Genomic DNA, 72,089 nt, shown 5'->3' on the forward strand with positions numbered 1-72,089 from the left:
TTAGTTCCCTGACCACGGATTGAACCCATGGCCCCTGCCTTGGAAGCATAGAGTTAACCCACTGGACCACTGGGGAAGTCCCAAGTTCAATTTACTCTGAGTTAGTAGTAAGTGGCTCAAGTTCTAGTTCAAGAAGTGATTTAGGTTCCTGGAGAAAACGGAAACTTTATTTATTTTATTTTATTTTTTTTTTGGTAATTAATTTATTTTTTATTGGAGGCAAATTATTCTACAATATCATATTGGTTGGTTTTGCCATACATTGACATGAATTCGCCCCGGGTTTACATAAGTTCCCCCTCCTGAACCCCCCTCCCTCCCTCCTCACTTTATCCTCCCTCTGGGTCATCCCCGCATGCCAGCCCCGAGCATCCTATAACATGCATTGACCCTGAACTAGTGATTCGTTTCACATATGACAACATACGTGTTTCAATGCCATTCTCCCAAATCATCCCAAATTCTTCATTTGTGAGACAAACCACAAATGAGGACCCTTCAGAACACACTGTGGGAGAAAAGATTCTAATGCAAATTGGAGGCGTGATCAAAGACATGTGGTATTGTGTTATAAACACTTCTGGCCAGATTGGCTAAACCAAGGGACGGCCTCGCGGACTTGAAATATTGGGATTTTGTTCTGGGCAGCGTCTGATCTTCCTTTGAGAGTGGACACGGGCTAATTGGAATCCTGAAACTCTGCCGTTGGTAAAATGACAAAAACAAAAAAGCAACTAGATTTAAATTTTTTAAATTATAAATAAATAACTAAAACAAAACCACATCTGGGGCCCATGGAGGGGACCTAGCACTCCATTTCAGCTTCTCCCAAGCAAAGCCCTAATTCTGAGTCTTCTCTTTCTGACTGTCACAGTTATACTCCTTACTGGTAGCAAATATGTTGCTTGCAGGCTTTGAATCAGTTTTTCAAACGTGTATTAAAAATACCCTCTCTAATTTTTCTTAGAGTCTTGGGCAAAGCTTCTGAAGAAGGCTTTAGACAGAGAGGTTGTTTTTCAGTCTCTAAGTCGTGTCTGACTCCCTGCAACCTCATGGACTGCAGCACACCAGGCTTCCCTGTCCTTCATTATCTCCCAGAGCTTGCTCAAACTCATGTCCATTGAGTCGGTGATGCCATCCAACCCTCTCATCCTCTGTCATCCCCTTCTCCTCCTGCCCTCAATCTTTCCCAGCATCAGGGTCTTTTCCAATGAGTCAGCTCTTTGCATCAGGTTGCCAAAGTATTGGAGCTGGGTCATTGTTAAAAACAACAGTAAAACCTCTGATTTTCTTTCTGCTCAAAAGACATGTCTGGACAAAGTGGACACGTGGTTCTGGGAGAGAAGCAGGCCACCGTTGAACATCACAAGGGTTTGGATCAGAGTGAAGCCTGTCTGAACCGTGGAGTGCTTCTCTGCTGACCCAGGAGCAACTTCTCCAGGGCACAGCAGGAAAGCCATCTGTCGGGAGGGGGCATTGGGTCCCTGACACCTCCCTGTGGCTAAAACAGAGCCAGAGTCAGTCCTGCCGGGGTTGGGGGTGGGGCACAGAAGGCACGTGAACACTTGGAGTGCCTGGGAGGTGTGACTCAGGCCTCAGGACACAGGCAGCTCCTGGAAAGGGCGTGGCAGGCAAGGGTCCCCAGGCTTCCTCCCCAGAAGAAGTCCTGTTCCTTCAGCATGCATCTACTGAGCACTTGCTGTATGCATGCCTCTGTCATCTGGCCCCTTAGAGAACCGGAAGGCTATTATAGATGTGCTGGAACCAGTGCCCACACGAGGACTCACAGTAGAAACAAAGCCTTTGTGAGGTCATTTCGGTCATCCTGTTGGACATGCAGCAGCAGCACAGCCAACCTCAAAGGAAGTGGAGGGATAGGAGGGTCTCATCAGCTCCCCAGCCTGCCCCAAAGTTTCCTACAGTGTCTAGAACCCCACGTTTAGAGATTTCTCCCTGCAGGTCTTGAAAGCTAACCACTGCTGGCTGAACGCTAAACACTGATGAGACAGAGGAAGCAATGCAGGTGGGGTGGCCTGCCTGGTCGGCAGACCCAGTGGGGACAGGCGGGCGGGGACAATGCCTACAGAGGGCGGGTGACTGCAGGACAGGAAGCAAGCTCCCCGGACACAGCCTGGCCCTAAAGCAGCAACGTTATGTCACAGAAGGCCACCCAACCCTGGAATGAGCCGAATGTGACTCCCACGCCTCCTCCACCATCTGCTGATTTTATGGCCTCGTCCCAGCTCCAGGCCTCCTGGTCCCCACATCTGCATGGCCCAGGGGACCCTCCGAGCTCCAGCTGGAGAAACCGCTGAGCCATCCGACACGGCGGTCCCTGCATCGGTTGCTAAGGGAAACGCGTCCTACTGTCCACCCCACTATGTCCCATCCCTGCAGGTGAAGGTTCAAAATCTGATATTTCAAGATGTCGGTGGACTTCCCTGGGGGTGCGTTAGTCTAACGCAGTGGTTTACATTTGCCTGTAACTGAAATCTCCCAAACATCTGAAGCTTAAACAAGATAAAAGTTCTTGCTCACACTGAAGAAGTTGAAGGCTGTCTGTCTGGGGCTAGTTGATGGCTTGGGGGATGGTTCTGATGCCCCCATCTCATTGCTCTGCTGGACAGGGCTTCCCAGGACCCGTGTGACTGCTGGGGCACACCCACTGTACCCACACCCACTGCTGGGGATGGGGCCAGGCCCCACTGCAGGGGACAGGGCACAGCGGGGAGGACACTTCCTGAAAGAATGAGGACTTCAGCTAAAAGCTAAGTCCGAGAAAGACAAGATTGCATTTCTCACACATTTGAATTTCGTGGCCTGAGAACTTGTGAAGCGATGCCATATACATCGGTCTGCAAGCTAACATCCTTCCACTACAGCCACGTGGGTCTGAGTCTTTGTAACGACTGTACAGTGATGCACTGAGCAAGAGAATTCACTCAACCATAGAATTTGGTCCCCGTCACTGGAAGTCAAATGATAGTGTTTTTGTTGTTGTTGTTGGCTCTCCTGCCCCATCCTGCTTTGCCACATTCTCTCTGCGTGGCCTGACTGTCCTTGGAGTGGCCAGGCTTTCCCTCCTGGACAGTCCACGATCTAGTCCTGCCCTTTCAAGCATTTTGTGATCTAAACCCATTTTTCTTGCTGATCCAAATTCTGTTTGTCTCATCTTACCAATTCATTTTGTTCTCTCTCTCTTTCTCACACATTTCCCGTGGCATAATATGTTACATATGAAAATCACCCCAAACATACAAGACTACGTGTAAAATTTCTTAGCAGGTACATTTTCCAAAATTCTTGAAGCAAGGATTCAACAGTACGTGAACTGAGAACTTCCAGATGTTCAAGCTGGATTTAGAAATGGCAGAGGAACCAGAGATCAAATTGCCAACATTCGTTGGATCATAGAAAAAACAAGAGAATTCCAGAAAAACATCTACTTCTGCTTTATTGACTATGCCAAAGCCTTTGACTGTGCAGATCATAACAAACTGGAAAATTCTTAAAGAGATGGGAATACCAAACCACCTTACCTGCCTCCTGAAAAATTTGTATGCAGGTCAAGAAGCAACAGTTAGAACCAGACATGGAACAACAGACTGGTTCCAAACTGGGAAAGGAGTACATCAAGGCTATATATTGTCACTTTGCTTATTTAATTTATATGCAGAATACAACATGCAACATGCTGGACTGGATGAAGCACAATCTGGAACCAAGATTCCAGGGAGAAATATCAATAGCCTCAGATATGCAGAATATACCATCCTTATGGGAGAAAGCAAAGAGAAGAGCCTCTTGATGAAGATGAAAGAGGAGAATGAAAAAACAGGCTTAAAACTCAACATTCAGAAAACTAAGATTGTGGCATTTGGTCCCATCACTTCATGGCAAATAGAAGGGGAAACAATGGAAACAGTGACAGACTTTATTTTCTTGGGCTCTAAAATCACTGCAGATGGTGACTGCAGCCATGAAATTAAAAGATGCTTGCTCCTTGGAAGAAAAGCTATGACAAATCTAGACAGCATATTAAAAAAAAGAGACATTACTTTTCCAACAAAGGTCCAGACAGTCAAAGCTGTGGTTTTTCCAGTAGTCATGAATGGGTGTGAGAGGTGGACCATAAAGAAAGCTGAGCTCTGAATTGATGGTTTTCAACTGTGGGTTTGGAGAAGACTCTTGAGAGCCCCTTGGACTGTAAGATCAAACCAGTCCATCCTAAAGGAGATCAGTCCTGAATATTCATTGGAAGGACTGATGCTGAAGTTGAAACTCTAATACTTTGGCCACCTGATGGGAAGAACTGACTCACTGGCAAAGCCCCTGATGCTGGGAAAGATTGAAGGCAGGAGGAGACGGGGACCACAGAGGATGAGATGGTTGGATGGCATCACCAACTTGATGGAAATGAGTTTAAGTTTAAATCCAGGTGTGGGTGATGGACAGGGAGGCCAGGTGTGCTGCAGTCCATGGGGTTGCAAAGAGACTGAGCAACTGAACTGAACTGACATTTTCCAAACATCTCAGTTAAAACTTCTGCTCTGTCTTAAATAACTCCCCTCCCACTAGTTACTTTACTGTTGTTCTTGTTTAGTCCCTAAGTCTTGTCTGATTCTTTTGTGACCCCAAGGACTGTAGCCCACCAGGCTTCTCTGTCCATGAGATTCTCCAGGCAAGAATACTGAAGTGGGTTGCCATTTCCTCCTCCAGGGGATCATCCTGACCCAGGGGTTGAACCTGTGACTCCTGCATTGGCAGGCAGATTCTTTAGCGCTGAGCCACCAGGGAAGCCCACGAGGTACTATACTTATCTCTCAAATGCAAGCAAACGTGTTCTGACCTTCTGCCCTTTGAGGGATGTGGAGGGAGGCTGCTGTCCCCTTGGGAAGTGACCTTGTAAATCCCAGGAGCCACGTGGCCTTTTCTTTAGCAGATATGCCTCATTCCTTTTGGGAATGAAAGGTGAGTTGGGAAGGTGATATGAAAACAAAGAGCTGGCTAACCTGTAACATGTAAAACTGGAAGCTCAAAGCTGCCTTCTAAGTTAAAAATGGAGGGACAAAGGGCATCTTTAGAAGAAAGGAATAAAGTTAGAACAAAGATGTGGAGTATAGGGCACATCTGAGCATGTGAGCCCCGCAGAGGTCAGGCAGTTCCCATGTCCCACCTACCACCTCCTTAACTTGCCAAGAGAGAAGCAAGCACCCAAACGACAGCCATGTATCCTTCAGCTCATTCTCAGTTATGATAATGACAGGGTGAGGTTTGTCATATGCCTCCTCTCATCCCAACCACAACACCCTCCACCGTTTCCCCCCCAACAGCCTGAGAACAGAAAGGATCACAGTTGCCAAGTGGCCCAGAAGGTACACACTACCTACTTTTCACCACCCTGGCTGCTGCTGTCAGGTGGAGTCTCTCCTGGCTCCAGGGGGTATCATGGGGGTATTTCAAGAGCTAACGAGCAGCTGAGATGAGAACTTGGTGATACATGGGCCTTTCTTTAAGTCTGATTCTAGTTTTGTTTCCATGTAGTCCTGGAAGAAGGGTTTGGACTTTTAGAGGATCACACCTGGTCATTCAGTTAGTCTTGTTTAAAGAAACCTCAGTGTCCACCTGTTAAGGGAACCACTAACTGAAACTGCCCACCCTGGCCAGGCACCATAGGAAACCACTTACATGAGTTATCTTAAACAGGAGGTCCTGGTGAGGAAAGTGGAACCAACAAGCGACCACCAACGGGAAGAATTTGGGAAGGGTCAGAAGGAGACACCAGTCCAAACGTCCTACCAACCTCCCAGAATGCACCTCTCTGGAATCCATCTTGGTGCCACCAGGAAGGACCCTGAGTCAGAATGATTGGCCAGAGACAACCCGGAAGCTAATCCCACCACCATAAAACCCGAGGCTGTGAGCCACAGAGTAGAGCAGTCCCCCTGGGTTCCCTCACCCACCCTGCTCTCTGCTCAGGCGCCCTTTCCAATAAAGTCTTTTGTTTTGTCGGCGAGTGTGTCTCCTCAGACAATTCATTTCTGAATGTTAGACAAGCGCTCACTCTAAAGCCCTGGAAGGAGTCCTCCTTCTGGAAGCACATCTATGCTTCGGAGACCCTCTCACTGTATTAAAATGTTCCTCCCCTTCCTGGGAGGATTTCAGGACTTCATCCTCCAGCTCTGTGACTTCTCCTCCAGGGGCTGATGTCCCCTCTGACTCCAGACACTGGTGCCTGTGATCCACCCTTTGCAACTTACTGTCCAGCCCCAAACTCCTGACCTCTCTCTGTCTGTTCAGAGAACGTTTGGTTTTTATCTGCTCTGTTATCATAGTCCCAGGCATTAATATTAGTGATAAAATCTAGAATTGCTAGTCATTAAAAACCAAAGCAATATTGTAAAGCAATTATCCTTCAATTAAAAATAAATTAAAAAAGAAAAAAACCCAAAGAATCACAAGGAAAAATTAGGATAATTCATTGCATCAAAAATGAAATCTCTAAAAAATAACTAATATAACATTAGAAAGGCAAAAAAAAAAAAAAGTGTTCTTTGAACATTTGCTAAATAATCTGTGAACAGCAAGCTTTTGTGGCCTAATCTTGGTCTCAATCCAAATCTGAACTTTTGATTAGTTGTCTTCAAAGCATCTGTAATTTCCTCAGAGCTGAGGTTCCCTCTGAGGCCACTCTGCCTGCTGTCGAAACCCGTCAGCCCATCTCATGTACACTCGAGGCACCCAGATTTTAGTCTCCCACATAGTTTATCTAAAAGAAATGAAGATCCCAGCAAGAGCTGCTGTGGCTAGACCTACAGTCAAGGAAAATCCAACGTTCAAAGGTGGGAGGAAACGTTTTTGCCAAACAACAAAGACTGTCAGAGATGATTAAGGTCATGTTCAAATGACAAGGATGCCAACAGTATGGAGGGCTCCTCATGGCCCAGCAGGGACAATTTCAACCTCATAAAATTATAGTAATTATAATCTATCGGAACAAGCTGAGACTATAAAAAGAGTTCCAAGGCCATGATAATACTTAAAAGGAACACACAGGAATTGTGCCAATGAAAAAGCATGCATCCTTTCCTAATAAAGTTTATAAGGCATTCTGTTAATTGTTCAACACAAATAATATGAGTGCGCTACTCAAAGTTAGATTAACACCAGGGTTAACAACCATAAATAAGAACCAGATATAGAAGGAAAGAAAGCATGCTTCAAATATACAATGTCTGTCATTTGATTATTTTATTTCATTTTTAATATTAGTTCTTCTGAACCATGATCATAGTGAAAGTTTGCAGCTGCGAGCCGTGAACGACGGCAGGATTCATGGTCTCCAGAGGAGAGGAACTCTGCCCAGAGCCAGAGATGAGGCTTGATCACTTGGAGCTTTTGTGTAGCAGAGTTTTATTAAAGTATAAAAAAATATGGAGAAAGCTTCTGATATAGACATCAGAAGGGGACAGAAAGAGTGCCCCCTTGCTAGTTTTTAGCAAGGTGTTTCATACCTGTTAGCAAGCTGCTTATCAGATAAAAGAAACACCTCAAGACTGAAAGGGTTGTACCAGACCCCTCTCCCACGACAGGTATTTTGAGATAGAATGGCACAAGGGGAGTCATCTTCAGCCATAAAACAATTGATATGAATCTTGAAGAAAGGCAGATTTCCAAGCAAATACAGTTTCATTAATATTGTTTAAGAAAACATCTCCATGAGTAAGACGTACTGGTTTGCTGAGACGTGATCAGCTCAAGGTTCAGGGAAAAGATTACTTTTGAGCAGAACTGATTTGAAGAAAGGCAGATTCTAAAGCAAATCAGTTCAGTTCAGTTCAGTCGCTCAGTTGTGCCGACTCTTTGCGACCCCATGGCCTGCAGCACGCCAGGCCTCCCTGTCCATCACCAACTCCTGGAGTTCACTCAAACTCATGTCCATCGAGTTGGTGATGCCATCCAACCATCTCATCCTCTGTCGTCTCCTTCTCCTCCTGCCTTCAATCTTTCCCAGCATCAGGGTCTTTTCCAGTGAGTCAGTTCTTCGCATCAGGTGGCCAAAGTATTGGAGCTTCAGCTTCATCATCAGTCCTTCCAGTGAATATTCAGAACTGATTTCCTTTAGGATGGACTGGTTTGATCTCCTTGCGGTCCAAGGGACTCTCAAGAGTCTTCTCCAACACCACAGTTCAAAAGCGTCAATTCTTCAGAGCTCAGCTTTCTTATGGTCCAGCTCTCACATCCATACATGACTATTGGAAAAACCATAGCTTTGACTGTCTGGACCTTTGTTGGCAAAGTAATGTCTCTGCTTTTTAATATGCTGTCTAGATTTGTCATAACTTTTCTTCCAAGGAGCAAGCATCTTTTAATTTCATGGAGCCCAAGAAAATGAAGTCTGTCACTGTTTCCAATGTTTCCCCATTTATTTGCCATGAAATTATGGGACCAGATGCCGTGATCTTAGTTTTCTGAATGTTGAGTTTTAAGCCTGCTTTTCACTCTCTTCTTTCACTTTCATCAAGAGACTCTTCAGTTCTTTGCTTTATGCTATAAGGGTGGTGTTACCTGTGTATCTGAGGCTATTGATATTTCTCCATGCAATCTTGATTCCAGCTTGTGCTTCATCCAGCCTGGCATTTTGCATGATGTACACTGCATATAAGTTAAATTAGCAGGGTGACAACATACAGCCTTGATATACTCCTTTCCCAATTTGGAACCAGTCCATTGTTCTATGTCCTTTTCTAACTGTTGCTTCTTGACCTGCATACAGGTTTCTCGGAAAGTAGGTAAGGTGATCTGGTATTCCCAACTCTTGAAGAATTTTCCACAGTTTGTTGTGATCCACACAGTCAAAGGTTTTAGCATAGTCAATAAAGCAGATTTTTTTTTCCTGGAATTTTCTTGTTTTTCCTATGATCCAACAGTTGTTGACAATTTGATCTCTGGTTCCTCTGCCATTTCTAAATCCAGCTTGAACATCTGGAAGTTCTCAGTTCATGTACTGTTGAAGCCTGGCTTGGAGAATTTTGAGCATTACTTTACTAGTATGTGAGATGTATGCAACTGTGCGGTAGTTTGAACTTTCTTTGGATTGGAATGAAAACTGACCTTTTCCAGTTCTGTGGCCACTGCTGAGTTTTCCAAATTTGTGGCATATTAAGTGCAGTGCTTTCAGAGCAACATCTTTTAGGATTTGAAATAGCTCAACTGGAATTCCATCACCTCCATTAGCTTTGTTCATAGTGATGCTTCCCAAGGCCCACTTGACTTCAAACTCCAGGATGTCTGGCTCTAAGTGAGTGATTACACCATCATGGTTATCTGGGTCATGAAGATCTTTTTTGTACAGTTCTTTTGTGTATTCTTGCCACCTCTTCTTAATATCTTTTGCTTCTGTTAGATCCAAACCATTTCTGTCCTTTACTGTGCTCATCTTTGCATGAAATATTCCCTTGGTATCTCTAATTTTCTTGAAGAGATCGCTAGTCTTTCCTATTCTTTTGTTTTCCTTTATTTCTTTGCACTAATCACTTCCAAAGCAAATACATAGTTTCATTAACATGGCTTAAGAAAAATATTTCCATAAGAAAACTGCATTGGTTAGCTCAAGGCTTGAGGAAAATTAAGTTCAGGTGGAACCCGGTGTGGTCATGACAATGCAGGAATAAGAGAAAAGAAGAAAGAAATGCCTGCCACTTGTGGTTCCTTTCCTTCTGCTGCTTGGGGACCCCTAGTCTTCCTGACTGTTAACCCTCTCAATAGTGTATCTTTTCTCTATTTTTCATTTTTTAAAATTTATTTTATTTATTTTTGGCTCTGCTGGGTCTTCGTTGCTGCTCTTGGGCTTTCTCTAGCGGCAGCGAGAAACGGGCTTCTCGTTTCGGTGGTTTCTCTCGTTGCGGAGCTTGGGCTTTAGGTGCGAGGGCTTCAGTAGTTGTGACAATCAGGCTTAGTTGCTGCCCAGCAAGTGGAATCTTCCCAGATCAGGGATCAAACTCATGTCCCCTCCGTTGACAGGTGGACTCTAAGCCACTGGATCACCAGAAAAGTCTGGTTTGATCATTTTAAATAGAAACCTGTTGGTCATCCAGAATCAAACTCATCTGAAAGTGAAAGTGTTAGTCGCTCAGTTGTGTCCGACACTTTGTGACCCCATGGACTGTGGCCGGCCAGGCTCCTCTATCCATGGACACCAGGCAAGAGTATTGGAGTGGGTTGCCATTCCCTTCTCCAGGGGATCTTCCCAACTCAGGGATCAAACCCAGGGTTCCCGCAGTGCAGGCAGAATCTTTACCGTCTGAGCGACCAGGAAGCCCCGAAAATCAGGGAAGGCAGCCCCCAAACCCTTCCTTTCCCAGTGAATATCCCACCCCTTCATTTGTGGCCCCTCAGAACCGGCTTGCTAAAGAAACCCAGGGCAGCAGTTCCTCGCCTGCTCCCCGCGTTCCCTCTCCGAGCACATTCTTGCTTAAATACACTCTCACTGAACGTTCTTAACCTCCCTGCTTCCTTTCTGAGTTCTTTCACTATGAAGAAAGAGCCTTACCATTCACCAGAAGCGGCTTTGGGCTTGCTCTGAGTCCCACAGACAGCAGAGTGCTTGGCTCAGGATGGAATGGGGCATGGGGTGGGGGGCCTGGGGGTGTGGAAAGGGACAGTGGGGCTGGGAGCCCTCCCCTCACAGCGAAGGTGCGGCGACGCCCAGAGTTATGGGGTCAAGACAGAGACCTTCCATCTCAATCACACCAAAGGTTCCTCTCGAGTAGGGAGGTACCCCCCCCACCCAAATTCTATATGTGAAAAATTTCCCCCACCCACCCCAAACCCCTTAAAGGCCAGAGGCCAACTCCAAGACACAAACTGAGGATTCCATGCCTAAGTGTTACTATTCCTAATATACAAAAGGCTCTTACCTGTTAATAAGGAAAAACAGACGATTTGGAAGAGAAAATGGGCACAGGGCAGAAATGGTCACGTCACAGCAAAAAGAAGATTGCCAAGAAATTTGAAAACGTTCAACCTCACGGCTCAAAGAAGTGCAGGTGAAACAGCCTTGAGGTGTGATCTCTGGCGGATCCCTCGGCGAGACTGCATGCCAGCGGTGCGTGCGTGTGCAGGTGTGGGAGAGGCGTGCGCGTGCGGGTGTGGGAGAGGCGTGCGCGTGCGGGTGTGGGAGAGGCGTGCGCGTGCGGGTGTGGGAGAGGCGTGCGCGTGCGGGTGTGGGAGCGGCGTGCGTGTGCGGTGTGGGACAGTGAGTGAGTGAGAGAGAGGCTGTGGGTGGGGACGAAGACCTGAGAAGCAGGCTCTCCTATGGTGCGTCGGTGCGATTAATTTCTGACACCTTCTGATGGACAGTTTGATACTTGCAGCAGAAGTCTTTAAATGTGCGTCACACAGCTAGTAAACGGAGCAACCCGTCTCAACACTGGTCAGCCCTTACCTGCTCTGCCTGTTGCCTCAGCAGCTGCAGACGCACAGCAGCAGCAGTAAAGACAAGTCAAGCCCCTCTCTCTGACCTTCCCCTCTTCTCTCTGACGCTGTCTTCCCGCTTCGTCTTCTGCTGTCTGTTCACCTTTGCCTAGTGTGATCTATTGGAGAACCTCTTTAATCGGGTTCATGGGACTTCCTTTCATTCGTGACATTTGCTCTTAACGGATCCCCCCTCCTCTGGATGCTTTAGAAAGAATGGCTCACTAGTTGAACTTGGCCGAGTTCTCTGGAGTCATATTTGAAAGAAGGGAGAGGGAATCTCTTCTTTAGACTTCCCCTTTGTCCTCTCATTAAGTTAATTACCATGCCCATCGCACTTAGCAGTTTCCTGCCTTCAGAAGAGAGAAAACTGTGATTTTAAGATGTGTTTGAGCTGAGACAGTGATGCATCAGTGTCTGACCCTGGACAGTCACTTCCAACAGACAGCCGGGCATGGCTTTGGAGGAGTCCCCGGACAGCACCAGGGGCTGCTGTCCTTTGAAGACCCAGGAATAAGTGTTTTCCTGGCCTCCCAACTCAGCACGTCTCTGAGAAAAAAACAACCCATGTTGTCGGCTGAGGGAAAACATTGCTGTGCAGTTTGTGTGATAAGGGGGTTAAACAGAGCCTGTGAGAGTGGGTGGAGCTTTGGGACTTTCTCCCCGTTGAAGTCCCACCAGGAGACAGGAAGCCTGGGGCAGGGATGCAGGGATGAAGGGAATGCTTCCCGGGTGGGAGTCACCTCTCAGATCAGAATCAGCCAACGTCCTAGCTATCTGTGATGGCTGAGACTCAGAGTCTAAATGGTCGTTCGGGATAGGGAATTAGAAAAAGAACCGCAGGATAAACCCAAAGTAAGAAAAATGAAGATGAAGATAAAAGCAGAAAGTAATAAAAACATAAAACAAAGATGAAAGTAGAGACTGAAATTAACTGTATTTCAGTAACATTTAAAAAATACATTAAAAAAATAGTTGATATCGTTAAAATAAGACCACAGGCCCCAAAAGGAGTCACTTGTACTACATCAGGCTACCAAACCAGGGCTTAATACCTAACTTAACTGAAGCTTCAGAATCCCCTAGAAATACAGCCTTAACCTGTCGGTCAGATACTTTCTAGTCAGCACCTTCTCCATCCCCCAAAGGAAGGTGAGGTGGTCCACCTAAAAGACTCCTTTTCCCCCGAAGAAAGATGACCTGAATCGGAAGCAATTTTGCTTGCATGTTTATGACTTCCTTGTCCTGCCTTTGGGGCTTTCCAGGTGGCTCAGTAGTAAAGACTCTGCCTGCAATGCAGGAGACGTGGGTTCCATCCCTGGGTTGGGAAGATCCCCTGGAGAAGGAAAGGGAAACCTACTCCAGTACTGCTGCCTGGAGAATCTCATGGACACAGGAGCCTGATGGTCTACAGTCCATGAGGTTGCAAAAGAGCTGTACATGACTTTGCCAATGAGCACACTCACACTCTCTCACAGCCATCCTGTCTTTAGAAAATCTCCCTTTCTGCCACCCTTTGAAGCTTCCTTCCACGCAATGCGTAGGATGCTGCCCGATGCCTGAATTGTTCAATAAAGCAATTGGATCTTTAAAATGTACTCAGTGGAGTTTTTCTTTTTTAACAGGATGCATACACTTGTTTGTGGTGTGTGTGTGTGCATGGGTGTGTGTTGTACATTAGAAACAAGGAAATCAGAGAGACAAACTCTGGAATAGTTGTTACCTTTGGTGTGATGGAGGCTGGACCAGGAATGAATTCAGAAAGGAAATCTTTATCAGTGACTCATCTATCATGAGTATTTTTATAGGCACCATATCCTGCCTAACAGGTTTTTTTTTTTTAAATACATGCATTGCAGAAAATTGAGTAAATGCCAAAGTTATGAAGAATAAAATGTAAAACAACCCTTATTCTCAGTCTTAATGTTATTTCTCTTTGAACCATTTTGGATGAAAGTGTTTCTAAAATGTCTTTTATTTTTTCTTTCTTTCTGAAAGAGTACTTGAGAATATTGTAACCTGTTTGTATGACTTCTGGTTGCTCTTTTGACAGAAATTCCTGCGTGGTGCTCTAGGCACTGGCGGGCTCAGGCCCTCTGAACCTGCTCCCGGCCGCGGCCCAGGCGGTCGAACTTGTGCAGTTAGCGTCTAGCGTGATTTTTGGGGGATGAATCTCATTGCTGTGCTCTTCTTAAACGCCCCTTTAGCCTCTGGTGCCACAGCTAGTGGTCATCCTTTTCCTTTTCTCCCTAAATCTCTCTCATCTGCCTGCTTCTCTTGGCTCTGTGTCTGCTGCTGCCCATCCTGTCTCTCCCTGCCCAGCTCTCTGCCCAGGAGGTCAAGGTTGGGCACCCCTGGCCACTCTGCCTGCCTCTCCACCTCCTGCCCACACTTATCCTCAGCCTCTCAGGGTATGTCCCCAAACCCCAAATTGTCCTCCGGATTTTCTCCTTTGTGGACTCCTAGAACTGTGCTAAGTGTCGGCTCCCCAGGGAGACTTGTCCCCACTCAAGAAGCAAGACCGGCTTGGTTTTGGGAACCCGGGCATTTCCCTCTTGGTCCCCAGGCCAGCTCCACATTGCGCTGTCATCATAGGGGATTTCCCCCATCCACCTGCGCGTCAAAGCCCACTTCCATCCTGTTCATCTCATCCTGGTGAACATCATTCCCGAGTATAGGAGACCCGGGCACTTTGTACCATGGTTATTGGTCTGAGGTTGTCTCTCTAGTGATGAGGGACTCCCCAGGCAGGGTCCTGGTTACAGTACCCGTTTGTTGTGTCTGAACTGGGCTCCTGCGGGGTTGTGAGCTCTAGGGCCTCAGGCACTGGGTGGCCTCTACTCCCTCTGTGGTTTCTGACCCTAGAAAATCTGCCTGATGGGAAAATCATCACCAAACATCTGTTCTGGGGGTAAAATACCTGTAAGATTCCACAAGATTTCCTGGGGATGACAGATGGCTTAGAAAATGTGCAAGCAGGAGATGAATATGGACCTCTACAGAGTTCTTCCTCTTGTCAAAATCTGAAGATGATAAACATTTTTGTCATTGGCAGTAAAATCTCAGTGAGAAATGCTGGTTACTGGAACCCTCATGCTAAGTAGCTTCAGTTGCATCTGACTCTGCGACCCTATGGACTGTAGCCTTGCCAGGCTCCTCTGTCCATGGGATTCTCCAGGCAAGAACATTGGAGTGGTTTGCTATGTCCTCCTCCAGGGGATCTTCCCGACCCAGGGTTCGAACCTGCATCCCTTATGTCTACTGCATTGGCAGGCAGGGTCTTTATCACTAGCGCCACCTGGGAGGTCCACGGGAACCCTCAGCATGTCTAAATAGAGATGTCTGGAGCTGGGAAGAGTGTTCTGGGCTGGAGTCTGTGACCTGGGAATCCAAGCCAGCACTAGCGTTCTGAATCATTGTTTTTAGGAGTTTCTGGGCATCTAAGCACTGAAATGATTGAACGCTGGATTGGAGACCGCTAGTTCCCACAACCCAGCAGAACTGGTTTCCGAAATTAACAACCTCTGCCCCACAGGTCTCTCCCCAGCTGAGCCCTAAGATTCTGGGGCATAGAGCGAGTCTTTTTTGATAAGGGGCCAGAAGGGAGATCGGCTTGCTTGCTTAGTTGCTCGGTTGCGTCCAACTCTTCTGTGACCCCTCTAGGCCGCTCTCTCCATAGAATTTTTCAGGCAAGAATACTGGATCGGGTTGCCATTTCCTCCTCCAGGGGATCTTCCTGATCCAGGGATTGGACCTGCGTCTCCCAGATGGCAGGCAGATTCTTTACCTGCTGAGCCATTGGGGTCAAAGGGCCCTGGTGTGGCTAGGGAGGGTGGGTGTGGGAAGGAGGAGAGGCAGGGACGAGGGAACCTGGAACACGGATGCCTCAATTTTGCCAGGACCAGCCGTGATCGAGGTGGTGTCCTTGGGTGCTTTATGCTTGAGGGCGAGCACTCCTGGGGCAAGATGCGCTGGGCTCTCGGCAGGGAAATGCAGGGTGAGGGCCCATCAAAGTCACACAGACCCCCAAATTACAGCAGCCAGAGAGTGACGGACTTGGTCCGCTCTCAGTCCACACCTTCCTGCCTTAAAGAAATCGCTGCTGGAGACATCTGAACGTGAACCTGAGTCAGAGACCCACTTGCCTGATGGTGTAAGCGTAGAGCCAGACTGTTTGGGGAGAAGTCTTAGCCAAGTCAGTTTTAATTTCAGAACGTTTGTGGGGGTCACCCAAGTTCACAGCTTCAGAGTTCTGGTTAACCGAGGATACCGTGTGAAGACCTGCCTGCCAAACAGGGAAAGGGAAGCGAGCTGAGCTCTTGGGGTCTGACCAGGGTCCTAGTGATTCAGATGTAGTGTCCTGTTTGTCAAGCTTGCGTGAGAGAAACAAGGGGACTTCTATGTTTTGTTTAATATAGCAGCATTGGGCTCAGGAGGCACTCTTGAGACCAGCCTCCAGTGAACTGGTTTACAGAGCGACCCCTCTGTGAATGTGAATTCTGTGTCCCGATGAAGCAGGATGCCTGAGTGTGTCTGTGAGGGTGTTTCAGAATGAGATCGGCATTGCAAGCGGAGGACTCAGCAAAAGCGGATGCCCCCCACTTCAAACAACCTGGGTGGGCATTGTCCAATCCATGGGCTGAGCAGAACGAGAAGGAGAGGAGGGAGTGTCGTCCCTGCCTGCCATCCTACCATTCTGCTGCTGTGAGCGGGGCATCTATCTTCTGCCCTGCGTGGGACTGGGAGTTACAGCATCATGCACCCCTGGTTTTTACAGCTGGCTTTCCTGGGTCTCTGGCTTGTAAACAGTAGGTCGTGGGACTTCTCAGCCTTCACAATCATGTAAGCCAAAGTTTCCTTTCACGTATGTGTATATGTACATTGTCCATTGGTTCTGTTTTCTCGATGAACCCCAGTGTGAACCCTGATGGGCACACCTCCTCTCTGTGAAACTGTAACAGAACAGAACCCCGGGGGACCTTTCTGGGGCAGACCCCTCCCCCACAGCCTGTGATGTAGCTCCTCCCTGAAGCACCCAGATCACGGTAGCTCATGCTTACTTCCTGAGTTTTTCAGATGCTAAATACTATCACCAAAGGGAAGAAATTAACTGCTTGATGATCCGAGCACTGTAGCCCCCAGATCCACTGGAGCCTAAGGATTGCTCAGGTTTACCCCTGTGACCCTGCCCTGTTACCTTCCCATCAGCCAGTCAGAAACTGCACAAACTGATCACAAACCCTGCCATCCTCCCCAACCCCATCCTTAAAATGCTTTGCTGAACTCCTTCAGGGAGTTGACGGGTTTGGGGGGCATGAGACATGCATTCTCCTTGCATGATTCTGGGGTTTGCAGTAAACATTTCTCTGCTCCTAACTCTAACATTTAGGTTTGTTTGTCCTCACTGTATGTCAGGCACACGAGCTTGCGTTGAGTAGCAAAACCGGCTGGCGAACCCTCCACTCAGTTAGGTGGCCACATTCGAATGCGATCACCCATCTGTGTCTCTTAGTTGTGTTACAGGAGGACCAGGGATCAGTTAGATTTGCTCCTAAATCTGTTTTTTCTCTTTGAACTCGATATTGTGATTACCTAATTTGATGACTTGCAGCCATGAAATTAAAAGACGCTTACTCCTTGGAAGGAAAGTTATGACCAACCTTGATAGTATATTAAAAAGCAGAGACATTACTTTGCCAACAAAGGTCTGTCTAGTCAAGGCTATGGTTTTGCCCATGGTCATGTATGGATGTGCGAGTTGGACTGTGAAGAAAGCTGATCACCGAAGAATTGATGCTTTTGAACTGTGGTGCTGGAGAAGACTCTTGAGAGTCCCTTGGACTGCAGGGAGATCCAACCAGTCCATTCTAGAGGAGATCAATCCTGGGTGTTCATTGGAAGGACTGATGCTAAAGCTGAAACTGCAATACTTTGGCCACCTCATGCGACGAGTTGACTCACTGGAGAAGACTCTGATGCTGAGAAAGGTTGGGGGCGGGAGGAGAAGGGGACGACAGAGAATGAGATGGCTGGATGGCATCACCGACTCTGTGGACATGAGTTTGAGTGAACTCCGGGGGTTGGTGATGGACAGGGAGGCCTGGCGTGCTGTGGTTCATGGGGTCGCGGAGAGTCGGACACGACTGAGCGACTGAACTGAACTGAACTGAACTGAATTTGATGACATCACATAATCTGATGAAATAGAAAGGGAAAAATGCATTTTTAATACACAATTCAATTAAAGTAAGTTAAATCAGCAGTCCCCTACATTTGGGCACCAGGGACTGGTTTCATGGAAGACAAATTGCCACTGGCCTGGGTGGGGTTACAGTTTTGGTTTGGCCTGCCCAATGCTCACCTCCTGCTGTGTATCCCAGTTTCTAACAGGCTACAGTCTGTGGCCTGGGGGTTGGGGACTCCTGAATTAAATGCTTTCTCGATATTCAATAGACTGAGTCACTAAAAATGTCATGTAAATGTGGACAAGTCAAATATTAAAGAAAAAAAACATGGTAAAAATCTGGAATTTTGGATCCAGGTTGTTTCAAAGTGTTTTGAGTTCTGGTTCTACTTTAAAGAGACCCAAATTGCAAATGATGAACAATGCATTAGGAAAATGGCTTATGCCAGAAAAAGCCGAAGAGCTCCTAACAGGAGGCATATTCTTAGAGAAAAGATGTTCCTCCTTCATTGAAGAAATAAAAATACACTCTTTTTGTTTTAGGTTAAATGAAAATAATAGTCTTTGATGAGTGGGGCTTTTTAGATAACGGGGCTTCTACTGAGCACATCTTACAACGTGGATAGAGTGGTTGCTGACCCTTCCCCTCCCAAGTTGCCCCTCCCAGTGTACATGGCCACCCCAATCTGCATGGCCCACCTAGTTCTTTCCCTCAAGAGTGCTGGGGCTTTCGGGAATCACCACACCCAGAACACGCCCCGAGGCCGCTGGACAGCCCAAACCATCTCAGGGCACAGGGAGGAAGCCATAAGGGGGCCACGTGCACAGCGTGCTGGCGTAGTGTGAGCTCTTCTTTCCAAACTGCCACCTTCTTACCTGACTTCTCGCCTGTTTGCTACACAACTGGTGCTGCGTTCTAGGCACACAGAGGGAACGCAGACTTTAGATTGTCACTAGTATCGCCTTCTCTGTCTTTTATTGTTTTTTTTATTCCAACATTTCTTTCAGTTTACAGAGGTGGAGTTCTACCCAGGGGTCAGCAAACTTTTTCCATAAAGGGCTGCTGTGCTGTGCTTAATCACTCAGTCATGTCTGACTCTTTGCAACCCAATGAACTGTAGCCCAACAGGCTTCTCTGTCCAGGGGGATTCCCCAGGCCAGAATACTGGAGTGGGTTGCTGTGCCCTCCTCCAGGGGATCTTCCCAACCCAGGGATCGAACACAGGTCTCCCACATTGCAGATGGATTCTTTACCACCTGAGCCACCAGGGAAGCCCATGAATACTGATGTGGGCAGCCTATCCCTTCTCCAGGGGATCTTCCGAACCCAGGAATTGAACTGGGGTCTCCTGCATGGCAGGTGGATTCTTTACCAGCTGAGCTGTCAGGTAACCCCATAAAGGGCTAGATAGCAACTATTTTAAGGCTTGTGCACCAGAGAATCTTTGCAGCAGCCACTCACTCTGCTGCAGTGGCTGCAAAGTTGCCTTAGACAATATAGAAGTCAATGGGTGTGGCTGTGTGTCAATAAAACTTTATTTAAAAACAGGCAGCATGCTGGATTTGGTTTATGGACTGAAACCTGTGTCAACAGCAAGAGTTCTTAATTGAGTGAGGGGCTGGTAAAAGCCTGTGAAAGTATATGCAAATTTGGGGTATGCAGTTTTCTGGACAGAGAAACCGTAGTTTCCTTCGGATGTCCAAGACATTTTGACCATTAACTTTAAGAAACATTGTTACAGAGAAGTGGCCTCTTCTGGGTCTCCATAGCATTTCATTTTTAAAATACTGTTTTTAATCTTTTATTTTGAAATAACTAGATTCACAAGAATTTACAAAGGTAATCCAGAGAGATTCTGGGTCCCCTTTACCTGGTGTTCCCCAATGGTTCCATCTCACGTAATTACAGAAAATGTCAAAACCAGGAAACTGACGTTGGTGTATCATGTGAATATAGACCCATGTCACTTTATCACACGGGTAGATTTATGTAACCACTACCATAATTAACTACTGATTTGTTTTCCTTCTCAGTACTTTTTCCTTTCATGAGTGACCTTTGGAGACTGGCCTTTATCACTCAGCCTAGCACCCTTGAGATCCATTCAAGTTGTGTGTGTCTTGTTGATTTGTTCCTTTTTCTTGCTGAGGAGTGTTCCTTGGTATGAGGGACATTTTGATTATTTCCAGATTTTGTTTAATTAGAGACAAAAACTGCCATGAGCAATTGTGTATGGCATTGTGTGTGGATGTATGTTTTCCTTTCTCTGGGATAAGTACCCAAGAGGGCAATTGCTGAGTGATATTTTAAGTACATGTTTAGTTTTTAAAGAAACCATCAAACGATTTCCCAGTTAATCATTTATTTTTTAAAACAGCATGAGCATGCCACAGATCTGCACATGAAAAAATACAAATGCAAGAATCGCAGAAAAAGTAAAATCTTTTAATCATTCCTTGTGTACTGCCCAGTCCCATTCCTCTTCCCCCTAGATCGTTAGTTAGATGTACATCCTATTGTTTCTACATCCTTGTTTCAAAACTCATCTTAACTCTTCATCATGAAGGTCTTTATATGGAGTGCCTATGTATCATTTTCACTCTTTTTCAACTGATGAGTTGATATACCATAGTTTATTTAAGCATTTCTCACATATAAGGACTTTGGTTATTTCCAATTTTTGCTCTCATCAACAAATGACGCAATGAATACCTCTGAGATGAATCTTTACACTTTAGTGTTTCTCACAATAGATACCTAGTAGTGAAATTGTTGGGTTCAGATGTGCACATTTCTAATATGTGCATGGACACTGCCAAACTGCTTTCTAAAGACTAAACCAATCAACTCACGCATGCCAGCAATGTATGAAAGTTCTTTCATATCCTCATCCATACTTGACATTTTCAATTTTTAATTAATTTTATTAATTAATCTGAAGAGTGAAAAATATTTCATTATTATTTCCCTGACAGTGAGGGTATAATTCTTTATATATATATAAAACCTAACCATTTTTTAAAGCTATTTCTATAAATAACTTTATATCCTTGAACCATTTTTCCCCTATGGTCTGTCTAAAGGATTATCATTTCTTTATTGACTTTTAGTAGCTTTTTACTTATTTTGGATATTGGCTGTTTAATATTTTATATGTGGCAAATATGTCCCCAAATCTGTCACTCATACATTAAATTTACTTTTGGGGTGTGTTAAACATTGGAGGGACTGATGCTGAAGCTGAAACTGCAATACTTTGGCCACCTCATGCGGCGAGTTGACTCACTGGAAAAGACTCTGATGCTGGGAAAGGTTGGGGGCGGGAGGAGAAGGGGACGACAGAGAATGAGATGGCTGGATGGCATCACCAGCTCTATGGACATGAGTTTGAGTGAACTCCGGGAGTTGGTGATGGACAGGGAGGCCTGGCGTGCTGTGATTCATGGGGTCGCGGAGAGTCAGACACGACTGAGCGACTGAACTGACTGAAACAGCTAGCCTCATTTAATCTAGCCTTGTTTTGTGTGGTCACATCAATCAATCATTCACTGTATGTCTCTTGGATTAGGCTTTTGCCTAGGAAGTCCTCCTTATTTCAAATTAGGGAAATATACTCATACTTTTTCTCATGTGTTGTTCTGCTAACTGTTGGAGCTGATGCTAGGTGTTCCAGCCAGCACATCAAATCTAGAACCTTGGGTCAGAGCACTCATATCAGTAAGTCTTACCGGACTCATGATTATGTTTCATCCTCCTGGGCCTTGTATATTTACGATTCATTCCTAAACTTGTAGCCAGATTTCTGCTGATTTAAATTATAAAATCTTGACATTCTTTTTATGTGTAAGCTATTTCTTTCCCAGACAGACTTTCTGCTTCCCCCTTGAGATATTCTAGAGCCTACTCTGGAAATATCTGGTCCAGAGGAGTACTGGCATCCCCTCTTAAGGTACCTATGTAAGGTGAGGTCATTGGATGTGCTCAGGCAAGGGAAGATTGCAGGACCCCGTCCTAGAGGCAGATTTTCATACAGCAGTACAACAGGCTCCATTTGGTTATAGATCAAGGCGAATAGTGTCCAAGCAGAAGTAAGGTTGACATGTAGAGGCTTTGTGATGAGAGCGGAAATCTCTGCTTCTTGCCTTGTTTTTGTCAAAGCAAACTAGAGCAGCTCTCTCTTCTTAATTTAGTGGAGTGTCTAGTTTCTTGACTTCAATGTAAATCATCTTTTCTTTGTTTTTTCCTGACCTGCAATAATAAAACAAAAAAGGAGAGTAGAAAGAGATTATGAGGAGCTGAAAACCAAGATGAAGTGGGTAACAGAAAGATGCAGCAGCAAAAGAGTGCAAGCTCTGTCCAGGGCCAGTCTCGCCAGGAGCTCCTCGTGGGGACGCCCGAAGAGAAAACGGGCAGAGCGGCGTGAGCAGCTAATGTGGGTGGAGGCACTCCGGACGTGCTCTCCTGGGAGTGGGACTGGCCCACATTCGTTGTTTGCGGTGTTTCACTCCTCTCTGTGATAGAGAACAGGGTAAACGTCTAACTTTACTTTTCTATCGCTTAAAAGGGATGAATGCAAAATGTAGACACTGCTATCATCTGTTCTGCAAATAGGACTTGAGAGACCATTTTTACCAAAGATTATTGACTTTTCAGTAAAAGTAAGGAGCAAATAAAAATTAACTCAAAAATTTTTTCAAATTGCAACTTTTCTTAGTCCTCTTGTCTTTATGAATATGAGGGTCTTGCTGATATTCGTGTAAAAACGCTGCTTCCTTCACTTTGCTATTCCCAGACACACCCTCTTGGCACGTTTGTGTTTATAATACTGAAATCCAGGCTGGGGCTGCTCCTGGGTCCCTCAGCTCCTCATAGAATGCCCCGCCTGGAGGTGCTTGGTCTTGCCCCAGGGTCTGGATCCCTCTGAGATAGAGAGAGGAGCAGACGCTCACCTGAATCCAGGTGGTTCTGCAGGCCTCTCAGACTCCAGACGCAGGGGCCCAAGCTCAACAACCAAGCTCCAAGGGCCTCCTTGTCAACAGTGGCAACAACAAAAATGGTAGGTGCAGCAGCAACAACAGCAGCAACAGAAACAGCAGCAGCAATAGCAGTATCAACAGCAGCAGCAGCAGGAACAGCAGCAGCAGCAGCAATAGTAACACCAGAAGCAGAAACCGCAGCAGAAATAGTGACAGCAACAACAGCCGCAGCAAAAACTATTGTTGCTGCAACAACAACAATAGCAGAAAAAGCAGCAGCAACAATAGCAGTAGCAGCAGCAGCAGGAGCAGCCAGGTTGCTGGTAACTGAAGGCAGCCATAGGCTCGATAAAGGACAGAAATGGTATGGACCTAACAGAAGCAGAAGATATTCAGAAGAGGTGGCAAGAATACACAGAAGAACTGTACAAAAAAGATCTTCACGACCAAGATAGTCACGATAACGTGATCACTGACCTAGAGCCAGACATCTTGGAATGTGAAGTCAAGTGGGCCTTAGAAAGCATCACTATGAACAAAGCTAGTGGAGGTGATGGAATTCCAGTTGAGCTATTTCAAATCCTGAAAGATGATGCTGTGAAAGTGCTGCACTCAATATGCCAGCAAATTTGGAAAACTCAGCAGTGGCCACAGGACTGGAAAAGGTCAGTCTTCATTCCAATCCCAAGGAAAGGCAATTCCAAAGAATGCTCAAACTACTGCATAATTGCACTCATCTCACACGCTAGTAAAGTCATGCTCAGAATTCTCCAAGCCAGGCTTCAGCAATATGTGAACCGTGAACTTCCAGGTGTTCAAGCAGGTTTTAGAAAAGGCAGAGGCACCAGAGATCAAATTGCCAACATCCGCTGGATCATGGAGAAAGCAAGAGAATTCCAGAAAAACATCTATTTCTGCTTCATTGACTATGCCAAAGCCTTTGACTGTGTGGATCACAATAAACTGTGGAACATTCTGAAAGAGATGGGAATCCCAGACCACCTGATCTGCCTCTTGAGAAACCTGTATGCAGGTCAGGAAGCAACAGTCAGAACTGTACATGGAACAACAGGCTGGTTCCAAATAGGAAAAGGAGTACGTCAAGGCTGTATATTGTCACCCTGGTTATTTAACTTATATGCAGAGTACATCATGAGGAACGCTGGGCTGGAAAAAGCACATGCTGGAATCAAGATTGCCGGGAGAAATATCAATTACCTCAGATATGCAGATGACACCACCCTTATGACAGAAAGTGAAGAGGAACTCAAAAGCCTCTTGATGAAAGTGAAAGAGGAGAGTGAAAAGGTTGGCTTGATGCTCAACATTCAGGAAACAAAGATCGTGGCAACTGGTCCCATCACTTCATGGGAAATAGATGGGGAAACAGTGTCAGACTTTATTTTTTTGGGCTCCAAAATCACTGTGGATGCTGATTGCAGCCAGGAAATTAAAAGATGCTTGCTCCTTGGAAGGAAAGTTATGACCAACCTAGATAGCATATTAAAAAGCAGAGACATTACTTTGCCAACAAAGGTCCGTCTAGTCAAGGCTATGGTTTTTCCCGTGGTCAAGTATGGATGTGCGAGTTGGACTGTGAAGAAAGCTGATCACCGAAGAATTGATGCTTTTGAACTGTGGTGCTGGAGAAGACTCTTGAGAGTCCCTTGGACTGCAAGGAGATCCAACCAGTCCATTCTAAAGGAGATCAATCCTGGGTGTTCATTGGAAGGACTGATGCTAAAAGTGAAACTCCAATATTTTGGCCACCTCATGCGACAAGTTGACTCACTGGAGAAGACTCTGATGCTGGGAGGGACTGGGGGCGGGAGGAGAAGGGGACAACAGAGAATGAGATGGCTGGATGGCATCACCGACTCGATGGACATGAGTTTGAGTGAACTCCGGGAGTTGGTGATGGACAGGGAGGCCTGGCATGCTGTGATTCATGGAATCGCAAAGAGTTGGACACGGCTGAGCGACTGAACTGAACTGAACTGAGCTGAAGGCAGCCCTGCACAGGGCACCTTGCATGCTCATCCCTCTCGTGAACTCAGCCCTCTGGGGTGAGGCGTGTCCATGAACCCTGGCCTTGGGCTGCCAGGATTAAAACCTTGGCTTTGTTACTTACTGCCTTTGGGCAAATCTCTCTTTTTTATTCTGTCGTCAAATGGGGTTAATGATACTACCGAATGCCTAGGGTTGTTGCAAGGATTAAATGAGGTGATACAGGAGAAGGTCTTGCAAAGCACTAGATGAAGGCTCTCAGGACATGGAAGCTATTGCGGCTCAGTTTTCCAGGAAGGGAAGCAGGGTGAAGGGGTGTGTTAGTAAGTCAGAAGGCGCTCCGCACCAGGATGGGCTCGGGGACTGAACGGCTTGCGTGGTGCTGGGGCTCCTGTCCTCCCTGGCCTCACCGCTGCTCACTCGGTCCCCGCACTCTGTCTGGATCGGCTCTCCACACCTCGCGAGAAGCCTGCCTGACCCCAGGTGCCAACTACAGCTGCCCCCTCTCCTGGGTGCCTCTGCCTCCCACCGGCTGGCCCCTCCTCGTCTTTCTCTGCACGGGAGCCTCCACCCAACTCGGCTTCAGTGCCCCATCTTCTCACATGCTCCTCCTGTCATGCTCTGAACGCTACTCATCTCTCTCCTGCCTTCAGTTCATACAGAGGATGGAAAAGTGCAGATCTTCGTAGACGTATTTGCAGATGGCACAGTTAGCAAGAATATAAAATAACAATAGGAAGAATATTGCAAAATACCTCTTTAGCCTACTTTGAACCAGTCTGATAAAAATGGAAAATTCTTTCAAGTACAGGCATATGGGTGTATCACTCAGCTGCACTTCCCTGTCTCAAAACCATTCAGCGTATATTTAAAAATTTGATTTCCAATAAACCATCCGGGTACCTATTTTATTGTTTTGTAAAAGAGCTGTGAAAGCTTCTATGAACAGTCTTGGTGGTTATTGAACATTGACAAAGAGCCAGGCACTTTACACGCATTATCCGCCCACCAGGCTCCTCTGTCCATGTGATTTCCCAGGCAAGAATACTGGAGTGGGTTGCCATTTCCTTATCCAGGGGATCTTCCCGACCCAGGGATCAAACCCACATCTCCTGTGTTGCACGTGGATTTTTTTTACCTGCTGAGCCATCAGGGAAGTTCCATTTAGTCATTACAAAAATTGAATGAATAGGAACTCTTGTTCCATTGACAGATGAAAAATTGAGCCCTAGTGGAGTGAAGATAACATGATAGGAAATATGAGGACTCATAGCCCAGCAGGACCCTATGAAGCCTTTCCAGAATAGACACCCACCCATGACTTCCACCTGCCTTTGTCTGTAGAAAAACTTTAGTCAAAGAATAAATTTAATCAGAGAAGCGAGAACATGCAGAAAAAAACAGCCAAGCAAGACAAAATACTACTTTAACCATTAACTAAAGTCAAGGACCTTTAGTTCCTCTTCAAGGGCTGTAGATAATATTCTGAGCCATGTCCTTTGAGCTGTTTTCCAGATTCTGAAACCCCCACCAGGTGGAAGAAACTACCTATGCTGCCCACGAACACTAGACCCCAGACTGGTTGGAACCAGAAGGTTGATGTTGCTGTCTCCCAAGGACTTTACCACCAACCAGTCAGAAGAATGTCCATGAGATGGTCACACACCCCATAACTCCCTTCCCTCACCTTGTTTTATAAACCTTTCCTTGAAAGTCTTCAGGAAGGTTGGGTGTTTTAAGCACTAGCTGCCCTGGACTCTTTGCTTGGCACCTGCGAAAAAGCTATTCTTTCCTACTTTACCCCAAAACTCTGTCTCTGAGATTCAATTCAGAGTCAGTGCACTGAGGCTGGGTTTTGGCATCAGACCTGGCCTGTTCCTCACCATCACATGTTACTGCCTTGCTGACACTGGAACTGGCAGGGGAAAACCTAAGGGTACCTCACATAGGGATGCCGTAGAAAGAGCTCTACATTTATTCCACAAATATTTGGCGAGTGCCTGCTCTTTGTGTGCAGGAACTATGCTTAACTCTAGGGACACGACCATAAATGATGTAGAATTTCTGTCCTCCAGGAGAGGTACTCATGTGGATGGGAAGATGCACTGGACAAGGTCTATGGGGGTTGGTTGATCAAGATCAAGGATCTCAAACTCAAAGATCCACACTCACCAGATAGAGAACAGGTGTCCTAGGCACCAAGTGTGGGGAAGGCGGGCCTGTGGCTGTCTCCAGCAGGCATGCCCTTCAAAGAGCTGAGCTGTCACCACTCAGCTCCTCCAAATTGTCAACAGGAGGAAACTGCCTGCTCAGTGTTACCCAATTCTCTGATTAAAAAAAAAAAAAAGATTCTGGAAATTCAGTTTCTGTGGAATTTCCCACTTAAAAAAGTATGTGGGCCAGGCAAAGCTCCTGAGACCCCGGTGTCCCAGGAACTGCTAGTGTATGACCTCTGGCTGAATTCAAAGCCGCTTCCAAGTTCTAGGAAAAGCCTCAGACCACTATGATTCTTCTGCCGTGACCTTTGCCCAAGTACTGAATATGTGAAATGTGAAAGGTTTGTAGCCTGGGTACAAGTCAGCTCAGTTCATGGCGTCAGTGGGCCGAAAATGGACTACGGATAAAACAGTTATAGCTAAGCACATCACATTAAGAGATTCATGGGGGAGTGTGTCATATATGTTTCTCTGTATGTCGATTTTTTAAGAATTATTTTATTTATTGATTTTTGATTGCACTGGGTCTCTGTTGCTGTGCTTGGGCTTTCTCTACTTGCGGCCAGCAATGGCAGCTCTCTAGTGGTACCTGGGGCTTCTCACTGAGTGGCTTCTCTTGTGGAGCACAGGCTCTAGGCCCATGGGCTTCAGTAGTTGCTCCATGCAGGCTTTGGTGGTGGCGGTTTCCTGGCTGTCGGGCATGGGGCTTCCGTAGTTGTGGTACATGGGCTCTGCAGTTGTGGCTCATTGGCCCTAGAGTGTGCATCTTCAGTAGTTGCGGCCCACAGGCTTAGTTGCTCTGTGGCAAGTGGAATCCTCCTGGACCAGGGATCGAACTTGCATTGGCAGGCGGATTCTTATCCAGTGTACCAACCAAAAGGGAAGTCCCTATTTTTTATTTTTATGGTTATTTTTAAAATAGAATTGTATGTGTTCAGAAAGTGCAAAAAGTATGCCCTGAAGAGTCTCCCTCCCACTTATATCCCATAGCCATCTAATTCCATAGACAATCAATGTTATACACGTTCTTCCAGAGATAAAGTAAATTGTATATATAATTTATATATATGTTTAATATATATTTAAGTTTCACATACATGTATTTCCTCTTTGTACACAAATGATTATATACCTTTCTATGTTTTGCTTTTTTTCCCCATTAATAATACATCTGGGAGAATTTCCGTATCGGTGTATATCAAGGTGCTCCATTCTTTTTAATGACCATGGAGTATTTTACTGAATGACATACCATAATTTACCTAACTGGTCTCCTGATCGATCGACATTTATGCTGTTCTCACTCTTTTGCTACATAAAAATTGCTTTAATGAGTAATCCTGAGCATACACCATTTTACACACATAAATTTCTGCAAGTATGGCATTGCTGCATACAAAGGTACAAACATATACAGTTTTGATACTGTTGTCATATTGCCCATCAGAAAGGCTTTAAGGACACTGCCTGTCTCTCCACAGCTTCTAACAACACAGTACAGCTGATCCTTGAACAACACAGGTTTGAACTGCATGTGTCCACTTACATGTGGGTTTTTTCTATAAAAAAGTTGAAAATTTTTTGGCAATTTGTGACAATTTGAAAAACTCTCAGATGAAACATGTAGCCTGGAAATTTTGAAAAAACTAAGAAAAAGTTAAGTACATCATGAATGCATAAAGTATATGTAGGCATTAGTCTGGGCGTCCCTGGTGGGCTCAGCAGTAAAGAATTCACCTTCAGGGCAGGAGATGCAGGAGACACTGGTTCGATCCCTAGGTCAGGAAGATGCCCTGGAGCAGGGCATGGCAACCCACTCCAGAATTCCTGCCTGAAGAATCCCATGGACAGAGGAGTCTGGAGAGATACAGTCCATAGGGTTGCAAGGACTCAGACATGACTGGGGCGACTGAGCACGCACGCATGCACAGACTTTAGTTTATGCCTACACGGGCATAAGGTGAGTGATATTTAATACAAAATTAGTAATGTATTCATTTTCTTATTGTTTTATAATTTTGCTTTCAAAGAATTACATTATCTTACATTATGCCTTTCTCGATTGTACTAGAGAACCTGCCTATCATCACAGGTAAGTGGCTTTTTTTTTTAAAAAAAAATGTAACAGATGTTTCCAATACTGTATGATGAATATGACTGTAATACTACTGTATGGCACAAAAATTTCATATCAATCCATTCATTCACGTATGGGCTAGGCTGCCGTGAGCAATGGAGAGCAACAGCATCAGTCAATTACAGTAGGCAACCATAAAGCAATCATATAGATACTTCTTCAGTATGAATGCAGGAATCACTATATGGTGGCAGTGATTTAGTCACCAAGTTGTGTCTGACTCGCAACCCTGCCAGGCTCCTCTGTCAATAGGAATTCCCCGGCAAGAATGCTGGAGTGAGTTGCCATTTTCTCCTCCAGGGGATCTTCCCGACCCAGGGATCACACTTGTGTCTCCTGCATTGGCAGGTGGATTTTTTTTTTTTTTACCACTGAGCCACCTGGGAAGCCCATGAATCACTATATCTGTAAATAAATATGGATTTCTTTTTTACATTATCTTTTCATTTTTGATGTCACTTGTTATTAGTACACGTAAAATCTACCATGTTTTCTTTTTAACTTTATTTATTTAGTTTTGGCTGTGCTGGGTCTTCCTTGCTGCGTGGGCTTTTCTCTAGTTTTGGCTGTGCTGGGTCTTCCTTGCTGCGTGGGCTTTTCTCTAGTTTTGGCGAGAAGGGACTACTCTTCATTGTGGTATGCGAGCTTCTCAGTGCGGTGCCTTCTCTCATTGGGGAGCGCGGGCTCAGGGGCGTGCAGGCTTCAGTATTTGTGGCACGTGGGCTCAGCAGTTGTGGTCCCCAGGCTCTAGAGCACAGGCTCAATAGTTGTGGCGCATGGGCTTCGTTGCCCTGTGGCCTGTGGGATCTTCCCAGATCAGGGATTGAACCCATGTTTCCTGCATTGGCAAGCCAATTCTTTATACCGCTGAGCCACCAGAGAAGTCCTACAGTGTTTTGTATCATATAATAAAATGTTCATGTAAGTGCTGATAGATGATTTGTCTTATAAACAGATGACGTAAATTTATAAATTTATAGTATTTATAAACAAGATGTGTGCCTGCTAAGTCACTTCAGTCATATCTGACTCTGTGCGACCCTATGGACTGTAGCCTGCCAGGCTCCTCTGTCCATGGGATTCTCCAGGAAAGAATATTGGAGTGGGTTGCTATGCCCTCCTCCAGGGGATCTTCCAGACCTGGGGATTGAACCTGCATCTCTCATGTCTCCTGCATTGGGAGGCAGGTTCTTTACCACTAGTGCCATCTGAGAAGTCTGAAAAACACAGTATAGTACTGTAAATGTATTTTATTTTCCTTATGATTTTCTTTAACATTTTCTTTTCTATAGATTACTGTAGGAACACAGTATATGATACTGCCCTATGTGATTCACGAGCTTCTGATTATTAGTGGTTGGGGCTTCCCTTTAGCTCAGTTGGTTAAGAATCTGCCTACAGTGCAGGAAACCTGGGTTCGATCCCTGGGTCGGGAAGATCCTCTGGAGGAGGAAATGGCAACCCACTCCAGTATTCTTGCCTGGAGAATCTCATGGACAGAAGAGCCTGGTGGGCTGCAGTGCATGGGGTCGCGTGACTAACTGGGTGACTAACACTTACTTACTTATTAGCGGTTAAGTTTTGGGGGAATTGAAAGTAAGTGGATTTTGACTGCATAGGAGGGTGACTCCCCTCACTCCTGTGCTGTTCAAGGGTCCACTGGATGTTTTCAAGCGGTTTGATCTTTGACAATCCCAGTGGGTAATAGTGCAGGGTAACTTTGAAATTCTCTTACTATGAAGGAGATGGGGCACACTAATATATTTTGGAGCTGTTTTTTGCTTCTTTTCACTGAATTATGTATTCAAGTCCTTTGTCCATTTTTTCCTACTGAGTGATTTTTCTTATGAATTTGTTAGTACACATTGGGAAAATTAGCCCTTTATGGAGGAGTAAACATTTTCTCTAAGTTTGCTTACCGTTTTTTAGCTTATGGAAGTTCTTCAACAGTTTTAAATTTTTATGCAGTTGAACTGTTTTTCCTAACGGGTCCTGGATGTTCTGGTCAAATTTTACGTCTTCTTTCCTCACTGTGAAAGGGTAAAGGTCTTCTCCTATAACATCTTCATTCTCTTTTACTGTTTCTTTGTTGGTACATTTTAATCTTTGATTTCATTTGAATTGATCTCAGTGTACAGTGTGAGGGATAGATTCAACCTCGTCTTTCTTTCCCCCCAAACATGCATGGAATAATTCATGAAGAAATCCCAACTCCCTACCTCTGCATGTTCTCAACTTCTTCAATGGTCTCAGGCAAAGTTTTCCCTTTGGTTTCTGGGAGCAACAACACCAGTCCTCCAGCAATCAGGCCAACCACAGCTGAAAACCAGACAAAGATCGCATTCAGGGTTGATGCATGCCGCTTCTGTAATTAGAGCTCCCCTGGTTTCTTAAAAAAATTTTTTTCTGATGATTTCCTATACTTACAGATTCCTTTGCCATCTCAGACTGCCCTGTTCCCCATCATAAATATTTTGCCCATTCCAAACTCCACTGAATTACAATTCCTTATAGGGAAATGAAATACTTTGCATTTTGAGTCAAAGTTATTCTAGGCTAGAGGACATTGCCATGATATTAAGATACTTTAGAGTTAGAAAATAACTCTGAAAAAAAACAATGCTAAGAAAAGAAAGAATATAGCCCTGCCAATATAAAGCACTTAGTAATGAAAATGAGTTAGAAACTTGGATCGTTACCAGCAAAGAAAAGTAATGAATCACATATTACTTCATAACAGCATTAAATGGTATAGCCAGGCCTTTTATTTTATTTATTGTTGCTTTTTATTTTTTATTTTACTGAAGTATAGTTGATCTACAATGTTGTGTTAATTTCAGGCATACAACAAAGTGATTCATATATATTCTTTTTAATGTATATAGCTTTTTAAATATATGCATTTATATATAATCTTTTAATGTATATATATATAGTATCTTTGGAGAAGGCAATGGCAATCCACTCCAGTACTATTGCCTGGAGGATCCCAGGGATGGGGGAGCCTGGTGGGCTGCCGTCTATGGGGTCACACAGAGTCGGACATGACTGAAGCGACTTAGCAGCAGCAGCATAATATTTTTATGTATTTATGCATGTATTTTTTATGTATGTATATCTATATATAGACTTTAAATGTATATATATGTGTGTATATACATAAAAAGACCATATATATCTATACATATATATACTTAAATACACATAAAAAGACTATATATACACACAAATACATATATATACATAAAATATACACATACACACACACACACACACACACGTGCTGTGCAGTGCTTAGTCACTCAGTTGTGTCCAGCTCTTTGTGATCCCATGGACTATAGCCCACCAGGCTCTTCTGTCCATGGGATTCTCCAGGCAAGAATCCTGAAGTGGGTTGCCATGCCCTCCTCCAGGGGATCTTCCCAAACCAGGGGTTGAACCCAGGTCTCCCGCATTGCAGACAGGTTCTTTACCATCTGAGCCACCAGGGAAGTCCATGAATACTGGCGTGGGTAGCCTATCCCTTCTCCGGGGTTCTTCCCAACCCAGGGATCAAACCAGGGTACATCTTTATATATTTTCTATCATAGAATGCAAGAAGTAGGATGTGGGTTTTTTACTATTCAGGGGTTTCAAAAAAATGCTTGCTGGACTCCATTTTCTGCATCCTTAAAAATGAAATAGAAATACAGGCCTCCAGTGTGCAGTGATTCAGGGCACCGGCTGTAGCTCTGGGCACCAGGGTACTGACACCCTGAGTTCTGATACCCCGAGTGCTGACACCCCGAGTGCTGACACCTTGAGCACTGGTCTTAGAGCCCCGAGAAGTTCTATGATCTCCCGATACTCCAGGCACCCCTGCAGAATGTGGGATGCCTTCTCCACCTCAAATGTTTGTTATGAGGCTGAAATGAGTTCATATTTGTTCAGTTCAGTTCTGTTCAGTCGCTCAGTTGTGTCCGACTCTTTGCGACCCCAGGTGCTTAGAAAAGTGCCTGGCCCATAGCATGAACTTTTCCAATGTATTCATGTGTTAGTTTTCAAGCTTCTAGATGACCATTTCTGATTATTACCAGAGCACAATTTGCACACCATTACTGTGTGAAAAGAGAAAGAAAAAGTGTAAAACTGCTAGTTTTGCTTCCAGCTAGCTATTAAAAGCTGGTGAGAGAAGGAAACTACCAGCGATATAAAATCGGGAATTTCTTCTTCCCAGGTGGCTCTAGTGGTAAAGAACCTGCCTGCCAATGCAGGAGACACAAGAGACACGGGTTCGATCCTTGGGTCAGGAAGATGCCCTGGAGAAAGGAATGGCTGCCCACTCCAGTATTCCCACCTGGAGAATCCCCTGGACAGAGCAACCTGGCGGGCTATATATAGTTCATGGGGTCACAAAGAGTTGGACACGACCGAGCCACTAACACTTTGCTTACTTCAAATTTGAAATGCAATTAAAATCCTTTATCTTTTTGATGGACAGGCAGGGCTCAAAGGAAGGTCTAGGTCTGGGGAGTTCCTCTGGGTCTGGACTTTGCATATTTTGTTATTGTTGTTGTTGTTAAATGGGACTAAGAGAAACAAAATAGGTACTAAGGAGTATCTATTTTCTACCCAGAAATATCCCACAGATCCGTGGACCACTCACTGCCAACCTAGGGGAGTGGCCGAGGTTGGAGTGTAAGGAAGAGCCCAGAGTGTGTGATGGCACTTCCCAAGATGGAAAGGGGCTCCTGGGGTCAGGCACCTCAGCCAGTGCTGGGGGAGGCAGGAGTCTGGGTCCGGCTCCCAGCCAGGCCAGCCACCCTGCCTACCTTGGGACAGAGACCTCATGTTCTATCAACTTGGCCATCTTGTTGTTATTAAGTTGGAACATGGAAACATTCGTCAGGTCTCTTTCGAGGGTAAGTTCTCCCAAAGCTTTGGAGTTCTTGCTGATAGATCTCCAGCAGCGGAAGCTTCTGCCCTCACAAGTCCCTCGAGCAGAAGGAATGAGCAGAGACACTTGGGTGTGGCGACACGCAGGACGGGGGGAGCCATTTGCTGTCCCCCTGCTGTCGTCTGAGAGGGTCTTTCCCTTCCTCCCCCAGACTGAGTCTTGTAGGCCCATGGGGAAAGCGCTCCATTCTGTCAAATTAAAACAGGGACTCAGAATGAGTCTTAAAGAAGACGGGAGTGGGTGCACGGAGACCCCAGGGCTGACACATTGAGAGGGTGAGGACGTGTGTGGATCTGGAGCCGTGTCTGCCGGGCCGCCCAGGAGGGCACCTGTCCCTCTGTCTGCCGCTGGGGGAAGAGGCAGTGAGTGGGTACTGAGTGAATGGCACCTCCCAGGATCCCAGCCCCTCTCACAGTCTGCAGACTTAGGGTTCAGGATGTGGTGATGATTAGGTTAATCCCTCCCCTTCCCTCCTGCGGCTGGTCTGGGAGGGGTGGACACAGCACCCAGACATCCTTCAGGGCCGGCGGGCAGGACTGTGCCCCTGCTCCTTCAATCTAACCGCCGAGGAACCTGAGGACGGGGTGCCAGCACCCCCACAGGTGTTGCTGTCATGCCAACGCATTTTCTTTCTTTTTTAAAAGACTTACTTGGCTGCACTGGGCCTTCACTGCAGCGAGCAGGGTCTTACAGTTGCAGCGTGTGGGATCTAGCTCCCTGAGCAGGTCTCGAACCTGGCCCCTGTATTCGGATTAAGCTCCGGACCCCCCGGGAAGTCTGGTTTTCCTAGGCTTGGTCTTTGTTTCCCCTGGGAGCTGAAAGCGCCCTTGGCAAAACTTTAACTGCTTCTTTTGAAGTAAGGAAGTAAAAAGAGTTTGTATTTTCCAACGTCTGGGCCTGGAGGAGATAGAAAGGATGCGTTCCTGGACAAAGAGGCAGAGATCAGTGAGGGGAGAGGGTCTTCTTCAAGGAAGCCCCCACCTCACTCGCCCTGGACTTTGCGTCTCTGCCGGCGGGAGTCCTCGTGGGCCCCCAGACTTGAGTGTCGGCGGCTGCCAATGCTGGAGTAACGCTAGTGTCGCCACACTAGTAGTAGGCTAGTTACCAGTCACATTTAGCAGTTGCTTGCAAGGAGAGCAGCAGTTTGGAGGTAGAAATATGAGACCCCTAAAAGACAGGTTTTCCTCCGGACATCTCCGAGGATTTCTTACCAAAAACCACCAGGGGGAGCTCGTGCCAGATGTCGGTGAGCCTGTAGACCAGGAAGGGTGTGAGGATGCCCCCGATGTCACACATGGAGGAGCAGACGAGGACCCCGAGGTTCCTGAAACGGGGGACACCGGCGTTTCCTTCTGCTTATCGCAGGACCGTCCTTATCTCCCACCCCCGCCTCAAATACCGCCCCCGATCATTACAACGGGTGCGAGCTGGAAGTCTTCACCAGTACTGTCCATCCACGGAATGGCTCATCCCCCTCCATGCAATGGCTCCTGTTCTTCCCACGTGGTTCCTGGGTTTTACCGCAGCCCAGGAGTGTGAGGTGTGACCTGCCTACTGCCTTGAAATGGTCCCATCCTCTCTAAAAGGAAGGTGCCTTCCCGAGAGATAGAAGTGCAGGAAGTCAAAAAGAGAAAGACAAACCCCATATGACCTCACATATATGCGGAGTCTAAAATATGACACAAATGAACTTGCCTACAAAACAGAGCAGACTCACAGACACAGAGAATAGACTTGTGGTTGCCACGGAGCAAGGGAAGGCGTGAGAGGGTTGGATTGGGAGTTCGGGGTTAGCAGAGGCAAACTATTCTATACAGGGTGGATCAACCACAAGGCCCTACTGTATAGCACAGGGAGCTAGATTCAATAACCTGTGATAAGCTGTAATGGAGAAGAATATGTAAAAGAACGTACATATGTATAACTGAATCATTTTGCTGTTCAGTAGAAATCAACACGCCACTGTAAATCAACTGCACATCAATAAAATAATTTTTTTAAAAAGGTGCGTGGTCCTCTGTTGGCACCCGTGGTCATTCTCACCAGTAGACAAATGTCGCAGCCGCCCTCCTCTCGCTGAGGGAGACGTACGCACCTGATGAACGTGGGGTACAGCTCCGCGTTGACCAGGCAAACCATCTCGTAGGCCAGCGTTATCCCCATTCGGCCCAGGCAAGCAGCCGTAACTCTTAGCCAGTGTAGATCTGAGGGGAAAACACGCGGCTGACGTGCTGCGCAGGCTCCCAGGTCGCCAAACGGAGCTCGAGGCAGCGGGGGGGGGAAGGAGACAGTGCGTCCCCCGGAATGGGGCAAGAGCGCGCCGTCAGGGCTTCCGCACACTCAGCGCAGTTCTGCAAAATGCCCCGCGTCTGCTTGTGTTAGCCTCGCGGTTCTAACACACTCCTCACTTTAGACCTCAGGCGCTAATGGCACCGCAATGACACCCGCTTCCACAGTTCCACCAGCTTTCATCTGCAGAGGTCACTCAGAAGAAATAGCCTGCTCTCTGTGCTGGCCCAGCTGGATGGCCCGAGGCGTGGGTCCTCCTAGCCTCTCTTGTATTACGTCAGAGAACCGACTCTTTGCGACCCCATGGACTGTAGCCGATCAGGCTCCTCCGTCCGTAGGATTTTCCAACCAAGAGTACTAGAGTGGGTTGCCATGTCCTTTTCTAGGGGAGCTTCCTGACCCAGGGATCGAACCCAGGTCTCCTGCATCACAGGCAGACGCTTTACCGTCTGAGCTACCAGGGAAGCCCAACTCAGAGAACCAGTGGATGTGATAATCTCACATGAGGCCATCACGGGGTGCCATGGCTCTTACAGGCAGAGTTGCCATATGCGTTCACTCAGGAAAGTCCCAGATATTTCATTCATTCTTTCCAAATTGACTTCCATGCTGAATAACATGGTCTTCCTATCAGAGGGCTGTGCTTCCCGCCCTCACCCCTCTGGCCTCTTCTCAGGGCCTTGGCAGACAAGACCCCAGCTTGGCTGGGCACTTACCCTCAGGGATAAAAGCCGAGGCTAGACAGGCTGCCCCCGCCACCATATTGGATATGGCCCATGGATAGCGGCGACCTATGCGGTCAATGGTGAGGATGATGATGAAGGCAGCTGGGAACTCAACCAGGGCAGAGTAGAAGAAGTCCAGGTAGATGTTGCTCCCCGCAAGGCCCATGTGCATGATGAGGCCCTGGTAGAGGACAGAGCTCGTGAACCTGAGCAGAGAGCAGAGCTCAGATCACGACGAGCTCAGGGAACAAGTCACCGAAAGGCCCACTGTAGGGCCCCTTTGCCAGCTTATTACTGCTTTCCCTCCTTTCCACTGCTTTTACACCATCTGACCCACTATGGCGACTGGCTGCAACCTCAGAATCTGGAAAGGGAAAGAATTAGGCTAACATTCCCTGTCTTAATTGAAAGGCGAGAAGCAATCTCTTACTGGAAGGATTTATTTAGTAGAACTGTTTCAGGTTATTAGCGGTTGTTAATCTTTTCTCTTTCTGGTCGTCTAATGACTACTTAATCCGAACATTAGGAACACAGGAGACCAAATGGGAACCACATTCCCAAATGGATACAGCCCCACTTTTGATGATTTATGTTCTGACATGATACAGACAACATTTTAAAAATTAATTAATTTTTAAAACTGAAGTGTAGTTGATTTACAATGTTGTGCCAGTCTCTGCTGTATAGCAAAGTGGCTCAGTTATATGCTTTCTTTTTTCATATTCTTTTCCATTATGGTTGATCATAGGACACTGAATCTAGTTCCCGGTGCTATATGGTAGGTCCCTGTTATTTATCCATTCACTAACAAGACTTAGATGATGTTTCTGGTTTTGTTAACTGAAAGTGTTCAATGAAAAATATGAGGATAATGAGGTCAGGTTTCCCCGATGCATTTTGCATGCAATATTGTGAAGGCTGCTAAATTAACTCCTGGTAAGGGTGGTGGCCTAGAGGAGATACTCTTTGTCCGAGGTAAGGAACAGTGGCTGTGCTTTGTTGGAGCAGCCGTGAAGAGATACCCGACGTCCAAGGTAAGAGAAACCCAAGTAAGATGGTAGGTGTTGCGAGAGGGCATCAGAGGGCAGACCCACTGAAGCCATAATCACAGAAAACTAGTCAATCTGATCAAATGGACCACAGCCTTGTCTAACTCAATGGAACTAAGCCATGCCATGTGGGGCCACCCAAGATAGGCGGGTCATGGTGGAGAGGGCTGACAGAATGTGGTCCACTGGAGAAGGGAATGGCAAACCACTTCAGTATTCTTGCCTTGAGAACCCCATGGACAGTATGAAAAGGCAAAATGATAAGATACTGAAAGAGGAATTCCCCAGGTCGGTAGGTGCCCAATATGCTATTGGAGATCAGTGGAGAAATAACTCCAGAAAGAATGAAGGGATGGAGCCAAAGCAAAAACAATACCTAGTGATAGAAGTAAGGTCCAATGCTGTAAAGAGCAATATTGCATAGGAACCTGGAATGTTAGGTCCACGAATCAAGGCAAATTGGAAGTGGTCAAACAGGAGATGGCAAGAGTGAATGTTGACATTCTAGGAATCAGTGAACTAAAATGGACTGGAATGGGTGAATTTAACTCAGATGACCATGATATCTACTACTGTGGGCAGGAATCCCTTAGAAGAAATTGAGTAGCCATCATGGTCAACAAAAGAGTCCGAAATGCAGTACTTGGATGCACTCTCAAAAACGGCAGAATGATCTCTGTTCGTTTCCAAGGCAAACAATTCAGTATCACAGTAATCCAAGCCTATGCCCCAACCAGTAATGCTGAAGAAGCTGAAGTTGAATGGTTCTATGAAGACCTGCAAGACCTTTTAGAACTAACACACAAAAAAGATGTCCTTTTCATTATAGTGGACTGGAATGCAAAAGTAGGAAGTCAAGAAACACCTGGGGTAACAGGCAAATTTGGCCTTGGAATACAGAATGAAGTAGCAAAGGTTTTGCCAAGAGAACACACTGGTCATAGCAAACACCCTCTTCCAACAACACAAGAGAAGGCTCTACACATGGACATCACCATGTGGTCAACACTGAAATCAGATTGATTATATTCTTTGCAGCCAAAGATGGAGAAGCTCTATACAGTCAGCAAAAACAAGACCGGGAGCTGACTACGGCTCAGATCATGAATTCCTTATTGCCAAATTCAGACATAACTTGAAGAAAGTAGGGAAAACCACTAGACCATTCAGGTATAACCTAAATCAAATTCCTTATGATTATATAGTGGAAGTGAGAAATAGAATTAAGGGACTAGGTCTGATAGATAGAGTGCCTGATAAAGTATGGACGGAGGTTCGTGACATTGTACAGGAGACAGGGATCAAGGCCATCCCCATGGAAAAGAAATGCAAAAAAGCAAAATGGCTGTCTGGGGAGGCCTTATAAATAGCTGTGAAAAGAAGAAAAGTGAAAAGCAAAGGAGAAAAGGAAAGATACAAGCATCTGAATGCAGAGTTCCAAAGAATAGCAAGGAGAGATAAGAAAGTCTTCCTCAGTGATCAATGCAAAGAAACAGAGGAAAACAACAGAATGGGAAAGACTAGAGACCTCTTCAAGAAAATTAAAGATACCAAGGGAACATTTCATGCAAATATGGGCTCGATAAAGGACAGAAATGGTATGGACCTAACAGAAGCAGAAGATATTAAGAAGAGGTGGCAAGAATACACAGAAGAACTGTACAAAAAAGATCTTCACGACGAAGATAATCTTGATGGTGTGATCACTGACCTAGAGCCAGACATCTTGGAATGTGAAGTCAAGTGGGCCTTAGAAAGCATCACTACTAACAAAGCTAGTGGAGGTGATGGAATTCCAGTTGAGCTATTTCAAATCCTGAAAGATGATGCTGTGAAAGTGCTGCACTCAATATGCCAGCAAATTTGGAAAACTCAGCAGTGGCCACAGGACTGGAAAAGGTCAGTCTTCATTCCAATCCCAAAGAAAGGCAATGCCAAAGAATGCTCAAACTACCACACAATTGCACTCATCTCACACGCTAGTAAAGTCATGCTCAAAATTCTCTAAGCCAGGCTTCAGCAATACGTGAACCGTGAACTCCCAGATGTTCAAGCAGGTTTTAGAAAAGGCAGAGGCACCAGGGATGAAATTGCCAACATCTGCTAGATCATCAAAAAAACAAGAGAATTTTAGAAAAACATCTATTTCTGCTTTATTGACTATGCCAAAGCCTTTGACTGTGTGGATCACAATAAACTGTGGAACATTCTGAAAGAGATGGGAATACCAGACCACCTGACCTGCCTCTTGAGAAATCTATATGCAGGTCAGGAAACAACAGTCAGAACTGGACCTGGAAACAACAGACTTGTTCTAAATAGGAGGAGTACGTCAAGCTTGTATATTGTCACCCTGGTTATTTAACTTATATGCAGAGTACATCTTGAGAACCGCTGGGCTGGAAGAAGCACAAGCTGGAATCAAGATTGCCAGGAGAAATATCAATAACCTCAGATATGCAGATGACACCACCCTTATGGCAGAAAGTGAAGAAGAACTAAAAGGCCTCTTGATGAAAGTGAAAGAGGAGAGTGAAAAAGTTGGCTTAAAGCTCAACATTCAGAAAACTAAGATCATGGCATCTGGTCCCATCACTTCATGGGAAATAGATGGGAAAACAGTTGAAACAGTGTCAGACTTTATTTTGGGGGGCTCCAAAATCACTGCATATGCTGATTGTAGCCATGAAATTAAAAGACGCTTACTCCTTGGAAGGAAAGTTATGACCAACCTTGATAGCATATTAAAAAGCAGAGACATTACTTTGCCAACAAAAGTCCGTCTAGTCAAGGCTATGGTTTTTCCAGTGGTCATGTATGAATGTGAGAGTTGGACTGTGAAGAAAGCTGAGCACTGAAGAACTGATGCTTTTGAACTGTGGTGCTGGAGAAGACTCTTGAGAGTCCCTTGGACTGCAAGGAGGTCCAACCAGTCCATTCTAAAGGAGATCAATCCTGGATGTTCATTGGAAGGACTGATGCTGAAGCTGAAATTCCAATACTTTGGCCACCTCTTGCGAAGAGTTGACTCACTGGAAAAGACTCTGATGCTGGGAAGGATTGGGGGCAGGAGGAGAAGGGGACGACAGAGCATGAGATGGCTGGATGGCATCACCGACTCGATGGACATGAGTTTGAGTGAACTCCGGGAGTTGGTGATGGACAGGGAGGCCTGGCGTGCTGTGATTCATGGGGTCGCGGAGAGTCGGACACGACTAAGTGACTGAAATGAACTGAACTGAACTGAAAGCTCTGTTTTTGTCAGTGACGGTGGATATTCTTCTATTGTTTAGCTGTCCCGTGTGGCACGCAGGTCACTCAGGATCTTAGTTCCCCGACCAGGGATCGATCCCATGCTCTCTGCAGTGGGAGCGTGGACCACCAGGGACGTCCCCTTCTGTCGGTGACTGTGAAGCATCATTTGGCTGCTCTTGTCACCCCAGTGATGTCACTCAGTGAAGGGAAAGCATGCTGCATGGTTCAGAGACTGGTGTGGAGCCCACGGCCCAGGGCTCTGGAGCAGCCTGCAGGCAGTGAGGATGGTCAGACTTGCTACTGGATGTGGAGGCAGTGGTTATACCTGTTGGGTAGTCTTATTTGAGAAGTTTATTTCTTTACATTTTCTCCAGGTAGAAAAGAAAAGGCCTTGCAGTAGAGATCTACACTCATATCAATTGATCTATGCAACAAGGACCTACTCTATAGCACCAGGGACTCTATCAAAATTTAGTAACAACCTGTAAGGGCTTCCCTGATGACTCGATGGTAAAGAATCTGATCTATCTGCCAATGCAGGAGACCCAGGTTCAATCCCTGGGTCAGGAAGATCCCCCAGAGAAGGGAATGGCGGCTCACTTCAGTATTCTTGCCTGGAGAATTCTCATGGACTCCTCTCCTTCTCATGGACTCCTGCCAGAGGAGCCTGGCAGGCTGCAGTCCATGGGATCACAAAGAGTCGGACACAACTGAGTGGCTAACACTTCTACTAATTCTGTAAGGGAAGAGAATTTGAAGCATACATGCCTATGTATATATATATATGAATCGCTGTGCTGTATAACTGAAACTAACATATTGTAAATCAATTACACTTCAATTTAAAAAAAATCTATACCAATTGTCTCAGTTTGACATTAGAATCACTTGGAAGATTTTAAAAGTACTGGTTCCTGGTTCCTTGCCTTGACAAATCCATGTCTTTGTGGGAGAGGAGTCTGGCCTTGGTATTTTATATAAACTCCCAGGTGATTCTTAAGGTAAAGCCAAGACTGAGAATATAGTGGTCTATGAGTTGGGTCTGTAAGCTGATTTCAACATCTGCCTGACAAAAATATAAATGAGCCCACTTGCAATCCACCATTGATGCTGACTGTACCTAGGCTACATTTTGAAGGTACGCTTGGTCCTTCCCTCTACGTGGATGATGGAGATTAAAAGAATTTGGAGAGATTTTAAAGTGGAAAATAATCCTTACCAGTTGTACATCAAGATCAAAGTGTGTTTCCTTATCTGAGGAGTTCTGACCAAGTCAAGAAATGAAGGATCCAACTTCTCGCCAACTTCTTCATCGGGTCTGAGGCTCTGAGAATAGAAACAATAACAACAGTTTTGTATATTTCATGACAGCATCCAAGGGTCACTCAAGCAACATAATACCTTAGACTTGCTGAATGCTTTTAATGTGCCCTGAGCTAGCTAAGCCCTTCACACACATTAACTCATTTAATCAGTATAACCACCCTACAAGTTAGGTTTTATGTTTTTCACTACATTTCACAGAAGAGGAAACTGGGCTACAGAGAAGCGAGGTAACTCATGCATATATATTATGGGATGCTGTTGGCAAAGTGTGGTGGGATAAAACTGAGTTCCTCCAGTGTCCCCGAGGGCTGAGGGCATTTACACACCCTCTCTGCACACCCAGACCCGAGTGCAGCCCAATAGGAAACTGCTCGGGGACCCTGGCACTCAGACCAGCATTGGCATCACCTTGGTTTGTTAGAATGAAAGATCTCTGGGGACTTCTTTGGTGGTCCAGTGGCTAAGACTTCAGTGTAGGGGCCCTGGTCAGGGAACCAGGTCCCGCATGCCAAATCTCATATGCTGCAATGAAGAGCGAAGATCCTGCATGTCTCAACTAAGACATGGTGCAGCCAAATAAATAAATTAAATTAAATATTAAAATAATAAAGAGTGAAAAATCTCTGGCCCCAGTCAAGCCAGAGGGAAATGCGTGTTCACAGGTTCCCCTGGTGATCCCATGCACAGAATTGAGAAGCCCACTCTAGAAGGACACGGTCAATGCTGGACAGGACAAGTTGGTGTTGGAAGAAGCCTCCAGGGAACCAGCAATGACCAGACTTAGCATCCTCACGTGAACTCTGACCATGGGGAGACAGTGACCCACGTGTGCTTTATTCCCTGGCCGGTTTCCAAGAGGATCTGAATTCTAAGAGTCAGTGCTATGCCAGTTGTTCACACAGGAAAAAAAGGTACTCTCACCACCCAGACAGGAAGTGAAGAAAAAAGCCCTCTGAGTCCCTCACTGGGACTGTCAGGTCAACCTCAGACTTGTACAGGTCACCCATCTTAGAGCCTCACCAGAAATGACTTGCCATTATGTCAATATAAATTCCTAGTAAGCTTGATTTTCTCTTTACCAGGTCCTGTCAGGAGAAAAGTTTTAAATTAAAGGTGATGAGGTCTACTAAAGGCGAAACACTAAGTGCCTGGAAAATGGACACTTTGATTTGTTTTATTCAAGAAGGCAGAAGGGGTGCTTAAAATATTTGGGGATAATTTTTTATCTAAAATTTTAAAAATTCTAAGAAATTATTTGTGTTTGAAGATTCTTCCCTCTGTACTGGGGCTGAGGGCCAGCACAGTCAAGAGATGATCAAGAGAGAACCTCCTCCTTTGACTTTCAAATGACTTTTGGCTTCCTTTGATGTTTTCCATCTGCTTAAAATATTCTACTGGGAACCACAAATCTTAGTACAACAGAAATATCCTGCTGTGTATGGGAGGTGGGCCCCTTCTGCAGCTCCCCACGGAGACAGAGCACGGTTTTCCCTCCTTTTCACAGTTCCCTGCCCTGCTACTTCAGCCGCTGGCTCACCTGAAGAGATCCAGGCAGGGGTTTTCCATTTTTCTTTGCAATATGCTTAATGATCTTCATGGCTTTCGCATCTTTGTTCTGGGAGATCAGCCATCGAGGAGACTCAGGCACACACCTGGGGCACAGAAAAAGTGTCACCCATGCTGTTAAGTAGAGGGGAGAATCCTACTTGGCCCCCACCTGCTCAGTGGTCACAAGCCAATTTCTTACATAGAGAGATTTGGTTGTATCTGCAGAGGAAGTAAAAGTGTTTGGGACTGCACAGTAAAGGAAACCATCAACAAAATGAACAGACAGCCTACTGAACGGGAGAGAAATATTTGCTAGCTATATATCGAATAAGGGGTTATAAAGAGCTCATCCAAGCTGATAGCAAAACTCCAAACAGTTTGATGGGACTTCCCTGATGGCCCCAGGGGTTAAGGATCTGCCTGCCAATGCAGGGGATGCAGGTTCGATCCCTGGTCTGGGAAGATTCCACATGCCTTGGAGCAACTAAGCCCATGTACCACCACGACTGAGGCTGCACTCTAGAGCTTGTGCTCTGCAACAAGAGAAGCCCCCCTGTGATGAGAAGCCAGTGGACGACCACTAGAGAGTAGCTTCCACTCACTGCAACTAGAGAAAGCCCACTCATAGCATCAAAGATGCAGCACAGCCAAATCTTTTTTTAATTTTAAAAATAAATAAAAATGAACAGAGCATTGGAATAGACATTTTTCCAAAGAAGATACACAGATGGCCACTAAGGACATGAAAAGATGCTCAACATCACTAATCACTGGGGAAAAGCAAGTGAAAACCACAGTTGAGATATCACCTCACCCGTGTCAGAGTGACTGTTATCAAAAAAGACAAGAAATAGCAAATACTGGTGAGGATATGGAGGAAAGGGACCCCTGGTGAACTATTGGTGGGGATATACATTGGTGCAGCCACCATGGAGAATGGTATGGAGATTCCTTAAAAAAATCAGAAATAGATTATCCAGAAATGCCACTTCTGAATATTTATCTGAAGAAAATGCCACTTCTGAATATTTATCTGAAGAAAATGCCACTTCTGAATATTTATCTGAAGAAATGTCACTTCTGAATATTTATCTGAAGAAAACAAAACAGCCCAAACACCTGTTTTCTGCTCTTCATCTTGAGTGATCTTTTGAAAACGCAGTTCTATTGTGGGGCTTGTGGAATTGTAAGAAAACTACATTTGACTCAATTGAGTAAAAGTGGCAAGAAGTGCTTCAGAGATGGTCAGAACTTGGATAATAGCTGGCCCTTTCCTGTCATGCTAAAGCATTAGGAATTTATTCTGAGGAGAATAAGACTATTGAAAATCTTTAAGCCTAAGAGTGATGAGGTGGACCTGGATTTTTTCAATGCAACGTGAAGCATGGACTAGAGAATGGGAAACCTGAATCTGTCCAGAAATCCAGGCAATAAATAATGAGTTCCCGATAAGAACAGAAAAAAAAGGGGGGTGGATTCAGAGATATAAAGGGGGTAGAAAGGATATAGGGAAGGAGCTAAGAATCACCCTCAGAATTTTACTGGCTTTTGGAGGAGAAACAGGCTTTCTGGGAAGTGTTTAGATGTTAAATCCTTAGACAAGGCACCTATGGGAAGAACAGGTAGCTATGTCCAGGAACTAAATAAGTGGGTTTTTGCAAAGGAGATTTGGTTGATAATCCAGCACCCTTCTTACTTTATCTCAGGTAACCTCACATTAAGAGTTTTTGAGAGTTTCTACTATTTCCATGTTTCCCTTGGGCAGGAATGACTGACATTTCATTTGCTCTGGTAACTCTGATTGATTGGTATGGTCTGACTGATGTGCCACATTGGCTGTGATTGATTGGATATGTCTGCTTCAGACCTGGCAGGGCAAGTGGTGACACAGCGTCACCCTTCACTTTCTCTATCTTGAAGTTTCTTCTGAGGAGAGGCAGAATAAGAACAGTAACATGGTCAGTCTCTTCAAAGGGTATTACCGCCACTAGAAGCTAATTTAAAAAACCACATAAATAATGTGAAAATGTGAGATCCAAGTCATAAAGCTCATTGTTCAAAGTGAAAAAAACTTTTGATTTCCAGAGGGGGAAACAGGTGGAAACTTGTCATTTTCAGCCCTGAAGCACGGACCTGGGTTTCCCGTGAAACAGAATAGTGAAGGACATCTTACGTTGGAAGGATGGTGTGCATTGGAGAAGACAGCCTTTTTAGCTAAATGTAATATTTCAGTTTCTTTCCTTTTTGTTCCACTTGGACTTACCAGTAATAGAGCAAGAAGCAGAAGTTGGGCAGAGTCACGATGAACTGAAGCCACCTCCAGTGCGGAAGCGCATAGGCCACCCCAGCAAGCATGAGGAGTCCAACCGTGAAGGCCACTTGGTAGAAAATCCCCACTGTTCTCCGGTAGCTCAGCCCAACAAATTCTGTAACTGTGGAGAGAGCCCAAAGGGTTCCAGTCAGTATGACAGTAAGCTGGCAATCCAATGATAGGACAACTAGAATGCCAACCTTGAAAACGTGGTCTAAGCTCTAGAATTTTCTATACAGCTTTTAGAAAACTTTTAAATGTCCTTTGGGACCTATTCTGTTATGATTATTGCTGTTGTGTTATGTAAAATCTCATAATCCCACATTACATGGAGTAAGCATTGGATTTAGAGCATAGATGATTTTCATGTAAATGAATAGCTCAGTATAATAGCTCATGTCCTCTTATGTGAGTTAAACATTTTCTTGGCCATCCTGTTAATGTGTGCGAATGACCTGAAGTTTCCAAGTTGGCTGAAGTCAGCTAGTACTGGTTGGCAAGAACAAATTTAAAAATTTTTAGGAATCTTGCAAGCTGATTTTTAACCCATTGGTATCTTAAAATCAGTCATGGTGTGAGTATTCACAACTTAGAAGCTGGAAAACACAATGAATCAGGTTTTTTATTCTCCAAGAGCTGTTTTAAAGGCATAGCACTGCACGTGGTATAGTTATCGCCTTATCCTATGCCATACACCATGATAGATGTATGAAATCCATGGTATGTGGATTTAGGAAATAGTCATTTTTATATCACAGACATTCTAGAATTGATATGCCAGATATTCCACGAACCACAGAGTTTTTGCTTTAAATGTTTGGTTATCATGTTAAAGATTTTAGCTATTTGTAAACCAAATAGAAATGTTCTCTGAAATTATTTCTATGAAATACTGTGAACTACCCAAAAGTACTTACAAAGAGAGATGAAATTGTGTACATCCTTAATAAATGGAAACACCTGTCTTTCAAAGTGGTTGGGGTCATGGATGAGGTCTTGGGGTAGCAAGTAGAAAAAGGGTGCAGGGCAAGCGCACCATGAGGATGCCGGAGGGACTGGAAGAGAAATTACTGAGGGGAGGCTGAAATTTATATTCACATGCTACCTATTTCTATGTCACGTCTTCAGAAACCAAGTCTCTCATCAAATACCCACATACATCAATCTCTTTGATGTCCTCACACAGATCAGGTGACACATGACAGGCTCCTCAAAGTATTAAAAGCGCCATTTCCTCTTCATCTCCTGCTGCTGCCGCTAAGTTGCTTCAGCCGTGTCCGACTCTGTGTGACCCCATAGACGGCAGCCCACCAGGCTCCCCCATCCCTGGGATTCTCTGGGTAAGAACACTGGAGTGGGTTGCCATTTCCTTCTCCAATGCATGAAAGTGAAAAGTGAAAGTGAAGTCGCTCAGTCGTGTCCAACTCTTAGCGACCCCATGGACGGCACCCTACCAGGCTCCTCCATCCATAGGATTTTCCAGGCAAGAGTACTGGAGTGGGCTGCCATTGCCTTCTCTGCTTCATCTCATAGAATCCCCCAGATTTATTGGCCCCTCTCCTGGGCCAATTTTTAAGCACAGATATTCTAGTTCTCTTGTGTGAAATGAGAGATTTATTATTATTATTTAAATTTCAGAGTCCGTTTCCCTTTGTGTGGATGCTACTTGAATGTACCCAAAAGAAAAGCAACAATGAAGTGAATTCCCAAGATCTAAGTGTGGTGGTAATCTTTAATATCACTTTAAAGATGCTCTGCTGTTATAATGCAAATATTCTCCTATAATCCATGGAGCTTAAGCATAGCTCTGGCTCCTAATGAGTAGGATGTAAATCATATTCCTGGTCCTATAAGTGGGTTGCTGAGGACCCGAGATTGACCACAGTACTTGTATCCTCAGTTTCCTTGCATATCTAAATATAACTGTGGTTTGCTAGAGTGGATGTACTCAAACTAATAGTCTCTTATAAATCTAGCATGCTTCTCATTGAATGTTCTCTCTGTAGAGCCTGGTACTAAAGTTCATGGGGTTCAAACCAGTCAATCCTAAAGGAAATCAACTCTGAATATCCATCAGAAGGACCGAAGCAGAAGCTCTAATTCTTTGGTCACCTGATTTGAAGAGCCAACTTAGAAAAGACCCTGATGCTGGGGAAGATTGAGGACAAGAGGAGAAGGGAACGACAGAGGATGAGATGATTGGATGGCATCACCAACTCAATGGACATGAGTTTGAGCAAACTCTGGGAGATAGTGAAGGACAGGGAAGCCTGGTGTGCTGCAGCCCGTGGGGTTGCAAAGAGTCAGACACAACTTAGTGACAGAACAGTCAGAAGAGGCTGGTAGGCTAGATTTTCTCTCTGTGGAACACCCTAGGGTACAGAAAACAAAAATTCCTAAAGCATTATATAAGAATTTGGATGGCACATTGTTTACTCTCATTCCTGTTTCATTGTTTTCTTTCTAGGAGGAATGTAGAAGAATTTAGTGGAAAGATTTTAGAAATTCTTTTGACACAGAAAGAAAAATCTTTCAATGTTGTCTTGAAACTGAGTCCACTTTTCTGTGTAGCCTCCTCCACCAGACTGACTGTATTTTGCCAGCCAACCTTTGTTCCCACAGCTACAATCACAAGAGTTCTTACTCAGGATGTAGCCTATTAACCAGCCTGCTTTGCTGACCAGTCCTTGGATCAAGCGAAAAATTAGCATCCATGTGTAGTTTGGGGAGATGGCCATGAGAACTCCAGATGAAGCATTTATGAGGATTGTAATCAAGAGGCAGAGCTTACGGCCAAACCTGTGAAGAGAAAACGAAGAGAGGGAATGGCATCAGATTAGATTCATGAAGGTTGTAGAAAATTCACATAAGCTTTGGAACTCTAACTAAAGTGGGGGTCAACTCTGAAGGATGGAAATTCAAGAAGTACAGACTGACTCCCTCCAGGAGAATCCCTGACTTCGGGTCTGTTCTGTTGGCATGATGTATAAGGGAAGAGACCCTTTCTGGGCTGCAGAATCTCTCAGACCCACACTGTGGAGAGTACTCAGGGAGGGGAGATTCTTCGAGCCCCCCGGTCCTGAATGCTCCAAGGTCCTATCTAAGCCTTCCATCATCACATGAGCTGGGCCTCGCCACAAACAGACTCAACTGCCCACCCAGGAGCTTTTGCTTTAGAAAAAACAAAACTCAGTGTTCGGTGAACCTCCCTATCCATTTTCAACACTGCCTTTGGACTTCGTGGTATTTGTGTGTCTCCATGGAAACGGTTGTTTGTGCCCTCGCCTCGTGTTCCCGTCCCTTAGGCCTTTGCCGTGGAGGCCCCTAGCAGGAGAGCTCCTGTCCATTTTATTATAGGGACTTGGGTTTCATTGGTTTAAGGACCTGGGAGTGTCTCAGTACACACAGTAGAGGAAAATGTGGGAACCTGGGCTTAACCGTGTCTTTGCAGAAATGGAACAGGACCGTATGCCCCTTGCCCCCACACACCACCATGTCCTCTGCCTGCCTCCTGTCTGCAGAAAGCTTCAGTCAAAGAATGAGTTCAATCAGAGAAGTGAGAAAGGCGGAACAAAGGAAAGCAGGCAAAGGAGACGAAATAATAGTAGTGTCATCGTTAAGCACGGTCAAGACCTTCAGTTCTTTCTCAAGGGCTATAGATAATATTCTGAGCCTGATCCTGTGAGCTGTCTTGTGGATATTATTAGTGCTTTAACTCTGAAACTTAAAGATCAAGCAGTCCCATTGGGAATTAATGTAAATTGCAAATTTCTTAAAACTCTGTGTTGACTACATCATATTTGAATTCTCAGTTAACTGTTCCCCACTGTAAACATATACCCCCTTAGCCTTTTATCCACAGCCTTCCAAAGTCCAAACACAACGTTTTAGCCTTTCTTTCCACGTTCTTCTACCCAACCCCCTTCACTTATCCTCAAAGAGTTTATAAGCACGTGTTCAAATGATATTTCTTCAACTTCCAAAGTTGACTCGGGTGACCACAAAGCACCACAGTCGTGCTCCCCTAGGTGACAAAATCCCATGGCTGATGAGAGGGGGCATTCACCATTTGAAACTCAGAGCATGGGAACCTTCAGAAACTCGAATCTACGAAAGCAGTTCACTAGGGGACAATTTCACAGATGGCCACAAGGCGATTAAAACAGTAAGACAGGGCTGGAAGAAATTCCGGAGGTTCAGGAAACCAGTTTGAGACATCCCCACCTTCCTGCCTCCTACAACAGAACCACTTAAGTGGTTAAATGAAAGAAAGAGAAAATCAAAGAGAGTGGGTAGACTCCAGTACCGCTGGCTTCATAAATCCTTGAGCTACTTGCCACTCTGACTGTGGCCTGGGGACATGAGTATCACCAGCGAGGGGTTTGAAAGGCAGATTCTCAGGCCCACTCCAGACCCACTGGATCAGAATCGTAATTCTAACAACCCCCCCAGGTGGTTGACATGCATGCTAACATTTGGGAAGCACTGCTTTCATTTCACTGAGCCTGTCTTCTCCTGTGCAAACTGTGGATAATAACTCTCCTCTTCAAGGCTGTTAGGATCCTAAGTGAGATATAACACGCCATGACGTCCAGTACAGTGACTGGCACATAGTAGGTAGGGGACAGCTTGTTTTGGAAGATTCCACAGAGTTGGGTAAGCTTGACTGCAACCCACTGGGACTTTGATTCTTTTTGAATCTGGTTCCATTATGAAATCTGAACAGCATAGTGGTGACTCTCAAGAACTGACTGATAGACTTTCAGAAAATTTGTGAGCTGAGTGTTGAATGCACCATTATGAAAAATGAAAGTATACACTTACTCTAAAGTAAATTGTTAAAAACTAGTGTAATAAATATGCAAAACATCTCTTTCTAATTATTTTACTGTTTGAGTATTTATCTATGCTCATGAGGTCTTTTATGGTTTTTTTTTTTGTATTTGTATGGTGGAAATGCCATAGGATGGTGCATATTTCTCCAACTCTGTGTTCCATGACCTCACTTTGGTAGCTTGAAATGGACCACAGTGGGAGCATTGACAGCATGGAGATCAGCTGCTGCTGCTGCTACTAAGTCACTTCAGTCGTGTCCGACTCTGTGTGACCCCATAGACGGCAGCCCACCAGGCTCCCCCGTCCCTGGGATTCTCCAGGCAAGAACACCGGAGTGGGTTGCCATTTCCTTCTCCAATGTGTGAAAGTGAAATCGTTCAGTCATGTCTGACTCGTAGTGACCCCATGGAATGCCGCCTACCAGGATCCTCCGTCCATGGGATTTTCTAGGCAAGAGTACTGGAGTGGCTTGCCATTGCTTTCTCCGATGGAGATCAGCAAACTCTACAAATTGGGGCTTTTTCCTTTAGAGAGTCAGTTGTTAAACATTCATAAGCCTGATGGGACTTCTCTGATAATCTAGTGGTTAAGACTCTGCCTTCCAAAGCAAGAGGCATGGGTTTGATCCCTGGTCAGGGGACTAAGATCCCATGGTCAAAAATTAAAAAATAAAACAAAACACTTACAAGCCTGACATTCAATTGCTGATCATGGGAGTGAAACACCTGGAATCGCTGATCGAACACTTTTTTGTCTGGTGATTCCCACAATTGTTCTTTAGGAGGTTTGAATGACGAAACAAATGAGACATCTCACAAAAGGCTTGTTTCCAAATTCTCTAGCATATATCTCCCCTCCCTTCCACCTCCTGTTTGCAAAGCTGACCCTCAGAATCCTGACTTGGTATTCCTGGCTTTCTTCCAAAAGACACTTCAGCTTGTAAAAGACTCCTCACCCCTTCAGCTGTTAGGTCATACTTTAAAAATTCCTTAAAGCAATCTATTTTGTGTAATCTATAGCATCAAATGGGTTCCCATGAGATTCTTGTCCCATTGTATAAAACCTGACAGTTGTCAGAAACAGGTGTTGAGTGCGCAAAAGATAAAGCGTCCTCATTGGACGCCTCCGGCGGCCATCTCATTCCATACCCTTACCTGCACACACAGAGGAAGAGAAAGGGGTAATAACCAATCAGACTTCAGACAGTTTAAGAAAGAGAAATAGAGGGATGTGCTCAGCTTGTGGGGGGAAGAATGATGACTGATGAGCTTTACATAGGAGGTTTCAGCAAAGGCAACAAACTTATGAGGTCATCTAAGAAGGTGGATAAATGCCCGGGGATTGTAAGTCAGGAATGCACCGTCAGGAGAGAATTATAACCCGTTTCCTACTCTCTGAGTGGGATGGGAATAATTAACTCATTTATTTAACCAACTGTGAAGCTCAGTCACCTATTTGCTCACTTCCGTGCTGGCGAGTTGAGTGTTAGAGTCTGCCCTTTCCAGTGCAGGTGGGAGTGGAGAGGAAACCAGGGGCCCAGGCCCCGGGCTGGAGCAGGGTGGACTCTGGACCGCCCTCGTTAGGGTGCTTCTTCCTTCTTAAAGGGTCATCTCCAAACCACCGCCCTCAGTTCAGTGGCAATACTAGTGAAAGCAAATGCCCTCCCCTTGCACCGCACCACCCTCTTTGCCACACACGGTCCCAAGAAGAGCCTCTGAAAGAAGGTGCACAGGCAGTTGCAGCAGAGGCACGAGGCCCGGGCTGCCTCAGACCTAGCGCCCCCTCTGCCACTCCCCTCCCGCCTGCTGCTGCAGGGGGTCCTGGCCCTGAATGTTCAGATGCCCCTGAGGTGTGACTGAGTCAGCCAGCCTTATTCATCTTAAATGCATTTGCCGGTTTTAATCCAGACAGACAACACAGTATTATCAGACAAAATGTTCCGCCTAATTCCAGTTGAGCTATTTCAAGTCTTGAAAGATGATGCTGTGAAAGTGCTGCACTCAATATGCCAGCAGATTTGGAAAACTCAGCGCTGGCCACAGGACTGGAAGAGGTCAGTCTTCATTCCAATCCCAAAGAAAGGCAATGCCAAAGAATGCTCAAACTACCGCACAATTGCACTCATCTCACATGCTAGTAAAGTCATGCTCAAAATTCTCCAAGCCAGGCTTCAGCAGTATGTAAACCGTGAACTCCCAGATGTTCAAGCAGGTTTTAGAAAAGGCAGAGGCACCAGAGATCAAATTGCCAACATCCGCTGGATCATGGAGAAAGCAAGAGACTTTCAGAAAAACATCTATTTCTGTTTCATTGACTATGCCAAAGCCTTTGACTGTGTCGATCACAATAAACTGTGGAACATTCTGAAAGAGATGGGAATCCCAGACCACCTGACCTGCCTCTTGAGAAACCTGTATGCAGGTCAGGAATCAACAGTTAGAACTGGACATGGAACAACAGATTGGTTCCAAATAGGAAAAGGTGTACGTCAAGGTTGTATATTGTCACCCTGGTTATTTAACTTATATGCAGAGTACATCATGAGGAACGCTGGACTGGAAGAAGCACAAGCTGGAATCAAGATTGCCGGGAGAAATATCAATAACCTCAGATATGCAGATGACACTACCCTTATGGCAGAAAGTGAAGAGGAACTCAAAAGCCTCTTGATGAAAGTGAAAGAGGAGAGTGAAAAGGTTGGCCTGAAGCTCAACATTCAGAAAACAAAGATCATGGCATCTGGTCCCATCACTTCATGGGAAATAGATGAAAAAACAGTGGAAACAGTGTCAGACTTTAGTTTTTTGGGCTCCAAAATCACTGCAGATGCTGATTGCAGCCATGAAATTAAAAGACGCTTGCTCCTTGGAAGGAAAGTTATGACCAACCTTGATAGTATATTAAAAAGCAGAGACATTACTTTGCCAACCAAGGTCCGTCTAGTCAAGGCAATGGTTTTTCCCGTGGTCATGTATGGATGTGAGAGTTGGACTGTGAAGAAAGCTGATCGCCGAAGAATCGATGCTTTTGAACTGTGGTGTTGGAGAAGACTCTTGAGAGTCCCTTATACTGCAAGGAGATCCAACCAGTCCATTCTAAAGGAGATCAATCCTGGATGTTCATTGGAGGGACTGATGCTAAAGCTGAAACTGCAATACTTTGGCCACCTCATGAGACGAGTTGACTCACTGGAAAAGACTCTGATGCTGGGAAAGGTTGGGGGAGGGAGGAGAAGGGGACGAAGGAGAATGAGATGGCTGGATGGCATCACCGACTCTGTGGACATGAGTTTGAGTGTACTCCGGGAGTTGGTGATGGACAGGGAGGCCTGGCGTGCTATAATTCATGGGGTCGCGGAGAGTCGGACACGACTGAGCGACTGACCTGAGCTGATGTTTCATATTAAGCTCACAGGTTTGGGTTTATCTGTACCAAAGACAGAGCTGGAGAAGGCAGCAAGTGTATTTACCACTTAATTCAGAATTAAACGTGTAGTTTACAATGAATTGTGAGACTGTATATTCACTGCAGCACCAGCTCACTAGGCGACCAGCAATTTAGGAGGATGATATGGTTTAAAGTGTCGCTCACACTGCCTGGCATGCAAAACACACCCAGTAAGCAGCTGATATTAAAGCTCTGATGGCCAAATTAGCTAAGGTGCTTACCAAGTACAGAGCCGATTTTTCGGTTCCTCTCCTGCTGTTAGTCACTCAGTAATGTCCAACTCTTCGTGACCCAATGGACGGTAGCCCACCAGGCTCCTCTGTCCATGGGATTCTCCAGGCAAGAATACTGGAGTGGGTTGCCATGCCCTCCTCCAGGGGATCTTCCTGACCCAAGGATCGAACCTGGGTCTCCTACACTGCAGACAGATTCTTTACCATCTGAGCCACCAGGGAAGCCCTCCTTTCCCTTTCCCTTTAGGGGACTCCTAATTATGTGTCATTGATCATTGATCAATTAGATCAATGAGTAAAGATGCACGTTGTGAGGAACTTTCAGCGCATGAATGTGGGATTACAAAACGATGGATAAATAAGAGACCTAGGAAGAGCTGGGTTGGTATGAGCCACTGAAAACAAGCTCCTGAAGATTCAGACCCAGGTGAGAGGACCACCGGTCATGTGTCCCACCTGGAGAAGTCTCCCTTCATTTATCTCTTGGGACGTGACATTATGGAATCGAATATTTTCCTCTGTCAGCGTGGAGACCCTGCTTCCCTTTCACCATTATATTATACCTTCCACACATATATTGGGTTAATCAAAAGGTTCAGTCAAAGTTTTCTGTAAGATCACAAGGGAAAACACAAAGGAACTTTTTGGCTAACTCAACAATTACAACTGGCTCTGGGGCCCCGATTCAGGAATCCTGCACCTCCTTGGGCTCAGGTAAAAACAAGAGTGAGATTCTACCCGGCTCTGGGACTTGAGAGGGAAGAGACCCCAAAGGTGGATGACCAGGGGGATGGCATGAAGCCAAGGGAAGAATCGGGATTACGAAAGGGATCCAGTCATCCTCCATCTGTCATCTCTCCCCTCTCACCCTCAGCTTCTGGACAGCCCACAAGGAAACACTGCTGCTCCATGCTGAAACATCCATCAGTGAGCCCCGAGAATGAGAAAATACAGACAGCGGTCATGCGATCGAAGTGGCAGGAGAAATCTGACTGTCGTGGCCGTCCAGGGAGGTGTGGCCGGTGTGGTGTGGGGCAGGAGGGCATGCAAGCAGGGCTGGGTGCTCTCCTCGGATGGTTTCACTCCACCACTTCTGTGGCACACCTACCTGTCTGCTATGTAGCCGATACTCATAGAACCGATAAAAAATCCCACGTTCACTGCCGACTGAAACAGGTCCAGCATCCAGGAGTTGGCACACACCAGGTTAAACTGCAGGGGGCCGCGGGGGTCCCGAGTTGGGAGGGAAAGAAAACAAAGTCCTGTTAGACACAACTCCGCCCGGGGAACGCGGGAGGCACTCTTTGTATTGCACTGAGTAGCTGGATGACAATAACCCAACTCTTTTCTTGCTTGTGCTGATTTTCTTTACACAATCTGAAGATTTGCCCCGCAGCCTGTTTAGCATTCTACCTGGTGGTATGTCATCAGGCTAAGCTCTATTTTGGCTAAATCAGCTGAAATTAGGTAATTACTTATGCATGAACCATTCCTCTTTCTAATTTTAATGCACAGAGGCAAATAGGTGTGTGACACAAGACAAGTGCCGCCTCAAGGAAGTTGTGCAGTTTGGTGCCCCTTTAAATCAGGGGAATTAGCACCTTGCTCATGGCTGTGGCCTTTGCCCTCATTTGGAACAAGAGGCAGTGTTGTAGGAGTCCCCGGTGCTGGCCCGGAGTCTGGGAGACCCAGTTTCTGGGGCTTAAAACTAACTTTCTCTCTCTCTGTGTGCGTTCTGTGCTCAGTGGCTCAGCCGTATCCAGCGCTTTGCATTCCCACGGACTGTAGCCCGCCACGCTCTTCTGTCCATGGGATTTCTCAGGCAAGAGTACTGGAGAGGGTTGCCATTCCTTCCTCAAGGGGATCCTCCTTACTCAAGGATTGAACCCATATCCCCTGGATCTCCTGCATTGGGAGGCAGAGTCTTTACCACTGAGCCACCTGGGAAGGCCTCCTCACTGTCTGGGTAAAATTTTTCTCTGCCCTGGACCTCAGTTTCCTCATCTCTGTATGAATGAGTGAGATGAGAGAAGTTGTAAGGCCTCTTAAAATTGTACGGTGTTAAATCTTCAATCCTTCACATTTCATGTAACTGTCAGAACATTTTAGATCCTTAGAAAAGGCTCTTCTACCTAAAGGTTCAGACAGAGTATCTTCACATCGTCCAAGTGGTCCTTTTAAGTTAGGCCAAGCAACTGGCTTTCTTTGTAGAATAATCTTGCCCCCCTATTTTGCTTTGCTTCCAATAAAATCAAGTTTCACTATTGTATATAAAGTAGATAACTAATAGGGACCTACTATAGAGCACAGGAAACGCTACTCAATATTGTGTAATAGTCTATGCGGGAAAAGGATCTGAAGAGTGAATGTGTGTATAAATGTAAGTGATTTACTTTGCTGCCCACTGGAAACTAACACAATGTTGTAAATTGGCTCTATTCCAATAAATTTTTTTTTTAAACAGCAAGCCTCTGTTTTTTCCTTTTTATGGAAAAGAGGCCTCACAATCAGATGTATGTCAACTGTGTGTGTGTTAGTTGCTCAGTTGTGTCCAACTTTTTGTGACTCCATGAACTGTAGCCTGCTGGTCTCCTCTGTCCATGGAATTCTCTAAGCAAGAATACTGGAGTGGGTTGCCATTTCCCTCTCCAGGGGATCTTCCCAAACCAGGGATCATCAAACCCAGGTCTCCTGCACTGCAGGCAGATTCTTTACTCTCTGAGCCACCAGGGAAGGATAAGTGCAGGAATGTCAAGTGTGGTTTTTAATAAACTAATAGTACCATAGCAAAAGCTCCAACCCCAAATGGTTTGACATATATACTTTGAGCCAACTAAAGAGAAGAAAGTTAACCATTGAGAGAAAAGTACATTGTATCACAGTAAGGCTCCAATCAGGTGAGTTTTGTGAGCTGTCAGATGTCCATCTGTTTATATGACAGCAGATGGTGGGTACAGCTTCCAGAAATTCAGCCTGAGGCTTGGAAATTTCCCCTTTCCTGGCATTATTTCCAGGAACTCTGATATGTTTTTGCTTATTTATTATACTGAGACTTGCACACACTAGAATCATTACCATCATAATTTCAAGTTTCAACTAACTCACACTCTAGACAAATAAGAGGCTGTATGTTTTGGTTGGAAAGGAGGATTTTGTGAGATCTTTGACTCCACGTCTGGGAGTTCCCCGGGTTCTTCCTTAAGGAAAGCGCACTGTTTGTCTTCTCCATCTCTTCTAAGTCCCACGGTCACCTACCTCGGTCACGATGGAGGAGCCGGGCGTGTCGTACACCCAGCCCTGCTCGCAGGGGCCCAGGGGCAGGGGGCTGCCGTTGGCGGCCAGGCCGGCCAGCGGGTCCAGGCAGCCGAGGGCGCTCTGGTTCCAGTCCACCTCGTAGCGGAGGCACTGGCCCTCGGGACCCGGGCCCGGCACCGTGTAGTTGAGCTCCTCCGCCAGGCTCCAGCCGCAGCGCCGGCTCAGCTCCGCCACCCCCGGGCTCCGGCAGCGGTGGTCCGGGGTGAAGCCCAGGAAGACGATGCCCACGTAGATGGGGGTGAAGGTGACCGAGAGCAGACAGAGGAGGAAAAACGTTTGTTTCTGGAAAAAGTTGAATTCCCCGATGTGCTCTAGGATGTCGTCCACCGTCGGCATGATTCCGGGCAGAGAGATCCCCACGTTCTTTCCTGCGCTGCTCCGTCGTCGCTGAGCGAGGCTGCAGCCAGCTCAGCAAAACCCCGACCAAAAGTCAAAGGGTGAGTGTACTTTAGAAAGAGGACCAGCCTCTGGTCCAGACCTCTGCTGGTGGGACCAACTCCCAGCCAGGCGCTTCCCTGGCCCCCGAACCCTGCTGCTTCCCGGGAGAATCCCAGGGCGAGATGCCGAGTTTACTGTCGCATCCCTCCCGTGTGTGTGGCTCGCTCCCTCTCCCGGCCCCACAAACGATCCTTCCTATGTCCCCCACGGGGAGAAATGCGAGAGCTTTCACAGGCCTGTTAATCTTTCTCTTAGTAAACCTAGCGTCCAGGAAATTAATAGATTCATATCTCACCCACACAGCAGACCTTTTCGCTAAGGTGTTGCAGGGAAACGAACTGGATTTTGGTCGTGCTCCCCGGGTGCGGTGTGAATCACAGTCTCCGGCCAGAGTTCTTGTCTGGATTTGGGGGGGTGGGGTTCCTGAACTCGATCGCTGAACTCCCGCTACCAACCGCAGCCCATGACTCGGCACCTGCTGGGGCTGCCTTGTGTTGATTTTCCCGGATTTCTCCATCCGGCTCTTTCAAGAAGGATACTTTGACATTCTTGTCTTTGAACCCTGCAACTGCTTGACCCGATTGTGAGGAAAGAATAATATGTCCTCTCCACATGTAGGTCAAGTGGAGACGCAGGCAGGGATGGTCTTGTTCTGCCTTTTTGTCTTATTTGTTATTTCTGCCTGTGATTGGTGTGTGTCGGGGGTACTCCTTAGGAGTATTGGCTGCATCCAAGGGCAAGGGAAGCAGGCAAACATCTTTCCTGGGTGAGGGTGGAAGGATCCTCACCGAGGTGGGCAGCTGCCACTTTAGGAAGGTGGCTTCTTGATATATCTGCCTATTAGAATATCAGAAATCTAATCTTGTTTATTTTCTCCTTTTTCTGTTAGGGTCTGTTTTCCTGTGGCTAGAACAACATGGGTCTAAAAGTAGTGACTCATAGAAGTCTTTCGCCCCAAAGCAACTGCAAACATCTTATTTTTTAAAACAAAGCAAGAACCAGGATTCCTGTGGGGTCCCTGTCTACCTCCTCTGGGGCTTGTTGGGCTCCTGGAGGGCTCTGCTTGATGATGACAGGCTGGGGGTGGGGCTCCTGCCATCACTGACCCCCGTTTGAGTGAGTGGATTCAGACTCTGTAGAACCAAGAACCAGTAGAGTATTTCTGGCACAAAGTTGTGGCACAAAATTGTAGCACAAAGCTCATCCATGCAATTCTACCCACTGACTATTTGATGTGCTCAGTCACCCAATCTTGTCCGGCTCTTTTGCGACCCCATGGACTGCCTCCTCTGTCCATGGACTTTTCCAGGCAAGAGTACTGGAGTGGGTTGCCATTTCCTCCTCCAGGGGATTTTCCTGACCCAGGGATGGAACCCATGTCTCCTGCATTGGCAGGTGGATTCTTTATCCCTGAGCCACCAGGGAAGTCCATTCAAAGGAGAAAAGAGAACAGAAGAAGTGAGACTTGAATTGAGTTGCTGGCTGTACCTGAAGTGGCCAAGGCCAAGACTGGATTGTGGTGAGCAAGGGTCTCAGCTTCTGAGGGAATAAACTGTCATGACCTAAAAGCGCCAGCCCCACGAGACCATGGCTCATCCTGCATCTGTCTTGGATAATAGATGATGGGAAGGATTTCCAGGGAGATGAGGCTGCAGCCAGTTGCCTGAATCTGGAGATGAGTTCCAGTTCTTTGCTTAGGAGATCTCCAGAGGCGAAAAGATTTTTCAAATAAAGATGAAAAAACCATGAATAACATAAAGAGCAGAAAAATAATGCCAACCAGCAAAAAGATAAGGTGATACTGAGCAAGAAAAATATGGCTTGAACTTCCATTTCCAGGAAAATACTGTAGATGGCCTTTTTCTTCCCGCTGAACATAACAAAAACCCCTGGACAGTTTATATAAAACAATCACCAGGAGTCGCAGTACGCTGGAGAGAAGGCAGACCCAGGGGCCCCTTTGGGCCCAGACTGGGTGCTGGAGAGGCAACAAGCCAGGAATACCAGTGGTCCCAAGCCAGTACCATGCAAAGGCCCAACACAGGCCTGCTGTCTCTATAGACTCCTGGGAGTAAGTTGGAGCTTTATCATGACCGCAGTGGACATATCCTCCTTTACTTTTAAGTGTTTATATTAGTCTGTCGCTTAAATAACCCCAGAACTCTGTAAGATGAACCACGCTTTAAGAGTTGCTGTCTGCAGTTCTGCAGTGTGACCTTGTCCTCTGAACAAGGGTGATGAGCACCCTGGACGTGGTTCCCCGGCTGAGAACAACTAGCAAGGACCAGCGATCGCCTCGTCCCACCACAGTTAAACCTGTGGATCTCTCGACAGGATCCTCAACACACAGCCAGTGACCCTTGGAGGGTGCCACCTTCACTGCCTGACACTCGCTGCTGACGGGCAGATCCGTCTTCGCTCTGCCTGTCCACGTGTTCTCTACCTACTAGCCTGGTTCCCGCCTCCAGAACTACCAGAATAAGACTCCACTTCCCTGAGGGGACCCCTCCATCCTACAGCAGAGGTTTGTGCATTGCCCAGGGTGACTCAGGGAGACCGGAGAGGACTATGGTTTCTCCTAGGAGTCCAGCAGGGCCAGCTGGGGCTTTGGTCTTACTCCTCCATGTCCAGCCTCATCTCTCACCCCAGGTGCCGATGGCGGAAACCAGAGGAGGACTGGCAGGTGGCAGAGAGCATGATGGGGAGGACGGGAGGAAAGAAGGACACTCTGCTCTGCTGAGCATGTGCTCTGTTCCAGGCAGCCTCCGAGGAGCCAAGTCTTTCCTGTAATGAGGAGATCATTTCCACAGGGTGGACCTGAGTGCCCCTGATTTACAGAAGACCCTGAGGGTCACAGACTTCCTAAGTGTCAGCCTGTCAATTAAGGGTGAGTCAGCCCCATGGCAAGGATGTCCCCATATCTCCCCTGCCTTCTGCCGTTGGCTGGAAGTGACATGAAGTGAAGTGAAAGTCACTCAGTCGTGTCTGACTCTTTGTGACCTGATGGACTATACAGCCCATGGAATTCTCCAGGCCAGAATACTGGAGTGGGTAGCCTTTCCCTTCTCCAGGGGATCGTCCCAACCCAGGGAGCGAACCCAGGTCTCCCGCATTGCAGGCGGATTCTTTACCAGCTGAGCCACAAGGGAAGCCCAGTGACATGAGAATGGGAGAATTCAAAAGGTCCTGAAACTCGACTCCACTCCCAGACACCCAGAGGTGGTCCCGACTGCCTCTGACAAACCCCTGCACCCTGGGTTTGACTGTTTGGCACAGTCCACTTCAAGAGACCAGATCTTCATGCCGTGAGCCAGAGGGCACCAGGTGAGAGGCCAGAGGAATGTTGCTTGCCTCGGAGAAAAGATGTTGAAACTCACTGTGAATTACTTACAGTAAATGACCAGATAAGGAGAAGGCAACACCTCAGATCACTTACAGCTCAGTCATTTGACACTTTTCCATTGAAGGACTGGCACAGGAGCAAAGCCCACAGCACGGCTAACCATTAAACCCATCCTCTGGGGTGACAGACGGACCCTACAGCAAAGCCACACGGGCCCTGAGCAGGAGACACACCATGAGGGAGGGAACAGGGCGATGGGGTAACTCCGCGCTTACCGCCTGAGTCTCTTGGGCACCCACCAATTCCTTTGTGGGGGTGCCTACACACCCAGGAATGGGGCACGAGGCTAATATGATCCCGTGCTGAACGATCACTTAATCCGTATAATCGGATGATTCGTTGTATTGAGTTGAAAGTATTTCTCGATCTTTTATCAGGTTCTTTTGAAATGTAAATAAACACTGTCCCCAGATGCTGGGTTCTGACAGCACCCAGGAAGGCCAGGTGCACCCAGGCTGACTTCTGAGCTCTCCCCACCAGAGCACCGGTCGGCACTTAGAAGTGTGAGTCCTACCCAGGGACAAGGCAGCGTGTAGGCAGTAGACCCCTGTTAGAGAAAAAAGGGCGATGTGACCACCGGCCAGTGGTGCCCCCTAGGTACGCTGGAGCCCACCCAAGACCAGCAAGATTGGAGGCCTGTCGTCTCGGGGTGATGAGGGCTGTGTGTTCTCCAGGCGGGTCACAGGGGTAATGATGGCACCAGGCCAGGCAGGACCCGGAAGGGAAGCCCACACTTCCAGACGGCACCCAGCCTTGCCCTCGAGCACCCGTGTCTCTGGGCTGGTTCCTCACTTGTAGGTTGGTGACTGTGCCGAGTCTGAGAGCTCACGCGCGGGACCACTTGGGACCCCCCAGCGCGTGGCCTTGGCCATCAGCCTCACTCACAAGACATGCTTCACCCCTCCCTTCCGCCTTCCCCCTCCCCAGCGTCCCCTGCCCGTCCTGCACACGCCTCGTCCCTCCTCATTGCCCGGCTGCCCTCCTGCACACATGGACCACAGCGGTAGGAGGCCAGCCCTGACCCAGGGAGCTTCCCTGGTGACTCAGCCAGTACAGAATCCACCTGCAATTCAGGAGACCCGGGTTCGCTCCCTGGGTCTAGAAGATCCCCTGGAGAAGGGAACGGCTACCCATTCCCGTATTCTTGCCTGGAGAATTCCATGGACGGAGGAGCTTGGCAGGCTACAGTCTATGAGGTCGCAAAGATTCGGACACGACTGAGCGACTAACACTTTCCCTGTCAGGCCCTCTGGGAAGAAGGACCTGAGAGGACATCGGAGTAGTGTCATCTGACATGTCAGTTCCTCAGAAATGTTTGTCCTTCCTCAGAAATGTTCGTCCTGCCCGGTTCCCTTCATGTACAGGTGAGCCCACCACGCAGTTGGGCGTTACCAACTGCTGGAAAGGTCTTCCTCATCCAGCATCAGGAGTCATCTTCCAGAACCTTTCATATGCTTGGACATTGTTCTTTCCTTTGGGGTCGGATAGGTTAGGTTAAAACTTTCTTATGCAGAACTTCCCGTATTGGAAGAAGACTTTCTTTGACCTCAGAATATTCTCTTTTCCAGAGTAAACATCCCCGGTCCCTGGGAACAAGGGGTCTATTCTCCTCACTACCGGGAACGGCCCTAACATCATCTCTGGTTTCTCTCTTCCCTTAACTTGCGGAGTCCAGGGCCTGGCACACCACTCTGGGTGGGGTCCCTGGGGTGCTGGAGAGCTGGGTGCTGCCTGCTCTAGAAGGGGCGGGCTGACCCCAGCAGGCGGGCAACTCCTCCGTCAACCCTCCCGCCAAGGGAGAGATGACAGTTCCTCTCCTTAGGCTTCCTGCGTTGAGGAAATCTCTGATTTTGTTTATCTTTATTGGGTCTGTCCCGCCCCCCCGCCCACACACACACAAAATGATGCCCTGTGCTTCTTCAACTCCAGGAAGGTGGGCTTAGACCGGCCATCAGATCAGGGTGCCTTCTTAGGAGGGGCAGGAACGAGGAGGCGACTGAGGTTTCGGGGGTCCCTCTTGCCTACGGCACCTTCTCTCTCCTCTTCGCTCAGCTTCCACACCTAGGGTGGGGGTGCCGCTCTGGGGGCTACACAAAGCCTTGAGTGTTAAACCGCAAGGCAGCCTGGCTGACTTCCTTTAAAGAGCTGTAGGGAAAAGTAATTTTTAAAACACCCCGACAGTTAATCTCACAGACAGTCTTTCTCATGGACACCACTTATTTTCAAAGCTGTATTATTTGTTATGTAAATATTAGTGCAGAGAATTTGGTTTTGGCCTTTGGCTTCTGTGTCACGCTGAACCTGAGGCTCAGACAGGCCTGATCATCGAGTGATCAGGCAGCTCAGCCTTCATGTGGTGTTGTTTGCCAAAACACACACCTTCCTAATGTCCAGATAGGATCGAACCTCGTGGGTACTTAACTAAACCCCCAGAGTGAGTCAGCTAAGAATGGACTGCTTTCTTCAAAGAGAGCGTGAGTCTGGTCTGGCCAGAAGGGATACCCTTTAATGTTACCTGGGTGCCCCCGGAGAATGAGAAGCGAGGAATCTTTAAGATTTTCATTTCCATTATTCTCAGCTTTTACTTTTTTTTTCTTAAGGGTTGGATTAGTGATCAATTTCCTCCTTACCCCACCAAGTTATTTTTTCTTCAGACTGTTTATCCAGAGCACTGAGGACAAGGCTGCCTGTTAATCCTCTTCATCTGATTCTTAGGCAGGGATTTTTACACAGATGTGTGTGCCAGGCTCAGAGGGACTAAATTATGCTAATATCAATTAATCCCAAGCCAATTAAAAGAAAAGGTGTCAGAAACAGAGCTTGTAGTTCATAGCAAAGCTAAACTTTATAGCTGGAAGTGTCATGTCTATGGTTCAAAGAGCTCTGGTTAAAGAGAAACGGCCGAGACATCTTAACTTTTCTGGGACTTCGGTTCAGGGCCGGGGTGCAGCATTTAAAAGGGAGGGGCATCTCCTTGGGAGAAAGACCACTGATTCCAGATCAGGGGGAGTAAATTCAGATGAGGTGCTGGGACATCCTTCCAGGTCAGAAAACACAGAGTGCTGGTCATGCTGAAAGGGCAAAGAGGCCCCCAAAGGTGCTCCCATATTGGCCTAAAACAGGACAATTTCGGCACCAAAAAGAATAATAACTGAAATGGATTGAAATGCGTGTATCTTAAAAAATCAATTACTTTACAATGATTTTTTGAGTCTGGACATCAATCTTCAACAGACACTAAATTCATTAGGTGGAATGGTGATAAGCAGTTTCACATTGGTGCAGGGGGTGGGGAGGGGAGGTCAGGCTGACACCTCCTAGACGTCCCCATCTATAGGGAGCAGACTAAACCTTTAGGGAGCCTTTAACATCATAGTGTAAGGACTCAGTGATTTGCTAGTGGTGAATCCAAAGTCCACTGTGCCTCGCACGGAGAAAGTCCCTCATAATGCTTCAATCAGTCCAGTCGCTCAGTCGTGTCCGACTCTCCGCGACCCCATGAACCACAGCACGGTAGGCCTCCCTGTCCATCACCAACTCCCGGAGTTCACTCAAACTCATGTCCACAGAGTCGGTGATGCCATCCAGCCGTCTCATTCTCTGTCGTCCCCTTCTCCTCCCACCCCCAATCCTTCCCAGCATCAGAGTCTTTTCCAGTGAGTCAACTCGACGCATGAGGTGGCCAAAGTATTGCAGTTTCAGCTTTAGCATCAGTCCTTCCAATGAACACTCAGGATTGATCTCCTTAGAATGGACTGGTTGGATCTCCTTGCAGTCCAAGGGACTCTCAAGAGTCTTCTCCAGCACCACAGTTCAAAAGCATCAGTTCTTCGGCACTCAGCTTTCTTCACAGTCCAACTATCACATCCATACTTGACCACGGGAAAAACCATAGCCTTGACTAGACGGACCTTTGTTGGCAAAGTAATGTCTCTGCTTTTTAATATGCTATCTAGGTTGGTCATAACTTTCCTTCCAAGGAGTAAGTGTCTTTTAATTTCATGGCTGCAATCAGCATCTGCAGTGATTTTGGAGCCCAAAAAAACAAAGTCTGACACTGTTTGCACTGTTTCCCCACCTATGTGCTATTAATATAGCTGTATCATCGCAGCGTGTTGTTTTTGTTCAGTTGCTAAGTTGTGTCCAACTATTTGGGACCCCAAAGACTGTAGGACTCCAGGCTCCTCCGTCCTTCACTATCTCCCAGAGTTTGCTCAAGTTCACGTCCATTGAGTCAGTGATGTTATCTAACCATCTCATCCTCTGCTGCCCCCTTCTCCTTTTGCCTTCAGTCTTTCCCAGCATCAGGGTCTTTTCCAACAAGTCACAGCAAAAATACATATAAACTCTTCTGTCTTTCTCTCAGACTTCCACTTTAATACAGGTGGGCTGTGTGAGGTGTGTGGTTCCTGGGTCAGCTACTAGCTTTTCATCTATTTGTATGTACTCTCTACATCTATTGTACCACTCTCATTTAATAAAGAGAAAAATGTGTCAAGTACATGACCAACAGAATTAATTCCCCTAGAAATTCTTCACCTTCCCAGAGAGACAGCTTCATTTGGAAGGTGAAGGAAAGGCCTGTCGACATCTGGTTGAAACGAGAGATGATGGCAAGTGATCAAGATGCCTTGTTTATAGCTGAGATTTCCTCAAGATAGAGTCTCAGAGTTTAGGTTTCTCTGGTTCAGGAATAAAAATAACAGGCAGGTAGGTCATGGTTTTCATAGGACTAAAGTAAGTTGGTGGACCTACTAGCCAAATTCACGTACCCAGGGCAAGCAAGAAAAGAATGCAGTGTGAAGAAAACTGTCTATAACCAATAATTAAATTGAAAAATTTACATATTTTCTTCATATTAATTTTAGAGGGTGAAATAATTCAGTTTTAGAGGGAAAAATTCATTTGTGTAAAAGCTAAAGTAAGCAAGCACGAAAATGAACAGAAACGATGATTTGAGGACACGTGTGTGTGTGTGTGTGTGCACTCTCAGTCACTCTGTACTGTCTAAATCTTTGCAACCCCATGGACTGAAGCCCGCCAACTTCTCGGACCTTGGGATTTCCCAGGCAAGAATGCTGGAGAGAGTTGCCATTTCCTCCTCCAGGGAATCTTGCCAACGCAGGGATCAAACCCACCTCTCCTGTATCGGCAGGCAGTTACCAGTGCATCTCCTGGGAAGCCCAGGTGAGGACAAGCAAAGGCTCTCTATTCAAAGCTTCTGTAGCAACAGAGACAGTCACCGCCTGACTGAATTCTGGCAGAGACTCCAGGGTAGGCAGAGGAGTGGTGGGAGGCTTCTTAGTGGAGAAAGGCATGGCTCCAGGTGTGTCCTGATGGAGGCTGGGGTCGTGGGGAAGCTGGAGGCAGCTGACCAGAAGCAAAGCATCCCTGTGACTAGTTACCGGTGCATATTTTGTTTTCTATAGAAGTGAAAGTCCCTCAGTTGTGTCTGACTCTTTGCAACCCCATGGACTATAGTCCATGGAATTCTCCAGGCCAGAATACTGGAGGGGGTAGCCTTTCCCTTCTCCAGGGGATCTTCCCAACCCAGGGATTGAACCCAGGTTTCCCACATTGCAGGTGGATTCTTTATCAGCTGAGCCACAAGGGAAGCCCCTTGTTTTCTATCACTTCAGTTCAGTCTCAGTTGTGTCCGACTCTTTGCGACCCCATGAATCACAGCACGCCAGGCCTCCCTGTCTATCACCAACTCCCGGAGTTCACTCAAACTCACGTCCATGAAGTTGGTGATGCCATCCAGCCATCTCATCCTCTGTCGTCCCCTTCTCTTCCTGCTCCCAATACGGCACAGCATCAGAGTCTTTTCCAGTGAGTCAACTCGACGCATGAGGTGACCAAAGTATTGGAGTTTCGGCTTTAACATCAGTCCTTCCAATGAACACCCAGGATTGATCTCCTTTAGAATGGACTGGTTGGATCTCCTTGTAGTCCAAGGGACTCTCAAGAGTCTTCTCCAGCACCACAGTTCAAAAGCATCAATTCTTCGGTGCTCAGCTTTCTTCACAGTCCAACTCTCACATCCATACATGACCATGGGAAAAACCATAGCCTTGATTAGACAGACCTTTGTTGGCCAAGTAATGTCTCTGCTTTTTAATATGCTATCTAGGTTGGTCATAACTTTCCTTCCAAGGAGCAAGCGTCTTTTAATTTCATGGCTACAGTCAGCATCTGCAGTGATTTTGGAGCCCCAAAAAATAAAGTCTGATGCTGTTTCCACTGTTTCCCCATCTATTTCCTATGAAGTGATGGGACCAGATGCCATGATCTTTGGTTTTCTGAATGTTTAGCTTCAAGCCAACCTTTTCACTCTCCTCTTCCACTTTCATCAAGAGGCTTTTTAGTTCCTCTTCACTTTCTGCCATAAGGGTAGTGTCATCTGCATATCTGAGGTTATTGATATTTCTCCCGGCAATCTTGATTCCAGCTTGTGCTTCTTCCAGCCCAGCGTACTCTGCATATAAGTTAAATAAGCAGGGTGACAGTATACAGCCTTGATGTACTCCTTTTCCTATTTGGAACCAGTCTGTTGTTCCATGTCCAGTTCTAACTGTTGCTTCCTGACCTGCATACAGGTTTCTCAAGAGGCAGGTCAGGTGGTCTGGTATTCCCATCTCTTTCAGAATGTTCCACAGTTTATTGTGATCCACACAGTCAAAGGCTTTGGCATAGTCAATGAAGCAGAAATAGATGTTTTTCTGGAACTCTCTTGCTTTCTCCATGATCCAGCGGATGTTGGCAATTTGATCTCTGGTGCCTCTGCCTTTTCTAAAACCTGCTTGAACATCTGGGAGTTCACGGTTCACATATTGCTAAAGCCCGGCTTGCAGAATTTTGAGCATGACTTTACTAGCGTGTGGGATGAGTGCAATTGTGTGGTAGTTTGAGCATTCTTTGGCATTGCCTTTCTTTGGGATTGGAATGAAGACTGACCTTTTCCAGTCCTGTGGCCACTGCTGAGTTTTCCAAATTTGCTGGCATATTGAGTGCAGCACTTTCACAGCATCATATTTCAGGATTTGAAATAGCTCAACTGGAATTCCATCACCTCCTCTAGCTTTGTTCGTAGTGATGGTCTCTAAGGCCCACTTGACTTCACATTCCAAGATGTCTGGCTCCAGGTGAGTGATCTCGCCATCGTGATTATCTTGGTTGTGAAGATCTTTTTTGTACAGTTCTTCTGTGTATTCTTGCCACCTCTTCTTAATATCTTCTGCTTCTGTTAGGTCCATACCATTTCTGTCTTTTATCGAGCCCATCTTTGCATGAAATGTTCCCTTGATATTTCTAATTTTCTTGAAGAGATCTCTTGTTTTTCCTATTCTGTTGTTTTCCTCTGTTTCTTTGCATTGATTGCTGAGGAAGGCTTTCTTATCTCTCCTTGCTATTCTTGGGAACTCTATTTCCTGTAGTGGATCCTAAATTGGAAACCAGGGCAAAAATTAGAGATGCTGTCACTTATTAATCAAGTCCTGGCCATTTTGGTTCAATTGTTGTTCAGTCGCTCAGTCGTGTCCAACTCTGCGACCTTGTGGACTGCAGCACACCATACTTCCCTGTCCCTCACCATCCCCCAGAGTTTGCTCAAACTCATGTCCGTTGAGTTTATGATGTCATCCAGTCATTTCATTCTCTGTCACCCCCTTCTCCTTCTGCCTTTCCATCTTTGCCAGAATCAAGGTCTTTTCAAGTGAGTCAACCCTTCACATCAGGTAGCCAAAATATTGGAGCTCCAGCTTCATCATCAGTCCTTCTAATGAATATTCAGGGTTGATTTCCTTTAGGATTGACTGGTTTGATCTCCTTGCTGTCCAAGGGACTCTCAAGAGTCTTCCTCAGCTTCACAGTTCAAAAGCGTGAATTCTTTGGCCCTCAGCCTTCCTTATGGTCCAACTCTCACATCCATACATGACTACTGGAAAAACCATAGCTTTGAATATATGGACCTTTGTTGGCAAAGTGATTGCTGAAGGCTATTGTTGGCTTTCTGGACTGATGGCTGCAGAAGTTCTATCTTTACACCCAACCTGGTCATTACTGTTTGGCAAAGTGATTTGCCGAAGCTAATGATGTGTCAAGCTCACAAGCTAGTGATTTGTCAGAAGAAGCTTTAACTACTCTCTGAAAAGAAACCAAACCAGGTATGATTGGAGACATAGCAATGTGACGGGATGATAAGACATGATATCATGTTTGAGGGTGTGGTCTTAAGAGCAGAGAGAATTTGCCTGTGGGCCACTCGCTTCTGGACTCTCCCAGACTGGGTCTCTGAGATAGAAGTAACAGTGACATCAGCAATCAGGCTTACCTGGAGGATCAGAGAGCAACGGTTCTGCCAATGTGAGGGGAGATGTCTGGTAGGAATTATTCTAGAAAATTCTCTATTTTCCCTTCAAGTATATTTCTAGTCCATTCTCTTGACTCTCTCTCAAGTGGAATTCTCATAAAGAAGTTGGGGTTTTTCATTCCTTCCTCCATTTCTTTCAACTTCTGCCTATTTTCCATCTCTCTCTTTCTCTGTGTTGAGGCTTATGTTATATTCCCATGGGCATTGGTCCTCTGCTGACTTCCCTGGTGGCTCAGACGGTAAAAGTGTCTGCCTACAGTGTGGGAGACCATTTGATCCCTGGATCGGGACGATCCCCTGAAGAAGGAAATGACAACCCACTCCAGTACTCTTGCCTGGGAAATCCTGTGGACAGAGAAGCCTGGCAGGCTACAGTCCATGGGGTTGCAAAGAGTCGGACACAACTGAGCGACTTCACTTTCACTTTTCACTTACCCTGCAATTTTTTAAAAATTTTTATTTAATAAATGGTACAAAGCACAATGCCAAAAACATTAACAGTTAAAATTTCACCAAAAGATAAAAAATACTATAGAATACACAGTTGTAAAAAGCTACATTAAGTTATTTTACAACTGCCTCAGGCTGCAAAAAGAAAAACAACCCAATGCCATCCCTAAGTTATCCCTCTCTCAAAGTAACGCCCTGCAGTTTAGTTTATCTACGTGCTGAGTCACTCAGTCGTATCCGACTCTTTGTGAGCCCATGGACTATAGCCTGCCAGGCTTTTCTGTCCAAAGGGATTCTCCAGGCAAGAATACTGGAGTGGGTTGCTATGCCCTCCTCCAGGGGATCTTCCCAACCCAGGGATCGAACTCAGATTGCCCACATTGGAGGTGGATTCTTTACCATCTGAGCCACCAGGGAAGCCCAGATAATATGTTAAATATCTTCAAATGAGACAATCCAACAACACAGAAAAAAAGTTGAGGAAATGAAAATGTCCATCTCAATGATGGGATCAAGTGAAAGTGAAAGTGAAGTCACTCAGTCGTGTCCGACTCTTTGCAACCCCATGGACTGTAGCCTACCAGGCTCCTCTGTCTGTGGGATTCTCCAGTCAAGAGTACTGGAGTGGGTTGCCGTTTCCTTCTCCAGGAGGGGATCAAGTGAAGATTCTCCTAAATGTTCTGAAGCATCTAGTATGTGCACAGTAGTAGGAATTACAAGCAATTCAAGGATTAGTCCAAGGATCATACAGTAATTGAGAAACCGGGAGACGTGTTTACCCTCAGAGAGAAAGTGGCCTCGTAATAAGAGTGTTAAAATGTGGATGACTTCAGGAACAGACTCTAGGTCTCAGACTAGATAACTGATTTCGGCCCCCTTCTTGCAAGATTCTTCTTGCTTCTGCCACACAAGTTACACAAATGTGAGGAGGAATCTTTTCCTCTATCAATCTTATTCTTTCTCTTGTATTCTGTGTTTATAATAGATACCATCATTCTTTTAATTAAGTTAGAAACTCTGAGGTCATGGGAGATGACTCCTTCCTACGTCGCTCATTCAAACAAGTTATTTTTTTATAGATTCTAATACACACATTTTCCTCTATTTTAACCTCTGGTATCAGGGTGTATCTTAAAATCAATGGCATTTAGCAAGTGACAA

General features: G+C 46.1%; 1 protein-coding gene across 1 annotated transcript; it reads right to left on the reverse strand.

Moving 5' to 3' along the window:
* Positions 1 to 21,841: 21,841 nt before the first annotated feature.
* LOC129561034 (solute carrier family 22 member 2) lies at positions 21,842 to 58,602 on the reverse strand. Its single transcript, XM_055433366.2, has 11 exons — positions 58,207 to 58,602; positions 56,060 to 56,163; positions 49,080 to 49,234; positions 46,388 to 46,556; positions 44,114 to 44,228; positions 42,470 to 42,576; positions 36,938 to 37,152; positions 36,028 to 36,136; positions 35,144 to 35,256; positions 31,216 to 31,315; positions 21,842 to 21,908 (listed from the first exon to the last, which is right to left on the reverse strand). The coding sequence occupies exons 1-11, from the start codon at positions 58,600 to 58,602 to the stop codon at positions 21,842 to 21,844; spliced, it is 1,650 nt and encodes a 549-aa protein (XP_055289341.1).
* Between the last annotated feature and the right edge of the window lie 13,487 nt (positions 58,603 to 72,089).

This window comes from Moschus berezovskii, chromosome 10 (genome assembly GCF_049115385.1).
Source record: "Moschus berezovskii isolate FMDL1 chromosome 10, NW_MosBer_1.0, whole genome shotgun sequence".
Lineage (NCBI taxonomy): Eukaryota > Metazoa > Chordata > Mammalia > Artiodactyla > Moschidae > Moschus > Moschus berezovskii.

Coding starts and splice junctions, on each gene's coding strand:
- LOC129561034 (XM_055433366.2), bottom strand. CDS start 58,602: ATGCCGACGGTGGACGACATCCTAGAGCACATCGGGGAATTCAACTTT. Junction 56,164..58,206: donor GCTCCTCCATCGTGACCGAG/GTAGGTGACCGT, acceptor GGCCCCCTGCAG/TTTAACCTGGTGTGTGCCAA. Junction 37,153..42,469: donor TTGATCTTGATGTACAACTG/GTAAGGATTATT, acceptor CTCTCTGCTCAG/GTTCACGAGCTCTGTCCTCT.